Below are 60,948 nucleotides of genomic sequence, written 5' to 3'. Positions count from 1 at the left end.
CTCTTGCCACACCCAGAGCAAAACACATCTGGGAGCCTCCGGGACTATCTCTGCCCCACTTCCAGGCCCCCAAACCCCATCACATCCCGGCCCAGGGACCATTTCCATCTCCAAGCTCATCCCAGGACTCTCTCTACTGGAAACCACTTAAGCCTTTCCTTAGGATGGCGTTGCCAAGAGGGGCATCTCTCCTCATTCACATAAAGGCACCTTATGTGCTAGAGGCAGCCTTGTCAGGGTGGGTCCTCTGGCCTGGCGAGTCAATGAGTCATTTTCAGAGGTTGACCGTGAGCAAATCTTCCAATGGCTGGTGTCCCACTAAGCCAAGGAGGAACAGAAATCATTCGGAAGCCAGGACGCAAGGGCAAATTTGACCAAAAAAAATTTATTGTACAATTACCCACCACTGGATTTGACTCAGAGAGGACCCCCAGAGGGTGTCTCCATCTTCCCTATTTATTTTCAGCCCTTGAGGGCTTCATTGTAGATCAAAGCCAAGGCCCCCAGGAAGGTGACATACTCCTGGAAGTTCACCTCCTGGTCCTTGTTCCGGTCCAAGTCTTCCATCAGCCTTGCAATTTCAGCATCCTGCAGCTTCTAATGTGTTAGAATGTGAAATCCATACTCAGTGGTGATGACAACCCTGGATTCTTCCCCTTCCCCCTCCCAGGCAACCCTCTCTGCAAGTGGCTCTGTGCTCCCTCATCACCAAGGACCCATGTCCACCTTGGGTTTCACTTTGGCATTGCTTCTCCTCAGCTACTTCTCAGTTACTTGTCCTCATTTGGAGAGATGGATATCCGGCTGGGAGCATCCCCTACCCGCTGGGAGAGTGGGTCTACAGCTCAGTAAGACATGTGGACCAGGGCCTCAGAATGTGGGTAAATGTGAGTCAGATGCACCTGGCACCTCTCTCTCCCCTAATCCTGCTTCCAAAGGACAAGGGTGGGAAAAGGGGTCCTGGGGAGGAGGCCACTCACCGAGCCAATGGTGAGCTCCTTCTGGATCAGCTCCTTCAGCTCCTTCTTGCTCAGGGTGTGCTTGTCACCCTCCCTGCCGGAGTACTTGTGGAAGATGGCCACAAGGAGGCCAATGGCCTGATCCAGGGGGCATGCCATGGCTGAGGGCTGGGCTTGGAGCTGGCAGCAGAGGGCCTAGTCAGTGCCATGGGAGCAAGGACTTCTCACCCACACACCCCAATAATGCTGCCTGCACTAGCCCCGCCTCCTTTGGAACCACCCAGTCTCAGGCCACACACAATGGCATCAGGAGACAGCCCAGGGCTTGAAGGGGAAGGAGAGAGCAGACTAGGGCCAAGGCAAGAGAGGTGGCTTAAGGATTCTAAGAAGCATATAGGAACAGTAGCTTTGGGCACAGCTGAGAACTGTCCTTCAGGGGATCCAGAAGTTGAGGAGTATGGCTGTGCAGGGGAGGGGAATGGAGGCTGCAAAGGCAGCTTAAACACAGCTTCACAGGGCCACACATGGTGGCAATGACACACCCAGGGCACTCCCTTCCGCACCCCAAAAGAGCACACCCCATTGCGATCCCTTAGCCCAAGGCCTGCCTGGCACAGCACTGCTGCTCCTGACTATCCCTCCAGCGCGGGAGCGCCACAGATGGCCCCAGTCTGGATCCAGCGGCTGAACTGGGCAGGGGATGGCTGGACCCCCAGCGTGAGGGCAGCTGGCCCTGGAAAGTACCCAGGGCTCCTGGAGAGAACTCACCGGTAGGGAGGCGGCCAAATGCGACGCGAGCGGTCGAGGGGATGGGCTGTGTCGCAGTCTGACTGGCCTTATAGCGGTCGGTGCCCCGGAGGCCGGCTCGGCCAAGCCCACCCCGCCCGCCCAAGTCCCGCCCGCGCCCCACCCTGCGCCGTGGCTTACACAACGCACATTCGCGGTTTACCCCCTCGACTTTCCACGCCTCCTGCCCGGGGCTGTTCCGGGTTAGGACGGGATGGGGGAGCCCAGCAGTGCCCACTGCACGCCTGGTGACGAGTCTCCCCTCATCTGCGCAGCTCAGTTTGCTCAGTTTGCTCTTCGTGACACGTGACTCGGCAAGGGGAGCAGGAGGAGGACTGCGGCGGTCACCCCTGCTTCCTCTGCCAGACCGTGAATGTGACCCTCGAGCCAGCGCAGCGTCAATGTGGGCAAGGAGGGCGCCTCACAGGATGCCGGTGTCCCACAGAGGATACTCAGGGTCACCCCAGAGGAGATAGGGGGAGTAGCCAGTGGTGTAAAGGATATCTACGGCGCCCATCCCCCACCAGCAACAAGTTCCTACCAACACCTCCACGCCTTCCCCTCAGTGCCCCAAATTCCATTCACTACAGCACCTTTGGTGTTAATGTGCATGCACGTGGGAGCCCAGCCCTGTAAGCACCATTCGTTATTTACGGGGGGAGTGAAGGCCTTTTCAGACCCTCCCCTGAGAAAAGATTTTGATGGAGGAGGCAGGGAGAGAAGAAAGCACTGTCCCCCATAGATGATGAGAGTGGTGCTATTGAAGGGGAAATGGTGAAGAGGGAGGGGGCTGGTGTGGAGGCCAGACATGCCCTTCCTACAGGTGCTGCCAAGGTGGCCTCCGGTGAGCTGTGGACAAGTCAGGCCTGCCTGCCTATCACCGCCCTCAGGAGCCACTCCCAACCCCTCCCAGTGTCCTCCTCTCAAAGCAACTTTCCCTCTTAACTTCCTCTGCATCCTTGCAGAGTTCCCGCCTGGCCTAACTTCCCCATTTTCCAGGCAGGCAAAACTAAGCCATGACAAAACCAATGACGTCCGCACCAAAGAAGGAGAGGAATGCAGTGGGAGCCCAGGACCCTAACCCCCAGAGGCAGAAGCTGTCTCAACCCACTCAAGGAGAGACCCCTCCTGTGCTCCCCTCTCCCCAGGCCAAGGTAGACAAGACAGCTTCAAAACCAGACTCCCAGCACCTGCGATGGAAACTTTATTTCCTCCCATGGAAGGGTCCATCTGGGAGGGAGAGGAGGGCAGGGGGCCAAAGAGGGTCTGTGAGAGGAGCAGCCGAGGTCAGCAGCAAGGGGTGGAGGGTGAGGGTGGAGGGCAGCCCTGGTCACTTGTTGTCCTCTAGAAAGAAGTCGTTGTAGGCCATGCACAGCGTGGTCAGGAACACCGAGTACTCCTTGAAGTCGATCTCCTGGTCGCTGTTCTTGTCCAGGCTCTTCATCAAGTCATCGATGCTGCTCTCCTTCATCTTTTGTGGACCCAGGTGGAGAGACAGCTCAGACCCCGCTCCCAGCCCTGCCCTCGCACCACTGCATGGTGTCATCCCCACCCCGAAACTTCAGGGTGAGCCCCAGCTGAGTCAGTGACACTGTCAGCATCTCGACCCCCAGAGTCTGCCCACTGCCCACACCTAGGGAAGGGCCTGGCATGAGGTAGGGGGTCAGGGACCTGACTCCTGAATGGAAATAAATGACAGCAGGAATGCTAGCCTAGCCTGCCTTCCCTGCAATACTGTCCCCCAGCCAAAGAAACAATCATCTAGGTTTTATACCAACACCTGATAAAAACAGCTTGCTGGGTCAGGCGTGGTGGCTCACACCTGTAATCCTAGCACTTTGGGAGGCCGAGGCGGGTGGATCACCTGACATCAGGAGTTTGAGACCAGCCTGACCAACATGGTGAAACCCTGTCTCTACTGAAAATACAAAATTAGCCAGGCATGGTGGTACATCCCTGTAATCCCAGCTATTTGGAAGGCTGAGGCAGGAGAATCGCTTGAACTTGAGAGGCGGAGGTTGCAGTAAGTAAGATCATGCCATTGCACTCCAGCCTGGGCAACAAGAATGAAACTCCTTCTCAAAAAAAAAAAAAAGAACACCTTGCTGATTATGTGGCATTGAGCATTATCCAAGTCTCTGAGTGACTCTCTCCCCATTCTAAGGACTAGGTGAGAATAAGCCCGGACAAAATGTCTCTCAATGAGAGCAGTGCACTGGGGCTGTGAAGCCACTGCATCCCTCCCCTGCTAGGAGAGCTGTGCAAGAGGCCTGCCTGGAGCCTGGTTGTGCACTGTTGTTCGGTCCCCTGATGTCCCAGCCTGGCTCCATTAGGACGATGGAGTCAGGGTCCTTTGGGTGGAACAGGAAGGAAATATAGACAAGCAGATCCTGATGTCTCCTCATCATTGCCGTCAGCTACAGGTTTTCACAGGAGACATTGGGACTTACAAAGGCGGAAACTGCTTGTCTGTCATGTGATCCTAGTCCCCAGCCTGGGCTCCTGTTATTGCCAGGCCCTCCTCTGGGCGTCTCTCCTTCTGTAATTAATCCCTGCTGGACCTGTGGCCCCTCCCTCTGCCCTCATTAACTCCAGGATGCAGGCAGCCTGGCAGAAGGCCAGAGATCAGGCCTGGGGACGCCCATACCTGCTTCTGTCCCCTGCCCATGTGGCACACTGTGGACCTTCTTTCTGGGAGGGCCTACCAGGGCTCAAGGTGTGATAGATGGAGAGGCACCCAGGCTAAATTTTAAAGGAAACAGGGAGGATGATTCACAGGCCTGGCCCAGAACTCCAGCTCAGCCTCCCACTAGCGGATTGTCCTTAGGCAAGTTATTTGATGTATTTGAGCATTGATTTTTTTTAACTGTAAAAATAATAAGACTAGGCACAGTGGCTCATGCCTGTAATTTCAGCACTTTGGGAGGCTGAGGCGATAGGATCATTTGAGGCCAGGAGTTCAAGAACAGCCTGGGTAAAATAGTGAGACCCCATCTCTACAAAAAATTTTAAAAATTATCTAAGCGTGGTGGTATTCGCTTGTAAGTCCTAGCTTCTCAGGAGGCTGAGGTAAGAGGATCACTTGAGTCTGAAAGTTCAAGGCTACAGTGAGCGATGATCGCACCACTGCACTCTAACCTGGGTGACAGAGTGAGACTCTGTCTCAAAAATATTTATCCTTGGCCAGGCGCAGTGGCTCACACCTATAATCCCAACACTTTGGGAGTCCGAGGCAGATGGATCACGAGGTCAGGTGTTCGGGACCAGCCTGACCAACATGGTGAAACCCCCATCTCTACTAAAAATATAAAAATTAGCTGGGCATGATGGTGCGTGCCTGTAATCCTAGCTACTGAAGAGGCTGAGGCAGGAGAATCGCTTGAACCTGAGAGGCGGAGGTTGCAGTGAGCCAAGATCATGTCACCGCATTCCAGCCTGGGTGACAGAGCGAGACTCTCTCAAAAAAAAAAAAAATATATATATATATATATATTTATTTATTTATTTATTTATCCTCGGGGATATTGTATTATAATAACCTCATGGGCCTTCCCCTCTGTCAGTCACCTCCCTCCCACCACCTCCATCTGGTGAGAACCAGTTCTGTCTCCTCACTACCCTATGTTTACAAGTTAACCTTTCAGTTTGAGTGCCAGCACCATCGGAGAGCCCTGGCCATGCTGTGCACACAGAGAAGAATCAGGCAGAGTCCCTACACTTGAGTTGTACACAGCTGGACCTGGACACCCTGCATCCCTTCACCACCCATGACCCCTAGCACAGGTTCTGCCACTGCTGCGAGAGCCTGGCCCCACCATCGAAGGCTCCTCAATCTCCTTCTCTAAACCCTCCGGACTCAGCCCTTCCTCCTTCTCAGTGAGACCCTGACCCATCCTCCTTCACAGAGGGCTAGAGTTTTGCTGGCCCAAAATCCCCACCATCTTCCTTTGTCTCTGTCCGTAGCCCTTGGCCACCCTGCCCCTGGCTTAGGCTGGAGGATCCTGAGGGTAGGTATGTGTCCCCCAGAGGGAGTACTCAGACTTTGGGGTGGAGGATGAGGGAACAATCACCTACCTCCCCAAGACACAGCTCTTTCTTGATCAGCTCCTTGAGTTCCTTCCTACTCAGGGTCAGTTTGCTACCCTCTCTCCCCGAATATTTGTGAAACGTGGTCACCATAGTGGTCAGGGCCTTCTCCAGAGGGGTCTCCATCACAGTGTGCAGCTCTGTAGAGGGAGAGGGGAAGATCCCATTCCTCAGGAAGTCACCACCAGCAGCACTAGCCTACCTCTGAGGCCCCTCCCTCAAAGAACAAGAGACTGGAACCCAGGATGAGACTGAAATCCACTAACAAGAGCGCCCATCTGTATCAGTACAGGTTACAATGAGACCCACAGCAAACTCTGGAGCAGCTGGTACAAGGAGAACAGCAAGCCCCCAAAGGAGACCACAGACTCTCCTGCTGGGGAGTTGTTGAAAAGGAGGCCTGAGGCAGAAAGATGAGAAGACGGCCTCCTCAAAAGGCCCTGGTGGCAGATGGTGGAGCAGATCAAGGGTCACGATTTTCTCTCTGCTCCTTCCAGCTTAGGAACTGGTTTTCCACAGGCAGTTCACCAGCCTTTCCCCCAGTGCCTGAATCACCTGATATCGAGGAGTGTCCCATTATTAAAGTCGGGGACAGGGCAAAGAGAGAGTCCAGGGCTGAGAGGGGGCTGGGCTGGAACTGAGCGATGAGGTCTCAACAAGGAGCAGCAGGGAGGTGAGCTGAGCTGGCCCAGCTGGTCTCCAGACTCTGGCCCAGAGCAGTGCACACAGAGACGGGTCAGCGGGCAGGGAGGGCCGGGGGCCTCTTGAAATCTCCAGGATCATTCCAAAACCTGGATCCAGAGGCTACGCTTGAATAAGGGCCTGGATTCCAATAGCACAGCCACCCTCAGCCAAGGGAAGAGACAGATGGAGCTCAAGTGACTCAGACTCAAAAACCACTTCCCCCTCAGGGAGGAAGGAGGCAACACCCACGGAACTTGAGGGCTGCAGGTTAAATCTGTGGAGAGTCTTCACTTCCAGCCCAAAGCCCTCCCTGCCATTCTTGAACCAGACCCATCATTCCTCTCCCACCACAAAAACCTCAGCCTCTCCCACCTCAAGGAGACTCAGCTGGGACCACAGTTGAAGGCAAGGGCCTCTGTGCACCTGCAGGAGCATCCTGGCTAGTCCAGACCCCCACCTCCACCCCAGAGCCATTTCTCAAGAAATTCCAAAGGCTCTGCCCTCTCCTCCCTGAGCGCATGCCCGCTTGTGGGGCCAGGCCTCCTTGGTGGAGGTCACCACCACTTGTCACCCTCATCATCCAGCGTGACCCACCAGATATCAGATGAACAGAGACATAGGAAGGAAGGACTTACCACTGTGGGAGTGAGCCCAGAGAATCCAAGCAGCAGGCACAGCCTCCCTCTCACTGCCTTCTGCCTTTATTTCCCTGATCTCTGTCCCTAGGAAACCAGGGGAGAGAAAGGGCCCATGGGAAGTGGTTGGGGACTTGAGGATGCCCACGTCAGAGCCTCCCGGGATGGAGCTGGGGAGAAACCCCTTCTGCCAATCTCGCCTTCCTTGTTTACAAACAAGGGCTGGGGACACACTGAGTTCCCATAGCACACACGTCCCCAATCCCAGAAACTTTATTCTTCTGACCAAAAATTGGAACTCAAAATCTGAAATCTGATGGAACAATAAGCCGAAGAAGGGAAACCAGGCTGTCCTGGAAAGAAAACCTCAGAAGTGTGGGCCAAACACAGGGCACCATCTCCCCGTGTCCTAGAAAGCTCTCCACATCGGGCCCCTCCCACCCATCCTGCCACCCACTCCAGGAGCAGAGAAGACAGCCCTTGAGATGGGGATCAGTGGAGGAAGATATTTTCTGCGAAGGATATGGTCAAGGTCATGAGCTAATATGGACCCAGAGGTTTTTAAAGGGCTTTTAAATGGACGATTTCTTCTAGGCCTTACTGCTCTTCACAGGAAAGGCTTGTCGGAGACTCTTGGCACGGAGGACTGAGAATCAGGAATAGGGAAGGTGTCCAGCAAAGGGCTAAGGCCCAGCACTGGGGTAGAGGTTGTGGATTGGGGAGGGGGGTTCAGGTTCAGGCTGCAGTCAAGGAGGAAGTAGGGGCCAGGGAGAGTTTCCTGTATCCCAGGAGACACTCAGACATCGTTGTACCACAGTAGAACAATGTACTTCTATCACCAGTCCAAGAACAGACCTGGGCTCAGGGTGTAGTACCTATCACTGCTGCAGTCCCACCCCAGCCTGGGGGGCCTCCCCACTGCTCCCCACTCCACCCCACCCCCAGCTGGCAAGGTTGGAGAGGCAGCAGGGATTGGTTGCTATGCAGTAGGCATCTCTGAAGGAGAGCGTGACCTGGGTGGAGGCCCCAGGGAGGGCGCTCCCAGGGAGGGTGGATGGAGAGGGCAGCGGAAGGCAGCAGACTTTCTCCTGAACTGAAATTCCTCCCAAGTCTCTGTAGTCAAACCCTGCGGGAACATCTGAGTCACCTGCCCCACTCCTCTGAAACCTGAGAGAAAAGCCCCATGTGATGAGAGGACAGAGGACCCTCAAGAGGAGGTCAGTGGGACAAAGCCCTCCAGCCTCTGCACCTGACCTCCACGCACCTCTTCCTAAAAGATCCCTGTGTCGCCCAGACATGGCCTTGAAGTCTAACCTCAACCCACCACTGCACCCTGGAGCCACTGGCCTTGAACCTACCTAAGGGGAAGCAATATCATGCCTCATATTTTCTGGGGGGAAAATAATCTCAATTTCATTTGTCAGATCATATATGTGGAATTTTGTCTCCAAAACTATGGTCACCTTCCCACCACTTGCCTCACTCCCACTCCAGCCACTGACCCCCACTCATCTCTTCTGAGGTCCCCTGTCCTTCTCTGAAGGAGCTTGATTCCTGACTGATAACAGATCTCATCCAGGGACCTTTGTGGCAGAGACGGCGGATTCGAGAATGCCTATATTCTCATGCTGCTGCAAACAGCGGGTCTCCCTCCACATTGCCCTCCCTGATCCTACCACGCACAGGAAAGGATTAATCCATCCCTGTGGTTTGAAGCCAATGATCTGGAAGTGGGTGGCAGGACAGGGCCTGGACTGTCAACGTCAGCACTGAGTGCTAGCCCTCCTCCCCATCCCACTCTCGCCTAAATACTTCCTCCCTGCAACTCAGCCTTATTCTTTTCCCTCCGACTTACTCCCAGGACACCCAAACTCCATTCCAGACCCCAACCAGGAACAGATATGACCTTCAATTCCAGCCTCGGTTCAAGATCCTGCCAGAGGCAAGGTTGGAGAGAGGGGGGAGGGGTAAGTGGGCTGGCTGAGATCCCACAGCTGGGACCTTCCAAACCTTGGCAGGGGGGTGGTGAGGGGTCCCCTTCTCGGCTTTGACCACACCGAGTGAACTCTATTGCCTGTGCACACACACTGTTAGTCACCCTGCATCCCTCCCCTAACTTCACTGGTCTGCTGTCCATAAAACTTCAGCTCAACTCCCAGCTCTCCCCACCACCACCCCACAACATATCCCTCAGTCCCCAACCCGCGCCCCCAGAGTCTCTCAAACCATCAGCCTCAAAACTTCCAAGAATCTTTATTGAACTTGCTCAGCATCAAGCGCGTGTCTGAAGGAGCCAGGGTGGAAAAAAAAATGTGCCCACTGGCGACAGGGAAGACCCCAGCTGGCAGACCCCCCAACCACATCAGAGGAGCTTTCATTTCTTCCTGGGCTGCTTATCTGGGAAGCCTTCAAAGAATTCGTTACACATCATGGCGATGCAGGACAGGAAGACACAGTACTCTTGGAAGTCCACCTCGTTGTCCCTGTTGCTGTCCAAGTTGCTCATCAGCTTCTGGAAAGCAGCTTCATCTGTCCTTTTCTGGAGGGAGAAGAGGCTACAGATAGAAAACAGAAGCCCAGTGGGTGGAGCCAGGACCAGACCCAGTTTCTACTCCCAGACCAGAGTTCAGGGAGGCTCCTTTGGGAGGTCCAGTTTGGAACTCCAACCCTCAAGGCTAAGCTAGGGTGGAGAAGGTGCTCCTTGGATAAGGAAGTCTGAGTACCTGGTGCAATGGAAAAATGACGGGACCACTACATTTTCACCCAAGGCTGTTCTAATAATCCCATGAGGTAGTAATAGTCATGAAAACAATATATAAACTGTGTTATGTTTGATACAAATATACATTGTTATTGTTTGAAGGGAACGTCTGCAGGCCTGTGATCATCTCCACATCTGTGTCTTCACATCTACAAGCCAAATAGAAACTCAAACAGTGTCCACTGTTGGAGTGATGGCAAGAGTCAGACAGTCCCGGTCCGGATGGCAGTTGTGTACACTGACCACCTTGGGAAGTTACTTAGCACTCTGAGCTTAGTCTTCCCTTCAGTTAAGTTGTGCAAAGCACCTGGCAGTGTCTGACCCATTCATTCTCAGCCCTCTTTCAGCATGGGGTCAGGCAGTGAGTGGTGGTGTTCAATGTGTTTCCACCCCAGGCAGCCACCCCACTGATAGATGCCCTCTGTAGCTAATGCTCTAGAGCAAGACTGCTGCCCTCCTCTGTGGGAAATGCCCCACGTGGGGACACATTCAGGCACTACCCACTCACCCCCAAGAAGCTGGGCAGCTCCCGGGTCAGCAGCTCCTTTAGCTCTGACTTGTTGAGCTTGAACTTGTCACCCTCTTTGCCCGAGTACTTGTGGAAGGTGGACACCATCACATCCAGGGCCTTCTCCAGAGGGCACGCCATGACAGCAGTCAGGATCTGGGAGCAGGAGGCACAGAGACTGTCTTATTTATCCCACCCCTCAGAGATGTGTTCAGAATGCCAGGCTCCACTCCCATCCCTCCAGGAGCACTTGGTGAGACTCTGCTCCCTCCCTGGGGGAGCCCAGAGCAGTGGGCCCCCGCACCTGGCTGGGAGGGTGTGCACAGTGGGGAACACATGCTCTGGGCAGTGAACATTTGCAGGATCCGCTGCGCAAGCTCTGGAGATTCAGGCAGCAAACTCCCAGGGCCTCCCAGGCCTTGCCTCAACAACAGCATTTTTTCCACCCCTCACTCAGTCTATCCACTCCCACAGCTCAGCCACAAAGGCCCCGCCCTTGCCATTCTTCTCCCTCCCAGAACTGGGTGCGGCTGCTGGAGGCCTGCCCAGGGGCCTGCAGCGGAAAAAACCAGCACAGCCGCTTAGCTCTCAGCATGGGGAGGGGCAAAGTGAGGTGGCAGAGGCAAGGGTTGGAAGAGAAGCTGCAGAGGCCACGCACCTTCTCGAGCTGGGCTGCTGTGTGCAGGGCAGAGGCTCATGGGGCACACCACCAGACAAAGGCCCACAGTTGCCTTCTGCCTTTCCTTTGCTTCCTGCTCCCGAGTGCGCAACCCAGCAAACATGAGCCAGTGCAGATACCCACAGGCACATACATACCAACACGTACTATAGCAACAGCATGTGCAAGCCCACATCTCAGAAGCACCTGGAGAGCTCAAATCCAGTCACTTGCTCGCTTTTCTGTTTGTTTTTTCCTCCCTCTTACGTGCATGTGTGTGTGTGCCATGCACACCCATGCACATGCACACCCACGCACACAATCTACCCAGAGTTCCACATCAGAATCTCACATCTGGATCTCTTTAGCACATCTGGCCCCCACCAGCCTCCCCTTCTCCTTCCCCAGCCCTGGCCTCTGACACCCCTTGCATGCCAGTCAGGCCAACACAACTCACCAAACCAAGAAAGAAGAAGCGCTGAGGAGAGAGGGTTGTAGAGAGGGGAAGAATGGGGACGGCCCAGAGGTCTGACCTATTTATACCCCAGCCAGGCCCTGCCCATAGCAGGGGACAGGGGAGAACGGATACTGCCTTCCTGCTGTGGGCTGATGCGGTAAGTGCCACAGCACCCTCCACCAGCCCAGCCATGGAACCAAGCCTCCTGTTCCCAGGTGGGCACCCGTGGGTAACGGGTAAGCCCTAGCGGTTACCAGCAGGGGACTGGATGAGATGGGCACCACCCAGTGTACATAGCTCAGCCTGAGTTTTAGAGAGGTGGAGGAAGGGGCAGCCTGTGTCTGGAGCACGGGGGACAGGGAGGGAGTAGTCCCATGGGGAGCTAGGAAAGGAGATGCAGGGGGTGGTGGGTGACAGGTGGGAGATTGCCCTGGAAATGTGGTGACACAAAAGCGAGGGGGGAGATGGGAGGATCGCCTGAGGCCAGGAGTTCAAGACCAGCCTAGGCAACATAGAGAGACTTCTGTCTCTATAAAAAGGAAAAACAATTTTTTTTTTTTTAATTAGCTGGACAGCATGGCTGTAGCTTGTAGTCCCAGCTAGTCAGGAAGCTGAGACAGGAGGCTTATTTGAGCCCAGGAGTTCGAGACTGCAGTTGGCTATGCTCAAGCCACTGCTCTCCAGCCTGAGCAACACAGAGGACCTTGTCTCTTAAAAAAATAAAGATTCAAAAACAAAAACTGGGGTGGGGATCCCCATGCCCAGTACTGTCTGCCATGCCAAGTAAGGCTCAGGGTCGGGGCGGGGGGATCTGGAGGGGAACAGGCTCACACCCAAAGGAGGCTCTGGGACCACCTCAGGAACGTCAGTGGGAAAGGTCCTGGGTGAGGTAGTGATGGAGTGGAGTGGCAGTGAGGCATGGGGGCTCACGGATAGATCTCAGGTTCGGAGAGGGTATCAGGAGGGGCCATTTAAAGTTGGGATGAGTGTCAGGAATGAAGAATCCAGGTTGGGGTGGAGAGTTAGAGGTGAAATGGCATGAAATAGGGGAGTTATAATTCGGGTCAACTTCTCAGGGTGGGCTACAAACTCAGTGAGGGTTAGAAGTAGGGGGTTAAGGCCCTCAGGGGGCTGCAGCTTCAGGGATAGGGGCTAGCTCAAGTTATTCCCTTACCCCTCCATACAGAGCACCCCTTCCTGGCTGGGAGAAACACCTCAGACACCCTAATCCCATTAGTGCTGCTCTCTGGGCTCCCACAGCCTGAGGCAGGGAACAAACACCCCCACTGCACCCACAGCCCCACCCTCCTCCAACCATGAGCACTGAGTCCCAGGGGAAACTCAGGCAGTCCTCTCTCAAAGATCCCAAAGAAAGAGAGAGAGGAAGGGAGGACAGGGGTCCTTGTATTGTCCCCACGTCCTCCTGCTGGACCCTGGAGGCCACTGCATTTCTGCAGGGTCTGCAACTTCCCTCAGGGAGCATTCCCTGCCCCTGCCCTCAGCTGCCTTCCCGCAGTAGAAAAGGCCAGAGAGGAGCAAAGAGCTCAGGAGACGCGTCCTCAGACAAGAACCAAACAAAACCAAGCTGACGCCAGTTTTTTATTAGGAGTTAAATAGGCCCTTTCCCATCGTGGTCTCATTGGTGCACGCTCTGCTGAGCCTCGAGGGCCTCAGAGCAGATCCCGCCTCCTCCCATCCACAAGGGAGGCCACAGGGGTGCAGCAGGCAGGCTGGGCCCCAGAGTGGCTCTACCCCTCATTCGCTGGGCATCCTGAGGAAGGAGCCCTCACATCTCTGGGCCTCCTAGGTAAAATGGGTTAACTGATCGCAGAAGACCTGGGCAAGTCCAGATTGAAAGGGGTACAGGAGAGAGGGTAGGAGGGGGTGTGGGAGACATGCCCAGCCCCCGACAGCCAGCGCACCCCCTGGAGCAGAGGCTACTGGGAGCAGGGGGGCTCTGAGGGGCAGTCCTTGAAGTACTCGTGGCAGTAGAGACAGAGGCAGGCAAGTGAGCGCACATACTCCACAAAGTCCACCTCGCAGTCCTTGTTGGTGTCCAGAACACTCATGAATTTGTTGTAGTCACATTCCCGAAACTCAGTCTGTGCAAGGGAAGGGTTGGGAGAGGTAAGGGAGTAGGATGAGGAGGGCAGAACAGCCTCACACGCCACCTCCCTCCCTCCTCTCCCAAGTGGACCCACCCCACCCCAAACTACACCCTTCTGAGGGCCGACTTCAACCTCCCTGCTCTGATAATGCACTCGTTGCAATCCCCTCCCAAATCTGTCCTCTCAGATTATTAATTGAGCACCTACTATTTGCTACTGAGTGCCTACCAAGTGTTAGGCATTCTTCATGGTGCTCTCACTCAGTCCTCTCAACAGCTCTGCAAGGCAGCAGGGATGATTGTCATCCCATTTTACAGATGAGGAAGCTGAGGTTTCTGCTGTGTCAGTTCTCCCCCTCCCACTCCCTCCTCACAATCCAGCCCCCTCCCCTTGCTGTCCTGTGCTCATGCTTGTTGTCCCCAGGTCTCTCTTTGCAGAGTCTAGGCAGTGCCTCCCACCGGATGAGGAGGGGACGGACACTCTGACTGCTCACCGGGGTCCAGGTGGCCAGCTCCTTCTGCAGCAGCTCCTTGAGCTCCGCCTGGCAGAGCTTGTATTTGTCCCCACAGTGCCCTGCATATTCCTGGAAGGTGCACACGATGGCAGCTACTGCCTGCTCCAGAGGCCTGGCCATCCTCACTGTCACAGAACAAGGGTGTGACTCACAGCAGAGTTCCAGGCCAGCCCCCCCGCTCACCTCTGCCCTCTGTGTTTCTCAGAGACTGTTCCCAGACCCATCTTAACCTCCATCAGGCTTCAGGCCCCACAGTCTCCCCCTCCTCTGAGCAGCCCTCCCAGACCACACCAGCCCCTCCTAATTTATCCCCCTGCTGTCCTGTTGTTATTTCCCCATGTAGAGGTCTCATTGCCCCAACATCGCTGTAAACTCCTCAGAGAGACAGCATCCTACCCCACCACACACACACCCCACTGTGGGGCTCCTTAAGCACTCTCAGATTATCTGCCACCTCTTCTTATCCCCAACACCCAGGGGTGGCTCGGTCCCAGTCTGCCCCAGCCCATGAGATGCCCTAGAAGCCTCCCTCCCTGCAGGAACTTGCCACAAGGAGAGCCTGGCCCTGTGCTTCTCTGCCCTCAGCCCTTGGAGAAGCTAGGCCTTAGCAGGGAGGGGCAGGTCTGAGAGGCGCCCCCACCGCCTCACCACCACTCCCCTCACCCTGCCTCCTGCCTTGAACTCAAGGAAGCTGCACCCAGAAGAAAAACTTGTGGGATCCTCTCTGCCTGTCACCAGCTGTGCAACCCTGGTGAGCCATTTGTCTCTCTGGGTCTCAGGGGCGGGGCCTGATCTGTAAGGTGGGGTTCATCCCACCTCGCTGGCCTAGTCAGGAACCTGAACCAGATGGTCTCTTGAGAGTTGACCACTTCGGGTGTTTACCAATCTGAGACTGGCCTCCCCTGAGGTTACCCTCCCGACCCCTGGGGGTTTTGAGCAGGGAGGTTCTGTATAGGGATACCCTGTTCTATTGGAGGGGAAGCCCTTCCTGGAATTGCTCACCTCCCCCCACTTCCACTGTCCCCTTCCACCGCCCTTCTGGGATGATGCCTCCAGCCTGGGAAAACCCGAAGGCGGCCAGGAAGGCAAGAGTTTTTTCCATGCTAGCCCAGTGACTCACTCCTGATTCCCCCATGGGACAAGAGTCCTGCAGCACAGGGCGGCCAGGGCCAAGACTCTCCCTGAAGATTTGCCCACTGCTGGGCCCCCTCCTGGGAGCAAATGGCTGGCATGGTTGTGGCTGGCAGGAAAGTAGGGGAAGGGGAGTGGGGAGTGCCAAGCACTGCCAGGATTTAATTCATTGTAAACACCCCAGGATTAGAGCAAGGTGTCCAGGTTCCCAGGAGAGGAAAGGGCCATGATCCTCGGAAATGAGGAGACTCAGAGGTGAAGCAAGGAGACAAGGAGCAGGTGAGGGGCCTGATCAAGGGGAAGACCAGAGCCTTGAGCCCAGTGCTCCCACCCCAAGGCAGACCTTAGCTCTACACACCTCCCTGCCCAAACTTCCCCGACAGCCCCTCACTGTGCAAGGAAACCTCTGCGTCCACTATATCTGACTTCCCTCCCCCTGTCAGGCCCGCCTGTGGTCATCTCTCTGCTTCCAATGCCAGACCCTGGGTCAGGAGTCAGGCTGGCTACTGGGGGTCCCCAAACTGCCCTGACACTCAACCCAGGGCAGGACCCAAGCAGCTGGCACTCACCACTGGTGCTGGCGTTTCAGCTGTAGGAGCTTAGAGACAGGGCGTCACTATTTGTAGCCTCCCAAGAAAGGAAGGAAGTAATTATGGGGGACTCAAGTAGGTCAACACTGAGGATGCCCTCAGGGATCCCTCAGCAGCCCCATTACAGGCCCCACCTGCCCACCTATCCATGCATACATCAAAGGCCAGTCTGGGCTCAGACACCACTCCCCTTTCATTCCCCATCTGCCCTCCCCCAGAGTTGGGAACTGGGGACAGTCTCCTGCCAAGTCCTTCCAGCTCAGTTGGAGGAGACAGTCTGGCTTATCCATCACATCACAGCCCCATCTCTTCACTCTGCAGAGGCCCCCAGAATACCAAGTGGGGACACATTTCTGCCTCGCTCAGGTTGCACCCCTACAAATCTCTATTCCGGGGAGAACTTGGAGAGCACGTGGCTAAGCCTCCCCTTTACAGACGAGAAGTCTGAACTTGCCTGACCAGATCCCAGCTTTTGGCTGTGAACTGCTTGCTTCCCAGGGGGGAAATCATCAGGTGGGATGTCTTTGAGGCACAGGAAGGAGGTGTGTTCCTCCCAGGGGCACTTCCAGAGTCTAAGCTTGAGTTTTCTGGCCCTTCCACCCCAAGTGATGGGAATGAATTTGGGCTAGAGTCACATGAAGGCTGGCCAGTGGCTGGAGCTCCTTAAGGGCTATTTTCCTTCTTCTCCTGCTCTGCTCAGCGCCAAAACAACTTTCCTTGAAGTCTTGTGGGTGGCAGGATGGGATTTCCTCTGGCTTTTAGTTTGAGTGTGTAGCCTTTTTGGGTCTCAGCATCATGGGAGGGTCATCCATTTGTGTCCCCTCTTGGGGTGAGCACTGGGCTTCCACTTCTGTCTTCCTCATTCCCCAAACCATCAGGATCAAAGCTCAGGTTCGGCTTGGCTTGGCCAATGAGCTCAGGGCACCGGGGGCCCCAGTACAGATTCTGCTTTGACTTAGATTTTGACCTACTCATTTCTTACTGCCTTGTGGGCTCTGCAATGCTTTGAAAAGATTTAATTCTATGCAGCATTTTTTGTTGTTTTTAGCTGAAGTGGGCACAGACCACCATATTACCAGAAACAGACATACTTTCATGTAACTTCTCTATTCTCTCCTTCACACCAGAGCCTGAGAAACTCCTCCCTGTTTTATAGGAAGAGAACCCAAAACCTAGAAGAGCGTGAGAGGGAAAAGAGGAAGGAGATTGACTCCCAGGCCAGCAAAGAAGCCTTCCTGCCCATGCAGGCAGCCAGGGAGCCAGTGACACCTTCGACCTCGCCCTCGGCCCCCAGCACCCAAGCCTTGCCTGTGCCGTCCTCTCCTTGGAGACTCAGCCCTGTTGGGGAGGGGAGTGAGCAATAGAGGAGGGAAGGAAAAGAGGAGCTGTGATTAGCCCTGTTTTATAATGGGCTATATAGCCCTGTTTTATATGGGCTTTTTAATGGAAGTATGGGGAGCAGGGGGTAGAGAACAAGAGACAGTCACGCAGCAGAAGTGGGGGCCAGAGTGCACCAGCAATTAATTCAGCTCTAGGTCGAGCTTAATTATTCCCACCTGTGATATCCCAGCTCTTCCCCCAGCCACCTCCCTTAAGCAGCCTACCTCTGCTCTCGGGGCTTCATTTTACTCATCTGTCAGTGATGGAGGATGATAATAGTAACTACCTCATAGGTTTGTGCAGGGTTTAAATAAGCTAATACGTATAAAGTTCATAGAATAAATAGTGCCCAGCACATGGCAAGGGCTTGATAAATGTTAATCAAGAGATGGGTGAGGCCGGGTGTGGTGGCTCACGCCTATAATACCAGCAATTTGGGAGGCCAAGGTGAGCAGATCACCTGAGGTCAGGAGTTCGAGACCAGCCTGGCCAACATGGTGAAACCCCGTCTCTACTAAAAATACAAAAATTAGCTGGGCATGTTGGCACGAACCTGTAAACCCAGCTACTCAGGAGGCTGAGGCAGGAGAATTGCTTGAACCCAGGAGACGAAGGTTGCAGTGAGTTGAGATCGTGCCACTGCACTCCAGCCTGGGCAACAGAGCAAGACACTGTCTCAAAAAAAAAAAAAAGAGAGAGAGAGAGAGAGATGGGTTAACTTGCCCAGGGTCACGTAATAGTGAGTGGCAGGCCTAGCAGGCATTCATTTTTCGTATAAATATTTAGATGCATTGGGGGTATAGCCATAAACAAAACAAAAGTCCCTGCTCTGTGGAGATGACAGTCTCTTGGGGAAAACAGACAATAACAAAATAGGTGCTTAACAGATTGCTGATATAAATGCTATGAAGAAAAATAAAGCAGAGCTGGGTGAAAGAAGATGATGGTAGGGAGCGACTAGGGAGCGACGCACTTTATTAATATATGGGTGGTCAGGGAAGAGCCCAGCAGCCCGGCTCCTTGCCCTTGTCCTCATCCACCAGCCCCTGGTGTTTCTCAGCTTGGCAGACCTCTCTGGGTTGCAGCACCTTGGTTTGTCCACTGGGAGAGAACTGGGAGAGACTCAGACTGAGACTGCGGGGAGGGTGGGAGCTCATTCTGGGAGGTGAGGCCTGAGGGGTGGGGTGGGGGGACAGAGTGGTCAAGGTACAGGACTTTGGGGTTGGCCGACTGTCATGGAAAGAACCTCTAGGCTCTACCTTCCTCTTGCCACCTGCCCTCAAGCATGTTACATTCTTTACCTTGTTAGAGCCTTAATTTCCTTACCTCCAAAATGGGTTTGGAAGATTCCTACTTTAAGAATTCGACATGAAAGCGCTTTCTATCACTCGCTGTCACTGTGGACAATGTCAGGGCAGAGGCCTCTGAGTCCAATTCAACAAACATGCACTGAGTCACCTCAGGGGGGCTGCAGGGAGGGCGGGAGGGGAGGGAGAGAACCAGCCTCTCCCCAACAGTTCACTTGGTCCTGCCTCCTCCATGCAGGTGGAGGGGAGAGCTGTAACTTCCCTTCCCTTGCTTTCACAAACTCTTCTTGGGGTGATTGGACTCTCTGCCCTGCTGGAAGTTCTTCCCCAGCATCTCCCCTGAATCTGCCTTTCTGCAGTGGTTCCGAATGCATCCCACATGAACCGCCCCTCCAAGGCCTGGAGAGGGACCGTCCTCCTCCCACACCCCGTCCAGTGTCCACACACTCAATTGTTCATGCTCGGGCTGAGCCCAGGACCCTTGCTGCTCACCTTCCAGAGCCCCCCGCCCCGCCCCCCACTGCAGATGTGGAGCTGACCGCTGAGAAATGCACCATATTTGGAGGGCAAGGAGCTCTCTCCCCATAGGGGCAACGCGTGTGGGTGCATGAAGGGTGAGAGCTGACACTATCTGATCTGGCAGGACTTATTATAGCACTGACTCTCTCTCCCCTGCACCCATTCTCCCTGGCTCTGTCGCCCCAATATCACCACTATCACCATACGCCCTTGGAAACTGCACCGCCTCCCTGAAGGTCAGTGTCTGGTTCTGAACCTCGGGGAAGAACAACATAAATTGTCCTGAGCATCTGGATATCCCACATGCTTGTGCCAAAAGGGCCTGGGCCCCAGAGACAGGGTGAACCCACCCCAATCCCATAGCCCCATGGGACCAATGAACCTTGTCAAAATGATTAGCTTCCTTTCTCATCATCTGAGCCAAATATAGGGAAGGTGTAGGAAGGGGTATTTGATGACTGGGACTGGTGTGGAGCCAGGAAGGCCTTTGCTACAGAATTGGGGACTGGGCCTGGGGAGATGGGAAGAGGATCTGAACTGAGATCAAAGAGGCCTGTGGACCTACTACTTAGACCTACTACTTCTTTTGACTGCCAAGTCAGTGACTGATTGTGAGCAATTCACAGATGAGAGCAGTGAGTCAGTGGAGAGATCAAGTGACCTAAAGACAAGGGCATGGGGGCCCTATTTCAGCCAGTCCCTTGTCTCAGAGCCCAGCTTTGCCTTCATTCTGTCCTTTCTTGGAGGGTTAATAGGCTGCCAGGGATTAATGCGAAAAAGCAAATGCCAAAGTGACAGTAGGGCAGGATGCAGGGTGAGGTATGTGTTCCTGAGGCTCTCCTCCGGCAGCAGCTCTAGGAGGAAGTGGGAGACAACTGGCCCAACAAACTTTTGAACAGAGCTATTTCTAGACTCTCCTCCTCTGTGCCTCTGCACAGAGATTTGGGGAGAGGAAAGGGGATAAGGAAAGATTGCCGGAACCATCTGGGAAAGTGGTGTTTGTTAGTTTGTCAAACGCCCAGAAGGAAAGGAAATCAGCCTCTTTCAGAACCTGCCCAGCTCCAAGGGCAGCCAGCTGAGGCTAGTCTCCACCAGCCAAAACAGCCCCAGAACCTGAGCCAAGAGAAGCCAGGAATTATTGTGAGCCTAAGGCCCAAAAGAAACCAGACTGCACTAATCCACCAGGAGCAAGTGGGCCTGCTTCCCCCAGTGACTCAGGATAGGGACACTGAGAGTCTGGATGCTGCTCATCCAGGTCCCCTTCACCTTACACAAAGCCCCAGGCTTTGGAGATGGCTGTGGGAAGGGGAGGAAGGCCCGGACTGCCACCCTAGTGTCCACAGGGATGAGGACCTTTCTTAAGACATGGGTCAAGTCCTGACACTACTCCTTATTTAACCTCTCCCAGCCTCTGTTTCCTTGTCTGTGACGTGCAGAAACTAATAGCATAGCTCTGCTCTCACCCAATTGCCCCGAGGATTAAATGAGATGACACTTGAATAGACCAGCAGAGTGCCTAGCTGGAGGGAGTGCTCCACAAATGACAGATGCTGCTCCCTCTCAGTTTCCTCATCTGTAAAAACGGCCTAATGATAGCTCCTCTCGGGGTTACCATGAGGCTGAAATGACAGTGTGCATGAAAGGAACTCTGAGAACTGCTACAGAAATGTTAATTACCATCATCGTGATTCCCTGACCTATAGTTACTGGCTCCCTTTCCTACAGGATATTAGGAAGGTGGGCTTCTCTCTTTTTATTGCTATGAAAAGAGACCATGTATCATTGAGGGCCTGCTCCGCCTTGCCTCGCCAGCCCCAGATGTGCAGTCAAGGCAGAATCATAAGTGAGAACAAGCAATTGTCCCAGCGCCTTCTCACTTGGCCTTTTCTGTCTCTGGGGGCCCTATCTGAGCTACTCTGGAAGTGGTTCTCAAAGATCAGTTTCCCAAGTAAGTAAAAAAACAATTCAGGCCAGGCATGCGGGCTCATGCCTGTAATCCTAGCACTTTGGGAGGCCGAGGCGGGCGGATCACGAGGTCAGGAGATCGAGACCATCCTGGCTAACACAGTGAAGCCCCGTCTCTACTAAAAATACAAAAAATTAGCCGGGCTTGGTGGCGGGCGCCTGTAGTCCCAGCTACTCGGGAGGCTGAGGCAGGAGAATGGCGTGAACCCTGGAGGCAGAGCTTGCAGTGAGCTGAGATCGCACCACTGCACTCCAGCCTGGGCGACAGAATGAGACTCCATCTCAGAAAAAAAAAAAATTCAGGAAAACACTGTGCATTATTCTTCCACTATCCATCCCCTCTTTCTTCATTATTAAGACCCATTTTTTTTCTTCTAAGATGTCAATGTGGTCAGCTAAAAACACTTGGTTACAGCTAAGACTAGCCAAATTACACAGTTAAGGCCAAAGATGTAAGTGGAAGTCTCTGGGGGAGGGCACTTCTATCATAATAAAAAGGCAAAGGCTCCTGTGGAAAAGGCATTTTGCACCTCACCCTTATTCTGTCTTCCAGCCTGGAACATGGACAGTGAGGCCTGGAGGTATAGCAGCCATAGTGTGATCACGAAACAACAAGCCATGAGGAAAATAGTAGATGTCCTATATATTAAAGGGCCAGAAAATGAAAAGACACTGGATCTCAGATGGCATCTCCGGAACCCTGAATCAAACCTGAACATCCTACTCCAGACTTCTTGTATAAGACAATTGAAGCCGCTAGCATTAGTCAGATTTTCTGTAACTTATAGTTGAAAAAAAAACCCTAACTAGTAGAGAATTTGATATCTTAAAGTGGAATCCTCAAGTAAAAGAATCTAAAATGTGGGGGCCAGGCGCGGTGGCTCATACCTGTCATCCCAGTACTTTGGGAGGCCGAGGAGGGTGGATCACGAGGTCAGGAGTTTGAGACCAGCCTGACCAACATGGTGAAACCCCATCTCTACTAAAAATACAAAAATTAGCCGGGCGTGGTGGCGGGTGCCTGTAATCCCAGCTACTCAGGAGGCTGAGGCACGAGAATCACTTGAACCCAGGAGGTGGAGGTTGCAGTGAGCCAAGATCGCGCCCCTGCACTCCAGCCTGGGCGACACAGTGAGACACTGTCTCAGAAAAAAAAAAAAAAAGAATCTAAAATGTGAACTTGGCTAAGTAGAGGGAGGAAGGTAGTGAGATATGATGACCCAATATGTCAGGCTGGAAAGTCAGGACCTTTGTTGTGAAATGACAAAATATTTGGTCAGACCCTGGCATATCTTGGAACATGGACCAAATAGAAACCTAGGTGTAGTAATAGAGGAAGTGGCAGAAAAAGTTTAGAAAGTTAGCATGAGCTTGTTCCTTGCATCTTTCATCAAAGACCTACAAGAGTAGGATGCTGCTATTACAAAAAAACTGAAACAGGTGTCATTGGCTTTGGGAGCAGGCAATGGGTGAAAGCCGGAAGGGTCTCTAGAAGATTATTAGTAATGATTTGAAGGACAGTGAGGAAATTGTTACTGGAGTCTAGAAAAGAGAGATCCTGTTAGGTAATTCCAGGATGTCTGGCAACACTGTTGTCTGTGGTTACATGGAAAACAGAAAGGTACCTAATCAGTTTATGGATATGGGTAAGGAGATTTTTATGCAGAATACGAAAGTACCAATTGGCTTCTTCTGGCTGCCTATGATAAAATATGAGACTAGAAAGTTGAACTAGGCCGGGCGCGGTAGCTCATGTCTGTAATTCCAGCACTTTGGGAGGCCAAGGTGTGCAGACCACGAGGTCAGGAGATCGAGACCATCCTGGCCAACATGGTGAAACTCCATCTCTACTGAAAATACAAAAAATTAGCTGAGCATTGTGGTGCATGCCTGTAGTCCTAGCTACTAGAAAGGCTGAGGCAGGAGAACCACTTGAACCCCAGAGGCAGCAGTTGCAGTGAGCCAAGATCATGCCACTGCACTCCAGCCTGGCAACAGAGCGAGACTCCGTCTCACAAAAAAAATGTTGAACTAAAGAAGGAACTACTCACCGGGGAGGCAGAGGTTGCAGTGGGCCAAGATTGTACCACTGCACAGCCTGGGCGACAGAGTGAGACTCCATAAAAAAAAAAAAAAAAAAAAAAAAAAAAAAAAAAAACAGAAGGAACGAACTATTCAGCTTCTTAAAGAATTATAGAGGGCCCAGCACAGTCTTTCCAACAGCAAATGACTCTCAAACTAATAAATGGCCTAATGGCCTTGGGGCAAACACCAAATCCAGATCCCTAACAGTAAAAAGGAACTCAGGATAAAGATGAAGTAAGTCAAAGGTAAGACCTTGTAATGAGACCTCAAAAAGATTTAAGGGCAAGCTTCCTAGATCTTCTCAGATAAATAATACAACGTCTAATAATTCTAGAAGTGTACCTCTTAGGCTCTTTCAGACTAGAAGGCTTTTAGGAATCTCAAGGGCATTTACTCTCAGCACCCTGACTCTCAGTCCAAGCTGGAGAGAGACCAATCTTAAAAAGATTTGTAGGTATGGCTTTGTCTGTTAAGTGAATTATAAATTGATGCACAGTGAGGCCACATTTTTACAGGAATTATATCATTTTGGACTACAAGGGACCGAGATGGCTTAAAACCAAAAGAAGTTTTTGAGTCTTCAACTTCAAATGGGCAAGAACTAGGCTGAGAAAGCTACTTAGCTATCAACACAGTTACTTCTTTTGGAAAATAGAGAGTTAACTCAGAAAATGGAGTCAAGAACCTAGAGGCCAAGAGCCAAGAAGAACTACTTATAGAGAGCAGAACTGGGCCCTAGTCAAGAATCTGGTGACATATGTCTGACTCAATTTCGGAATTGCTATGGACCAATGCACCAATTTGTGCCTCCAGTACACCACCACACCCTTAAGAATAGGAGTGTTTGTGGCAGTTATCTTTTTAAAAAAAAAAAAAACAGAGTCTTACTCTGTCACCCAGGCTGGAGTGCAGTGGTATGATCTCAGCTCAGTGCAATCTCCACCTCCCAGGTTCAAGCGATGTTCCTGCCTCAGCCTCCCGAGTAGCTGGGATTACAGGCGCATGCCACCATACCAAGCTAATCTTTGTATTTTTAGTAGAGACGGGGTTTTGCCACTTTGGCCAGGCTGGTCTCAAATTCCTGAGCTCAAGTGATCTACCCACCTCAGCCTCCCAAAGTGCTGAGATTACAGGCGTGAGCCAACAAGCCTGCATGGCAGTTATCTACCTTTATCTCACCTGTGAACACCAACTATGTTCTTCACAGGACTTCAGGCCAAGAGGAACCACTTTTGAGGAGCCGTCCTGGAGGAACTGCACATGAGAAGCCTTATTCATATCTCTGGGCCTGTCTCAGATAATAAGATCAGAGACATCAAATTGATGCCTTAAAGAGATGAGACTTTGTGGGTCTTGGGAAGGAGATTAATGTATTTTGCATATGGGAGGGATGTGAATTGCGGTTGCTAGAAGACAGACTATGGTATTTAGTCTCCAAAGATGGTCACTGTCAATTTTATGCATGCTGCTCTTTACATTAAAAGATGTCTAGCCAGGCGCGGTGGCTCACGCCTGTCATCCCAACACTTTGGGAGGCCGAGGCAGGCAGATCACGAGGTCAGGAGTTCAAGACCAGCCTGACCAACATGGTGAAACCCTGTCTCTATGGAAAATACAAAAATTACCCAGGCGTGGTGGCGCACGCCTGTAATCCCAGCTACTCAGGAGGCTGAGGCAGGAGAATCACTTGAACCCAGGAAGTGGACGTTGCAGTGAGCCAAGATCACACCTCTGCACTCCAGCCTGGGCGACAGAGAAAGACTCCAACTCAAAAAAAAAGAGAGAGAGATGTCTAATTCTCCTCCTCCCCTTAATCTGAGCCAGACTTAATGATTTTTTTTTATCATTAGAATATAGAAGAAATGATGTCCTGGGATTTCTGAAATAAATCTTAAGAAATACCAGGCACAGTGTCTCATATCTGTATTCCCAGCACTTTGGGAACCTTGAGTCCAGGAATTTGAGACCAGCCTGGGCAACATGGTGAAACACTGTCTCTACAAAAAATGCAAAAATTAACCAGGTATGGTGGCGTCTACCTGTAGTCCCAGCCACTTGGGAGGCTGAGGCAGGAGGATTGCTTGACCCTGGGAGGTGGAGGCTGCAGTGAGCCATTATTGCACCACTGCACCCAGGCCTGGGTGACAGAATGAAACCCTGTCTCAAAAATAAATTAATTAATTTAATTAAAATTAAAATTAATAAATCTTAAGCCTACCAGCTGCCACGTAGGCCTCATGCAATGCTCACTTTGGGATTTGTCCTCTCAGGACCCTACTGCCATGCTCTAAGAAGCCCAAGCCACATCGAGAGGCCATGGTAAGCACTCCGGCTGGCAGTTCTAGCTGAGGTCCCAGCTCACATTCGGTATCAATTGCCACACATGTTAAGCAAGCTACCATAGAAGTTGAGTTTGTTCAAACATTCAGATTACTCTAGCTCCGATTTCCACCTACATGGAAGACCCCACGTGAGAACCATCAACTAAGCCCAGTCTACCTGCAGAACCATAAGAGATAATAAATTTTTGCTCTCAGCCAGGCATGATGGCTCACATCTGTAATCCCACCACTTTAGAACCTGAGGCGGGCAGATCACCTGAGGTTAGGAGTTCAAGACCAGCCTGACCAGCATGGAGAAACCCATCTCTACTAAAAATACAAAATTAGCTGGGCGTAGTGGCACATGCCTGTAATCCCAGCTACTCAGGAGGCTGAGATAGGAGAATCACTTGAACCCGGGAGGCGGAGGTTGGAGTGAGCAGAGATTATGATGCCACTTCACTCCAGCCTGGGTGACAGAGCAAGACCCTGTCTCAAAAAAAAAAAAAAAAAAAGAATGTACAATATAATATAGAATGTGTTGTATAGAATACAATACACTTGTTTTCTGAAAACAGGTGTACTGCCTGTCTTGGTCCATTTTGTATTGCTACAACAGAATACCACAGACTGGTATTCAAAACAAAACAGATATTTATTGGCTCACAATTCTGGAGGCCAGGAAGTCTAAGCTGGAGGGGGTAACACCTGGAGAAGGCCTTCTTGCTGCATCATCTCCTGGTGGAAGAGCAAAGAGAGGGAGAGAAATAAAAGGTGGGGGGACAAATTCATCCTTCTATAAGGAACCCGCTCCTGTGATAACAGCATGAATCCATTCATTACAGCAGAGCCCTCATGGCCTAATCACCTGTTAATTACTGTTGCTTTGGAGATAAAGTTTCCAACACATGAACTTTGGGGAACACATTCAAACCATAGCACTGCCTATGGCCTGTATTTTTTTTTTTTTTTTTTTGAGACACAGTCTTGCTCTGTTGTCCAGGCTGGAGTCCAGTGGCCCAATCTCAGCTCACTACAACCTCCATCTCCCAGGTTCAAGCAATTCTCCCACGTCAGCCTCCCGAGTAGCTGGGAATACAGGCATGCACCACCACACCCAGCTAAATTTTTTGTATTTTTTGGTAGAGACGGGGTTTCACCATGTTGACCAGGCTGGTCTCGAACTCCTGGCCTCAAGGGATCTGCCTGCCTTGGCCTCCCAAAGTGCTGGAATTACAGGCGTGAGCCACCGTGCTCGGTCTAACAAGGAATCCTTTAAATAAAGCTTTGCGGGGTCAATTAGACTAATTCATATCTCTTGAGCAGATCCTGGTACAACTCATTACTTGCAGTATTGAATGTTAAGGTCTGTCCTTTATTCTGAAATTACACCTTTCCTCCTTTATTGGAATTTAAATTTTATCTTTTTATGAAATGATAGTGATGGTAGATGGTATTTGCCTTTTTTAATATCTTTATTTGACAAAATAAAAGTCAGCAACCTATCTCGATTTCCAATTTTTTGCTGGTGTTTGAAATTCCAAAATTGAGACCTAAAGCATAGCTCTGGCCTTGGAGAGATTTCCAGGAGAGTCAGAGCCCAGAAGGGAGCAGGATCCAGGAGGCCCTCATCTCCCAGCACTCCAGCTGAGCCAGACGGGTTATGGAACGTCACTGAGCAATTAAAATATTATCAACAGACAAAAAAAGTTTATTGAATACAAAACTCAAAGGCATCGAGAGTCCTGGGCCCAAGAGATCCATGGCAGGGAGTCAAGAGTTCTGCTTCAGGGTCGGTCTGGGCAGCCCTGGAAGAAGTCATTGCACATGACAGTGATGAGCGCCAGGAAAACAGCATACTCCTGGAAGTCCACCTGCTGGTCACTGTTCTCATCCAGGTTGCCCATCAGCTTCTTCAGCCCCTCCTCATCCACTTTCTCCTGAAAGTGACAGGAAATACACTCATCACCAAGCCAGCCCCAACCCCAGCTCCACCAAACACCCAGACCCTCACACATTCAGGTTGGTTCCCAGCTCTCCCTCCCCACTGGGCAGCTGGGTATAAGATGGGCAGGAGGCCCTGGGAGCTACCAAGAGGGCCCAGTGAGTAAGGAGAGAGACAGATACTCATTGGTGAGCATCTCCAGTGTGCCCTCCTCCTGGACACAGGGAGGACACTGGATGCTCCTCTGAGCACGCATCAGCTCGAATCCCACAGGAGCCCAGTGAGGTAGGTATCATCACCCCATTCTGCTGATGAGGAAACCGAAGGTTGCTGCTCCCCAACACCAGCCAGGTAGATTCAGAAAAGAACACTTTTTATTCTTTAAGACAAGGTCTTGCTCTGTTGCCAAGGCTGGAGTGCAGTGGCACAATCACAACTCACTGCAGCCTCAACCTCCTGGGCTCGAGCAATCCTCCCACCTCAGCCTCCCAAGTAGCTGGGACCACAGGCTCATGCCACCACACCCAGCTAATTGTTTATTTTTAGTAGAGACAAGGCCTCGCTATGTTGCCTAGGCTGGTCTTGGCAACCAGAGTGATCTCACTTTGTCACCCAGGCTGTATTATAGCTCACTGTAACCTTGAACTCCTGGGCTCAAGCAATCCACCCAAGTAGCTGGGACTACAAGCGTATGCCACCATGCCTGGCCAATTTTTATTTTTATTTTTGTAGAGATGGAGTCTTGCTATGTTGCCCAGGCTGGTCGAACTCCTGGGCTTAAGAGATCCTCCTGCCTTAGACTCCCACACTGTGGGGATTACAGGCATGGGCCACTGCACCCAGCTGAAAAACACTTTTTTAATACTAGCCAAAATAATTAGAAAAATTTAACCAGCCACAAAAACAAAATTAAAAAAAGGAAAGTAGGACCTGCCTCATGTGTTCAAAGCCTGACACCTAACTTTGGGAATCACCAATGAGTCAGTATAGGGAGGGTGAGGGACAAATTGAAGGTTGATGCATTTCTCCACAAAATGTCCCAGACTATATATCTTAGCTGGGCTTTTCTATCCCTACATACTTTCTTAGTTTGGCATATAAAAATGGAAAGAGGTCAAGCACAGTGCCTCACATCTGTAATTCCAATACTTTGGGAGGCCGAGGTGGGAGGATTGCTTGAACCCAGGAGTTCAAGCCCAGCCTGGACAACATAGCAAGACTCCATCTCTACAAAAATAAAAATTGGCCAGGCATGGTGGCAATACTCCTGTAGTTCCAACTACTTGGGAGGATTGCTTGAGCCCAGGAGTTCGAGATTACAGTGAGCTATGATCCAGCCTGGGTGACAGAGTGAGATCTTGTCCCCCCACCACAAAAAAAAAAAAAAAGGAGTCCGGGCACGGTGGCTCACGCCTGTAAGCCCAGCACTTTCGGAGGCCGAGGAGGGCAGATCACCTGAGGTCAGGAGTTCGAGACCAGCCTGACCAATATGATGAAACCCCGTCTCTACTAAAAATACAAAAATCACTTTGGGAAGCCGAGGCAGGTAGATCACGAGGTCAGGAGTTTGAGACCAGCCTGGCCAATATGGTGAAACCCTGTCTCTACTAAAAATACAAAAATTAGCTGGGCGTAGTGGGATGCGCCTGTAGTCCCAGCTACTCAGGAGGCTGAGACAGGAGAATTGCTTGACCCCTGGAGGCAGAGGTTGCAGTGAGCTGAGATCGTGCCATTGCACTCCAGCCTGGGCAACAAGAGGGAAACTCCATCTCAAAAAAAAAAAGAAAAGAAAAGAAAAGAGAGAGAGAGAACGTGCCAGTGCTGTGTGATCTTGGGACAATCACTTTTCCCTTCTGGGCTCTGGTTTCTCAAGTCTCCAATGACAGGATTAAACAGATGGACTCGGAAGGCCCTCACAGCACATGGTTCTCTGGAATGCTGCAGGAAACAGCCATTAATTAAGCACTCCCACTTGGGCCTCATTTCCACTCCAGTGGAGCCATGAAGCTAAAGTGGGGAGAGGGCTGGGCCCCACCCTGGCACCTGCATCGACAGGCACCCGGAACTGGGGGAGAGATTTAACCTGCACCCCCACACTCACACCAGGACCTCCCCCACAGGCCTGTGCCACTCACCCCCACAAAGCTGGGCAGCTCCTTGTGCAGAAGTTCCTTCATTTCCCCTTTACTCAGCTTGAACTTGTCGCCCTCTTGGCAGGAGTACTTGTGGAAGGTAGTGACCAGCACAGCCAGCGCCTGCTCCAGGGAACTGCACATCATGGATCTGTGGCTGCAGAGGTGCCAGGTGATGGGTACACTGCTGAGGCTCTTGGGGCCTTAGCTCAGCCTGTAGGATCCACTTCTGCCCTATGCCCCCAAGCCACCTCACAAAACCCCTCTCTGAATGGGAAGGCAGGGGCTGCATCTCCCCCTCAGACTGTGGTTCCCTGAGGCCGGAGGCGATACCTCCACCTCACCCTGAGGGCAGACGCTAAAGCTTCCCTTGTGTCTGGGAGTCACCAAGCCTCCTCTGATGGCACTTGGGACACCCCACTGAGGGCAGGGCTCCCCATTTTAGTGTCTGCCAGAAGGGAAATGACAGGGTGACCAGAGTCCCATTTTGATGGCATCTGCGCAGGCTCTGGGGAGCAGGGCCACATGCACCGGCTGGCAGATGGGGGCTCCTGTGCAGTCTGGCAGGAGCCATGGCTACAGCCTAGGAGCAGGAAGCTCCCTGAAGGAGTCGTTTCCCTCCTTAGACTCGGGACTCCTGAAGCCAGAGGCGTCTCTCTCTGCCATCTAACTGGAAGCTCCCTTGGGCAGGAGTGTTTCTTCTCTCAGACTAGGAGCTCCCAGAGGGTGGGGAATGTGTCTCCCCTCACCCTGAAGGCCCCTGAGCCTCTAGGCAGACAGGGGCATGGATAGGGTGGGGGCAACTTAACATTCTCTCCACCAGGAAGGATCCTGTTGGAATTAGAATTAAAGATATGAAATGTTCATTGCCTTGGGATCAGGATGGGACAGACCTCAGCGGCAAGGCCTCTGAGAATACTCAGACCAGCCTGGAAAGGTTAGGCAGGTTTCAGGGTGAGGCCAGAGGAGCTATGCCAGAGGCAGGGCATGCCCTGGGCCCATCATGCCAGCCCTGCCTTCACCGAGGCAGGGGGCAGAGCTTTGCTGCTTGGGGCCATGACCCAGGCAGAGTCTTGAGACCCCTGCCTCTTGCACCTTAGTCCTGCTAGAATCCAGGACTTTGCAAAAAAAAAAAAAAAAAACTCAGGATTCTTTTTGCAGCAACGCCCACATGCACACCCCCTGCTCCTAGGCCTAGACCCCCAAAGAAGGGCCCCTAGACTGAGATATCCAGGGGAGGGCCTCAGAGCAACCCCTGCACTGAGACCTCACAGAGGAACCTGGAGAAAAACCCTTCAGTCGGCCGGGCGCGGTGGCTTACTCCTGTAATCCCAGCACTTTGGGAGGCCGAGATGGGTGGATCACGAGATCAGGAGATCGAGACCATCCTGGCTAACATGGTGAAACCCCATCTCTACTAAAAATACAAAAAAATTAGCCGGGCATGGTGGTGGGTGCCTGCAGTCCCAGCTACTCGGGAGGCTGAGGCAGGAGAATGGCGTGAACCTGGGAGGCGGAGTTTGCAGTGAGCTGAGATCGCACCACTGTACTCCAGCCTGGGCGACAGAGCGAGACTCCATCTCAAAAAAAAAAAAAAAAAAACCCCTTCAGTCAACACTTCAGCACTTCACAGAGAGTTCTTCCAAGGGGGAAGGCCTAGAGAGGCCCACACTGATCCCACCAGGGAAGCCGGAATGAGAGAACTGTGGAGACAAAGACAGAGACCCACGGGGATCCTCCCCACCCTGCCCTCAGCAGGACAGAGGTACTCACCAGACCAGGTGGCAGAGACAGACCCAGGAAGGAGAGCAAGGCAGCCAGGCTCCCAGGGTGAGGATTTATATGTGGGCTCCACTGGCCCCCAACTTGGCATTTTAAGGAAACCAAACCTGCCTCAACCTGATCCCACCAAACCCTGGCCTCTTGCCATTCCCACTCATTCCCTCCCAGCCCCCTCCCTCCCAGAGAGTGCCAGCTCCACCACCAGCTGGGGGAGGGCTCTAGGCCAGGTCAAGGGCAGCCCCTGAGCCCACCCAGGCCACAGTGGGAAGTGGGAGGTGTCGTGGGGACTGGGCATCCTGGACCGGGGTGAGGGGAGGCAACCCCTGCTCTGGGGCCTGGAGACTGGTGCCAGGCCTCATTCTCATGACATGCCTGTGAGTCACAGCCCACTCCTGTGTGTGAGGCTGTGAGCACATGCTAAGACTTCATGGTCCAGTGCTCGTGTACATACATGCGCCTGTGTGTGTGAGAGAGAAGCAACCTGGGGCCACCCTTAGGAAGCTGGGGGCCAGAGGAGGCAGCTGGGGGACATCAGGAGGAGAAGGACAGGACTGACTTCAGGGCATGGATGAAGTGGAGTGACTTTTAATGGCCAGCACCAGAATACCTCTTAATGAGGTAATGAAGTAACTAAGTGTGCTTAGAAATACCTGGGAAGGTCCCTCCGTGTAGGAAGGTGTCTGGAAGGATGGGGAAGCAGTGAGAAATGGGGTTGCTCTACACACAGCCGCAGTTGGGCTGGGCAACAGTCTGTGGGGAGCGTAAGGAAGTCCCGAGTAGTTAAAGGCTGAACAGGAAAACTTTGGCCTCCTCTTCTCCAGCTTGAGGGCTGGGTGGGTGGGTAGGGGTACATCCCTACCCAAGGCTGAAAACACCAGCTGGACAGCTTCCCAAGTCAGAGTCCAGGCCTGAAGCACAGCCCTCAGCCACAGCCCTCTCTCACTGCCCCCCACACACATGTCCTCCCCAGACCCAGAGAAAGGCAAACACTGTGGCCATTCAGAGCCCAGCCCAAGGGAGGGCTGCCCACTCCCAGGGCCCCTTCCTCCTTGGCCCTTTGTCTATCCCAGCCCGTCTGGGCATCAGGGCACCGCCCTTCCTGTGGCCCAGCTCCCCTCCCTGCTCCAGATGTCGAGTAGCTTCTTCCCCTCCCCCAGCCCCTCTACCTCAGCCCTACGTGACTCACCCGAGGTTCCAGGCCCAGATGCCCAGGCAGTGACTCAGCGGCACACCCTCCTCCCCCAGGGCCAGGGCAGCAGCAGTCCCAGAGCAGTAGGTGGAAGCCCCAGCCCAGCCTGGCAGGGAAAGCACTGGCACAGAGACCCCAAACAGGCCCTGCCAGGAGGAGCTTTGGATAATGACATGGCAGGAGGATCAGACTGAGAACAGGCTGGTCCCTTCCTGGCGGTCACCGTGTGACTTGGGGGCCAGCCTGAGCAGTGTACATGAAGTCAGGCCTTGGGGCCCCCAGTGTCCTCTTCTACACCTTGGCACAGCCACCGAGTGTCCCTTGCTCCCCTCAGTACTTGAACCCCTCATGCTACTTGTCTTCCCATCGAGGCCTACTTCAAGTAGAACTCGGAATAAAAACCCTTCACACTGAGGGTGAGGGACAAGGGAGCGCAATGCATCGATTTTCACAGCCATTCTTTCCTTTTAACTAAGGGCCTCCACAGGGCCTTCCCTACTCAGAAACTGCAGTGCATCCCCATGGCTGTCCCTTAAAGCCAGGCGGTATGTTCTCACTCATAAGTGGGAGTTGAACAATGAGAACATATGGACACAGGGAAGGGAACACCACATACCAGGGCCTGTGAGCAGTTGCGGGGAGAAGGATGGGGGCAAGGGGAGGGAGAGCATTAGGACTAATACCTGATGCATGCGGGGCTTAAAACCTAGATGATGGGTTGATAGGTGCAGCAAACCACCATGGCACATGTATACCTATGTAACAAACCACATTCTGCACATGTATGCCAGAACTTAAAGTAAAAATAAAATTAAATTAAATTTAAATTTAAAAATTTTAAAAAGCCTGGCAGTGAGGCGCTCCAGACTCGGCCTGCTGCTGCGTGTCCCTTAAACACACCGGCACATGCAACTAGTGTGGCCAAGACCCTCGGCTTGCGCTGACCCCTCTGTTCAGAACGTGCCCACACATGCCCATGCCCTCTATCCTGCTGAAATCCAACCCACCCTTCAAAGGCCACTGCAGGGAGCCTTCCCAGGGCCCAACCGGATTCAGTGTCTACTTGTTCTGTCCTGTACAAAGCGCCCCTTTTGCCCTTTTTGTGTGTACTTAGAGCATTCTGATTTTGACTGAATCACTTGTGTACTTGTTTTCTCTCAGCCTCACCCCCATATGGTGAGCTCACCGGTCTTACTCATTTCTGCATGAGGTAAGGGTCTCGCCCACACCAGGTGCCAACCAGTGCTTACGGCTACCACATGGCAACAGGGGTCACTGGAGGAGTGCTTAGGAGCAAGGGAGTCCTTCTCACCCCGTGAAATCACACCACTGACTATGCTACGAAATAATCACCTCTCCTCTGGATCCCAAGAGTGGAACCGAGACAACGGGTCGGAAAAGAGCTTCAGAGAGCTACAAATCCCTGAGGAGTGACAGCAGGAAACTGCGGCTCCCAGGACCCAGTGAGGGAGTTGAGCAAACCCCCCAGTGGGCAGAGACGGAGACAGGCAGGCAGACAAAGAAGACAAAGAGTCAGTCAGATGGAAAAGCCAGGGAGAAAAACAGAGACAGCAGCAGAGCCGCGGGTCACTAGGGTCAGCTCCTGAAGGCCTGTCCTTAATCAGGTGTCTCTGTCTCAGGAACTGAGGCTGCGACTGCGCCCATCAAATGGCCATATACCTGACACTGGTGATAATCGTATTCATTTGCCACTAACTTGCTGCGTAACCTTGGGCAACTCCCTCCCCCACGGCAGGGCAGGAGAGTTGTACGGAATGGCCCCTAGAGTCCGATCCCAATCCCATTCTCACATTCTCCAGCTGTCTACAAAGGCAGAGTAGTCAAGACACAAGCAGGCCCTGCGGACATCCAAAGCAGTGACTCTGCCCCGGCCCAGCCTCAGGAAGCTGGGTCCTCACATTCCATCCACCCCATCTCCGGGCTCCAGGTGCCAGAAATTTTCCACCAGCGGCCACGCGGGATTTTGCCCAGCTGCTTCGTGCCCTCTGGTGGCTAAGGCGTGTCATTGCAGTGCCGGCCTCCTGTCATCCTCCCTTTCTTGTCCACCAGACCCTCTGGCGCCCTGCTTACGACTCAAACAGGAGACAGTGCTGATTCATTTCCAAGCGGCCTTCCTACACCCACACCTGCTTCACATAGATGAGGTTTCCCGGACAGTCCCTGCCCAGAAGCCCAGGTGGATGTCTGAGACGGCAGCCAGATACCTGGAAGCCATTTTAAAAGCCTAGGGATATGGGTACTCGGGAGATAGGAGGCGGAAAGACCACTTGAGCCTGGGAGTTTGAGGCTGCAGTGAGCCATGATGGTGCCACTGCACTCCAACCTGGACGACAGAGCAAGACCCTGTCTCAATCAATCAATCAATGCAAGCCTAGAGATAAGGGCAGGAGAAAACCAGGGGACAGAAGTGAGGGATTGGCCACTGCCAAGTTTTGCCCACCCACCCCCTTTCCCCAGGCCGTTCAGGGGAAAGAGAAATGGCCTCACTGTGGGGGCCACAGGTTTAGTTTAAGTCCTGACATTGCCTCTGGCTTACTGTCTGACTGTCGACCTTGGTTGAGTGGTGCCACGAACCTAAGCTTAAACGTTTTCAGCAGAAGGACCCCCTTTATTATGCCCCGCCCCACAAAATAAGTTCTGAGGTATTCTGTCTTAGCAAAATGCATTAAATAATTTATTTCCCCTGTTGTACTAGTTGGATCCATAAGTGTCTCCCGGCAGCATGACCAGCATGCAAGGACCCACGTTATCACATTGGGTTCAGGTCATCCTGGATTTGTCACTCACAATGGGCGTGTGCATATCCTTTGCTGCGGGGTGCAGACTGAAATTTTGAAGCACTCGCTGTGCGTCAGGTGCTCTCTGTACATTACCGCATTTAATTCACACAACAATAAGATGGAATAAGATGGAATAAGATGACCCCCCTTCACAGAGGAGAACACTGAGACTCAAAGTCTGCCAAATTCACACAATTAGTAAGGGGTGGGGAGGCATGACGAACACAGGTGGTCACAACGTTAAACCTTTTCTAGAAGCTCCAATTATCCCCCGATAACCCTGAGAGCCCTAAAATTTCATTTCCATTCAGACCAGCCTCAGTCTCTCTGCCCATCCTCTCTCCACCCCACACTCAGCCTATCTGTCTCATTTCTCAACCTCAGCAGGCGCCAGAAGCCCATCTTCTCCCCATCTCTGATTCTGGCATCTTTTCCTCTTGCCTTCAAATGCCCTGTGGACTGGATTCTTTTTAATTTTTGTTTACTTACTTATTTGAGACATAGTCTCACTGTCGCCAAGGCTGGAGTACAGTGGCACCATCACAGCTCACTGCAGCCTCATGTGATCCTCCCACATTAACCTCCTCAGTAACTGGGGCTATAGGTGTGCGCCACTGTGCGCATCTTTTTGCATCTTTTGTGGTGATGGAGTTTTTCGCTGTGCACCTATTTTTTGCATCTTTTGTGGTGACGGAGTTTTTCGCTGTGCACCTATTTTTTGCATCTTTTGTGGTGATGGAGTTTTGCCATCTTGCCCAGACTGGTCTTGAACTCTTGAGCTCAAGCAATCCTCCTGCCTCGGCCTCCCAAAGTGCTGGGATACCAACGTGAGCCACCATGCCCAGCCTAGCCCGGATTAAATATAAATATAAAAGAGACTGGGCATGGTGGCTCACACCTGTAATCCCAGCATTTTGGGAGGCTGAGGCAGGCAGATCACTTGAAGCCAAGAGTTCGAGACCAGCCTGCCCAACATGGCAAAACCCCATCTCTACTAAAAATACAAAAATTAGCTGCGTGTGGTGGCGCGCACCTGTAATCCCACCTACTCAGGAGGCTGAAGCACGAGAATCGCTTGAACCCGGGAGGTGGAGGTTGCAGTGAGCTGAGTGACAGAGTGAGACCCTGTCTCAAAAAAATAATAATACAATCAAATAAGCTTAAAAGAACCATTTCTCATTGTCCCACCTCCTCTTGGCTTCCCCTTTGCCACACATAACAACACCATCCACCCAATCACCCAAACCAGAAATGTGGCTGTCCTCCTGTCCTCTAGCCTCCTGCTTCCCCCGCTCTGCCCTCCAGATGTTGGTCAGTCAACCTATTGTTTCCACCTTCTAAATACCACCCAGCTTTGTCCACACTGCCTTAGGTCCCTCAGCATCATCTTGCTCCTGGACTACTGCAAACACATCCCAACTCCCCTCCCATCTCCATCCTCGCCCCCCAACTCTAACCCCTTCTCAGCTCTCCCACCAGAGTAACCTTTCTAAAATTCAAATCTGAGCATGTCAGCCCAGATTCAAATGCTTAGTGAACCCCCATAACTTTCAGAAGAGATGGCATGCCTTTGCTGGCACAGCAACTACACTGATGTGCATGCCGCGCCCTTCTGTGCTTCCAAGCACCTGCCTATGCCTCACATTCTCTTGAAAAGCCTTTCCTCAGGAGGTCCACCTGTCAATCCTAATCACCCTTTAAACTCAGCTCAAAGGTCATTGCCTCCATGCAGCATCCCGGTATCTACTTCCCAGCCTCGCACCTGCTAGAGCAGAAGAGTATGCACACACACATGCACACACACAGCTAGTGTTCCTCCTGCAGCCCCTTGCCCATCGCTCTATCCCTTTTTTTCTTTTTTCTTTTTTTTTTTTTTTTTTGAGACAGCGTCTTTCTCTGTCACCCAGGCTGGAGTGCAGTGGCGTGATCTCGGCTCACTGCAAACTCCGCCTCCCAGGTTCAAGTGATTCTCCTGCCTCAGCCTCCTGAGTAGCTAGGATTACAGGCAGGCACCACCACGCCCAGCTAATTTTGTATTTTTAGTAGAGGTGGGGTTTCTCCATGTTGGTCAGGCTGGTCTCGAACTCCTGAACCTCAGGTGATCCGCCCGCCTCGGCCTCCCAAAGTCCTGGGATTACAGGCGTCAGCCACCACACCCAGCCCCCATTATTTCTTATGTTTAATTGTGACTATATATGTGTCCCTCCCACTAGACTGGGCTCCTAAGAAACAGGCACTGAGTACTGTCAATGCTCCATATCCCAGTGCCTGACACAGAGGCACAAGTGCTGTCCGTCGTAACCACCATCCTCTCTCCTCCCTTCAACACCACTTTTCCAGATATGCTCTAAATCCTCCACCTCCACCCCCAGAACCTCCTGAAAACTGACTTGCTACCATTCTACGGAACCAGCTTTCTCCTACGTCACCAGAAACTCTTCTTGCCAATGCCAGTGTTTTGGGGAGGGAGCAATCTAACACCCTACTCTCAAAAGAGTTCTTCAGCAGGGAGGAGCCACCCACTTCTCTCTCCACCACTCTCTCCTTCTCCCAAAGGAAGAGGTGCGACTGAGGGATAGGCTCTGAGCAGGCTCAGCTCTGCCCCTTCTCACTGCAGCTTCCTCTTCCCAGTCAGTCTGCCCCCCGGAAAGACGTGCCCTGCATCCTGTGCTCCCCACCTGCACTGATGACCCCACCACCGCAAGGGTCGGCAGCTGGGCAGTTGCTATCTAGAATGAGCTACAAGGAAGGTCCATTCAAGAAGCAGCGGGAGAGGAATAGAAAGATCTTTCCGGCCTCAGCTCCAAATTACATTCGCTGGTCCACAGCTAAGACTTGGAGCCCTGCTTGAGTACTTTTTCCCAGAACTCAAAAGAAAGAAGGATGTGGCCGGGCATTGTGGCTCACACCTGTAATCCCAGCATTTTGGGAGGCCAAGGTAGGTGGATCACCTGAGGTTGGGAGTTCGAGACCAGCCTGACCAATATGGAGAAACCCCATCTCTATTAAAAATACAAAATTAGCCAGGTGTGGTGGCGCATGCCTGTAATCCCAGCACTAGAAAGCTGAAGCAGGAGAATTGCTTGAGGCCAAGTGTGAGATCAGCCTGGTCAACAGAGTGAGCTAAACAAAATAATAATGATAATAATGTCAGTGTATCATAGTTCCTGAGTTCTCACGCCTGACACCTGGCTCGAGAACACAGGATATTTCCACCCTGGCCTGCCAGCTCCTCATGGTTTCCCACAGCTAGAGGCCGCTGCTGTCCTGGCAAGGGCATAGGCCTGGGTATAAGGCAGGCTTGAGTCTGAAGCCAAGCTCCACTATTTGCCAGCATAGAGGACCAAGAAGGAACAATGTCACTTGGTAAAACTGAAACTGGTGCTAACAGGGATCAACATAAATCAGGGTGATTCACAGTCTTCCCAGAAACACCCAACTTGAGAGATGCATTCTGTGTTCTGATAAATCCAAGTTACTTTCTAAATCTTAGAAAGGGACTAAGGGCAGCTTCAGAAAAAGAAAAATGACTCAGGAGAGTGGGTGGTGATTTGTAGATTTGTAATATTATAGTGTGTTGCTCATGAGGAAGTGGTTTAAAGAAAGACATTTTTGGAGATCAATATGTAATACTAGGAAATGGTTATTGCAAAGGAATTAAGACTTTGGATTCTGGATTTGAATCTTGACTCCACCATATTCTAATTCTGTCAATCAAGATCTTTCAGCTAAAAGAGACAGAAGTTTAATTCAAGCTCACCAAAGTAAAAAGGTGGTGTATTGTGTTACATTGCATTAAGGTCACTGTGATAATTCACAGGATCAATAAACCACAGCCATGGGGACCAGAATGAGGAACTCAACACCATCCATCCATCCATTCTTCTCTCATGCTGTTTGTGTCTTTTTGCATGTGGGCATCACCCTTAGTATAGCATAGCAGAGCCTCTCCAAATAATGAGGAATGTGGCCACAGACTGCTCCAGATTTGTAAACCCATTATCTATATATTAATCCAGAGAAGAGCGCTGATTGGCCCTGCTTGTCTCATATACTTAGCCATGGGCCAATTTCTGTTGCCAGGGAGATGGAGTGCTATGATTTGCCAGTGTGGTCAAGGGTCTCTTACTAAAAATAGGAAGCAAGTTACCACAGTTACTACACTCACCATGTAACCTTACAAACGTTACTTAACCTTTTCCTGAGCATCAGTTTCCTCTTCTGTAACATGGGAATACTATTGCCCACTTCACCTATCAAATGAGATAACACATTTGTATGTATGTAAAGTATAGGGAGGACTCAGTGAGTGTTATTACATGTATCAATAGAAGAAGAAACTGTGGGCCGGGCATGGTGGCTCACGCCTGTAATCCCAGCACTTTGGGAGGTCGAGGCAGGTGGATCACAAGGTCAGGAGTTTGAGACTAGTCTGGCCAACATGGTGAAACCCCAACTCTACTAAAAATACAAAAATTAGCCGGCATGGTAGCACACGCCTGTAATCCCAGCTACTCAGGAGGCTGAGGCAGAAGAATCACTTGAACCCAGGAGACGGAGGTTGCAGTGAGCAGAGATCATGCCACTGCACTCCAGCCTGGATGACAGAGCAAGACTCTGTCTCGGAAAAAAAAAAAAGAAAAGAAAAGAAAAAGAAACTAACATATACTTAGAGCCAGTGTCATGGCCAAGATGGGGCCATCTGATGTATCAGCAACATAGAACCATGACCAAACCCCACATCCACTAAAATACAGGGATCATGATCTACTCCTGGTTTCCCTGTCAATATTTATTTATCCTTTGAGCCCACTTTTTGTCATCTGAAAGTATCAGGTGTTAGTTTAAGAAAAATAGTAAAGAAAACCTTAAAATTGAGAATAATCTGTTAATTTGCTACATTATTTCTCCTAGTTTGGAAATGCCCATATTTTTCTCATTATAATTGGTAAAACATCTAAGTCTAGCTTCAAAAGTAATGGACTTTGATGACAGCTTGCCTGATCCAGTTCAATGCTTCCCCCCATTTCAAAATAAGAAACTGGCTCTCCCCCCCCCCCCTTCTCCCTCTCCCCTTTCCACGGTCTCCCTCTGATGCCCAGCCGAAGCTGGACTGTACTGCCGCCATCTCTGCTCACTGCAACCTCCCTGCCTGATTCTCCTGCCTCAACCTACCCAGTGCCTGCGATTGCAGGCGCGCGCCCCCACGCCTGACTGGTTTTCGTATTTTTTTGGTGGAGATGGGGTTTCACTGTGTTGGCCGGGCTGGTCTCCAGCTCCTAACCGGAAGTGATCTGCCAGCCTCGGCCTCCCGAGGTGCCGGGATTGCAGATGGAGTCTCATTCACTCAGTGCTCAATGTTGCCCAGGCTGGAGTGCAGTGGCGTGATCTCGGCTCGCTACAACCTCCACCTCCCAGCCGCCTGCCTTGGCCTCCCAAAGAGCTGAGATTGCAGCCTCTGCCCGGCCGCCACCCCGTCTGGGAAGTGAGGAGCGTCTCTGCCTGGCTGCTCATCGTCTGGGATGTGAGGAGCCCCTCTGCCTGGCTGCCCAGTCTGGGAAGTGAGGAGCGCCTCTTCCCGGCCGCCATCCCGTCTAGGAAGTGAGGAGCGTCTCTGCCGGGCCGCCCATCGTCTGAGATGTGGGGAGCGCCACTGCCCCGCCGCCCCGTTTGGGATGTGAGGAGCACCTCTGCCCGGCCGCGACCCCGTCTGGGAGGTGAGGAGCGTCTCTGCCCGGCTGCCCTGTCCGAGAAGTGAGGAGCCCCTCCGCCCAGCAGCCGCCCCGTCTGAGAAGTGAGGAGCCCCTCCGCCCAGCAGCCGCCCCGTCTGAGAAGTGAGGAGCCCCTCCGCCCAGCAGCCGCCCCGTCTGAGAAGTGAGGAGCCCCTCTGCCCGTCCAGCCGCCCCATCTGGGAGGGAGGTGGGAGGTCAGCCCCCACCCAGCCAGCCGCCCCATCCGGGAGGGAGGTGGGGGGTCAGCCCCCAGCCGGCCAGCCGGCCCGTCCGGGAGGTGGGGGGCACCTCTGCCCGGCCGCCCCTTCTGGGAAGTGAGGAGCCCCTCTGCCCAGCCGCCACCCCGTCTGGGAGGTGTACCCAACAGCTCATTGAGAACGGGCCATGATGACGATGACGGTTTTGTCGAATAGAAAAGGGGGAAATGTGGGGAAAAGATAGAGAAATCAGATTGTTGCTGTGTCTGTATAGAAAGAAGTAGACATAGGAGACTCCATTTTGTTCTGTACTAAGAAAAATTCTTCTGCCTTGGGATGCTGTTGATCTATGACCTTACCCCCCAACCCGGTGCTCTCTGAAACATGTGCTGTGTCCGCTCAGGATTAAATGGATTTAGGGCGGCGCAAGATGTGCTTTGTTAAACAGATGCTTGAAGGCAGCATGCTCGTTAAGAGTCATCACCACTCCCTAATCTCAAGTACCCAGGGATACAAACACTGCGGAAGGCCCCAGGGTCCTCTGCCTAGGAAAACCAGAGACCTTTGTTCACTTGTTTATCTGCTGACCTTCCCTCCACTATTGTCCTATGACCCTGCTAAATCCCCCTCTGTGAGAAACACCCAAGAATGATCAATAAAAAATAAATAAATAAATAAAAATTTTTAAAAACGAAAAACAAAATAAGAAACTGGCTCCCTACAGGATGATAGACACACACATCATCAACCAGGCTTACTCAAGCAATCCTTTAAGCTCATCCACCTCCAGGCTCTCCATTCACCAACCAGCCTCTGGTTTGCATTTGGATTCTCAAAGGGACTTTACTTCTGGGAAGAAATTGAGCTAATTCCTGGAATGTTTGTGTTTATGTTGTGGTCATAAAGATGCACAATAATTAGTCTCTCAGAACAAAAGCATCCCTCAGTGAAGTGATAAAGAATGACCTTCTGAACCTGCCCAGCTTCTGGCTAGATAAACACCTGTTCCTAAGAACGAAAGAAGAGGCCAGGAGCAGAGGTGCACACCTATAATCTTAGCACTTTGGGAGGTTGAAGCAGGAGGATTGCTTGAAGCTAGGAATTCCAGACCAGCCTGGACAAGATAGCGAGAGCCCATCTCTATGTATAAAAATGAAAATTAAAATTTTGTAAACTATATCTATATATAAAAATTAGCTGGGCATGGTGGCTCATGTCCATAGTCCCAGCTACTCAGGAGGCTGCATCAGGAGGATCACTTGAGCCCAAGAAATCAAGGCTGCAGTGAGCCATAATTGCACCAACGCTCCCCAGCCTAGGCAACAGAAAAAGACCCTGTCAAAAAAAGAAAGAAAAGACAGGAAAGAGGGAGGGAGGGAAGGAGGGAGAAAGAGAGAGAAAGAAGGAAAGAAGGAAAGGAAGGGAGGAAGGAAGGAAGGAAGGAAAGAAAGAAAGAAAGAAAGAAGGGCAGGCGGGCAGGTGCGGTGGCTCATGCCTATAATCCAAACATTTTGGGAGGCTAATGCAGGCAGATTGCTTGAGCCCAGGAGTTCAATACCATCCTGGGCAACAAAGTAAAACCCTATCTCCATAAAAAACACCGTTTACCCAGGCATGGTAGTATGCACCTGTGGTTCCAGCTACCCAGGAGGCTGAGGCGGAGGATCGCTTGAGCCCAGGGAGCAGAGGTTGCAGTGAGCCAAGATCACACCACTGCACTCCAGCCTGGGTGACACAGGGAGACCCTATCTCAAAAAAAAATAAAAAAGAAAAGAAGAAGGGAAAAAGAGAAGGCAAACAGGCAGGTAGGCAGGAAGAAACTAAAATTTGCTGAGTGCTTATACTGTGTAGGCATTACACTAAGTACTGTACATTTATTATCTAATTTACTCCTCTCAACCATTCTATAATGTGGGCAATGTCTGTGATTAATAGACCAGGAAACAGAAGCTCAGGGGATTAAGTGTAGAGCTGGGATTTGAACTCGGATTGGCATGACTGCACAGTACCGCTCCGCAATCACCCTGGCTCTGCCACTCCTTCACCCAGAGTTTCTTCTCCAGCCCCTTCCCCAGGTCCTCTTCCTTCCTCTACCCCAGCTGGTGGAGCTAACGTTGGTCCTCTAAGCTTTTCTCTCTTGCTTGCTTCCCTCTGTCTCCTTTCTTTTTCTTCCTCTTTCTCACAGCATCACCACCCCTCAGTTTATTTATTTATTTTAATAGAGATGGTTCTTGCTATGTTGCGCAGGCTGGTCTTGAATTCCTGGGCTCAAGTGATCCTCCCACCCCAACTCCCCCCAGTCCTCCACCCACCCACAATAGCTAAGACTGTAGGCACTCACCACCACGCCTGGCCACACCCCTCGGTTTACACAGCTCCTTAAAGGCGTTTGAATCTCCACTCCACCAGCTCCGCCCTTCCAACCCCAGGCTCTGCCTGTGAGCTCACTGCTCCCCCGTACCCCAGCTCCATCCCATCATCCAAGCCCCAATGTGTATCATCTCTGTCTTGCTCTGTAGAAACCCAGATCCAGCCAAGCAGCCACTGAGCACACACCAAGTGCTGCTGGGTTTTCCTTGGAAGCTCGCCTGGCTGACCCGTTCTCTCTGTCCCCAGAGCTACTGCCTCACGCCAGCCAGCCTGTCCTGGGACAGCAACCTCCTGGCAACCTCCTGGCTAGCTTCTCCTTGGACTCCAGTCTCTCCCTTCTTCATCCATTGTGATTATAGCTCTTTGTTCTGTCACTCACTTGCTCAAAAACCTTTTGGGTCTCTCCACAGACCACCACATCGTTTAAACTCTTCAACACGGTTCTCAAGGATAAAACTCTCTAATTCATTCTCTATTCATGTACTTGACAAATGGTTATTAAGAACTGACATTGGACTAGATAGAGCCTGCAGAGAGATTGGTGAATAAAACAGACATATTTTCTGCCCTGGCGGAGCGTATAATCAACTGGGAGAAGAAAGGGGGAAAATATATAATTACAAGTAGTAGTAAGTGCTATTAATACAAATAGGTGTGATGATGGAGAACCATGGGGGGCCCCACGCACCCACCTGGGTACAGTCAGGAAAGGGGCTTGCTAAGGAGGAGGGCTTTCATCTGAGACTGAAGGATGAGGAGTTACTCACTCAGGGAGCAGAGCCCATGAGCATTCCAGGCAGTGGCCCTGGGATGGTAAAGAGTTTGGTACATAAAGAAAGTAAAAGAAGGCCAGTGTGGCTGGAGCATGGATGGAAAGAGATAGAGAATGGCACAGGGTGGAATTGGAGAGATGAGCAGGGGTCAAATCATGCAGAGCCTTGTAGGCTGATGTAAGGAATTTAGGTTTTTTCCTAACTCCAACAACAGGCCAGCGGAATGTCATTCCATTCAAATGATGGAATGACATTATCTGATTTAGGACTTAAAGATGACTCTAGGGAACTCCCAACAAAGGATGGAAGATTAGATTCTTTCTTCAACCTTGGGACATCACTAAGAATAATCAAACAAAACAAATAGAGAAAGGGTAAAAAGCCATGGTTAATGAAACTGATAAAACCCCAAGCTACAAATCACAAAAGGCATCTGCCGAATGTATCTCTGCAGGGAGCTAAGCAAGGACATTCAATGAGAGCAGAACATGCCACCCAAGCCCTTGGTGGAGCGCCCCGTGAAAGGAACCTACCTATTTGAGGTTGAGAAGAGGCTAAGGGAGAGGTCTCCCTGAGGAGACCGACTTTGACACCCCAAGACAGCAGGGAAGGGGGAGCTTAAGAAGAAACAATGCTGGCATGACATTCCTATTGCCTTGTCAGGGACACCACCAGAGATGAACTGGGATAAAGCAGGAGAGGAGACAGAGAGTGTCAGACCACATTCCACCAAGCTTTGCTGTGATTCAACCTGGGGAAGCTGATTGGAAAAAGAAGAAAGAAAAGTTTTGCTGTGAAGCAACCCTGTCTGCCAAAAACCAAAAATGAAGAAAAGATGTATTCCCCACCCTCTACCGCCAAGTACCATGAAAGCCCACTACACTTCACTCCACTCTACCACAACACCCTTCAGCAGATAACTAGCCCCACTCCAAGTAAATAATAATCAGAAAGGAATTAACTTGGGAACTTTGCTTTTAAATGCTCTTTTAAAAATGAGAGAAATGGGGCAGGTGCGGTGGCTCACGCCTGTAATCCCAGCACTTTGGGAGGCCAAGGCAGGAGGATGGCTGGAGCCCAAGAGGTCGAGGATGCAGGGAGCCATGACTGTACCACTGCATTCCAGCCTGGGCCACAGAGCAAGACCCTGTCTTAAAAAAAATAAGAGAGAGATAAATGGAGGAAAGAAACATAAGCAGCAAAAAATGAAGTATAATTATCAATATATCCAAATAAACTCAGGAAGAATTCTGACAAATACTTCTAAAGGAAAAAAAAACCTCATATAACATGACCTCTTCTTTAAAAAATAATTTTTAAAATAAACTCCTAGCCTTGAGCAATCCTCCCTTCTCAGCCACCAAAAGTACTGCGATTACAGGCATGAGCCACCGCACCCAGCCTTAAAAATAATTTTTAAAATGAGATACAAAGTTTCAGAGAAAAGATTATATAGCAAAAGAAGGTGAAGAAGAGAAAATTAGCAGATTTTAGAAAATAAATAAAAGGGAAAAAGTAAAACATTTCAAAGTTGAAGGCCATTTTTTTTTCTTTTTTCTATTTTCTGGCTTCTATAACTAAGAAGGTCACTTTTTTATTTTTTTGAGACAGAGTCTCGCTCTGTCACCCAGGCTGGAGTGCAGGGGCATGATCTCGGCTCACGGCAACCTCCACCTGCCCAGTTCAAGCAATTCTCCTGCCTCAGCTTCCCACGTAGCTGGGACTACAGGCATGCACCACCACACCCACCTAATTTTTGTATTTTTAGTAGAGTCGGGGTTTCACCATGTTGGCCAGGCTGGTCTCGAACTCCTGACATCAGGTGATCTACCAGCGTCAGCCTCCCAAAGTGCTAGGATTACAGGCGTGAGCCACCGCGCCTGTCCAAGAAGGCCATATTTTAAAATAGAATAAATGCAATGGAAAAAAAAAGACTATAATGGATAAATTTCTGAAAATCATAAAAATGAAATGGAAGAACACAACAATGAAAATAGCATTATAGGAAGAATGAGAAATGTGGGAAATAGAAAAATCCAAATGATTTATAATTGATATTTTTGAAAAAGAGAACAAAGCATACGATAATGAATAAAATAATCTAAAATAAATACTTTCAAACATAAAATAAATAAAATAAAATAAATACTTGACTCCAGATCTAATGGACACACCCACCTTTTTTTTTTTTTTTTTTTTTTGAGATGGCCTCACTCTGTTGCCCAGGCTGGAGTGCAGTGGCACAATCATGGTTCACTGCAGCCTTGACCTCCCTGGGCTCAGGTGATCCTCTCACCTCAGCCTCCAAGTAGCTGGGACTACAGGTGTGCACTACCATGCCTGGCTAATTTTTATTTTTATTTTATTTATTTATTTTTTTAAGACCGAGTCTCACTCTGTTGCCCTGATTGGAGTGCAGTGGCGCCATATCGGCTCCCTGCAACCTCCGCCTGCCGGGTTCAAGCGATTCTCCTGCCTCAGCTTCCCAAGTAGCTGGGATTATAGGCACAAGCCACCACGTCCAGCTAATTTTTTATTTTTAGTAGAGATGGGGTTTCAACATGTTGGCCAGGCTGGTCTCAAACTCCTGACCTCAGGTAATCCGCCCGCCTCGGCCTCCCAAAGTGCTGGGATTACAGGATTGAGCCACCACGCCCGGCTAATATTTTTTTGTAGAGACAGGGTTTCGTCATGTTGCCCAGACTGGTCTCGAACTCCAGGCTCAAGTGCACCACTGACCTTGGCCTCTCCAAGTGCTGGGATTACAGGTGTGAGCCACTGTTCCCAGCCAGGCACATCATGTTCTAAGAAAAGAAAATGATCCAGACTTATCAAAGCCAAGACATATTCTGATAAAGTTATTGCATTAAGGAAAAATAATTAGACTTCCATTTCTATCGATTATTTTTCTTTTCTTTCTTTTTTTTCTTTTGTTTGTTTGGTTTTTTTTTAATTTTCAACAGGGGCTTCTGCAATAGAATCTATCTGGTTAAAACATGACAGTGATACTTTTTTTGTTTCACAGCTAAGTTCACATTAAAGTAAAGAAAACCCTTCTAGGCCCAAAGCGAAGGGGAAACTAAAAACCAATTAGGCGTGAGTTAATGCTACAGCTGTTCTTCGGAAGGGACGGTTTCTAATCTCAGAAAACAAGGGGCTTCAGTTTTCAAGGACCAATCGTGAAGAGATGGGTCCTTATAACTGCAAGTATCTGGGAATCTGAAAGCCACCTTACATGAAGCAAGGTGCCCCAAGTACCACTTTCTTGGTGAAAGAATGGGCTGAAAGAAAAAACCTCTCATGAGCAAAATGAGATTTCGAGGAAGCTTGTACGTCTTCGCCTGGGCTCTGGATGGAGAAAGTTTTCTTAGAGAAATTTTAACCTTGGGCCTGTCTTCATGCAGATTTGGGATTTTAGTTTACATGGCTGGCATGGTTCAGAAAACCCCCCAAGCCAAGAAATCAACATAAAAAGTAATACTAAACTGGTTTTGGCCTTGGGGCACTTGGGAAAAGCAAAACAAAATTAATTTGAAGACTTATACTCTTAAACCAGATTAACCAGGATTCCCCCAGCTAAAGCTGAGGTTGACATTTTTTAAATTAGATAAAATAGGCAGCTTTGCAGGAAAAAAAATTATATATATGTAAATTTTATGTATATGTAAATTATTTATATGTAAAACTGACCAACATTGACTAAGAAGGAGAAAATCTGAAGACCTATAATCATTAAAGAAATTGATTAGCAGTATAAATCTACCTCACAAAGATAAAATTGATGGTTTTCATAGACAAGTTTACCAAATAAGAAAAAAAAATCCTTTTCCACGGTCTCCCTCTGATGCCGAGTCGAAGCTGGACTGTACTGCTGCCATCTCGGCTCACTGCAACCTCCCTGCCTGATTCTCCTGCCTCAGGCTGCCGGGTGCCTGCGATTGCAGGCGCGCGCCGCCACGCCTGACTGGTTTTCGTATTTTTTTGGTGGAGACGGGGTTTCGCTGTGTTGGCCAGGCTGGTCTCCAGCTCCTAACCGCGAGTGATCCGCCAGCCTCGGCCTCCCGAGGTGCCGGGATTGCAGACGGAGTCTCGTTCACTCAGTGCTCAATGGTGCCCAGGCTGGAATGCAGTGGCGTGATCTCGGCTCGCTACAACCACCTCCCAGCCGCCTGCCTTGGCCTCCCAAAGAGCCGAGATTGCAGCCTCTGCCCGGCCGCCACCCCGTCTGGGAAGTGAGGAGCGTCTCTGCCTGGCTGCCCATCGTCTGGGATGTGAGGAGCCCCTCTGCCTGGCTACCCAGTCTGGAAAGTGAGGAGCGTCTCTGCCCGGCCGCCCATCGTCTGAGATGTGGGAAGCGCCTCTGCCCCGCCGCCCCGTCTGGGATCTGAGGAGCGCCTCTGCCCGGCCGCGACCCCGTCTGGGAGGTGAGGAGCGTCTCTGCCCGGCCGCCCCGTCTGAGAAGTGAGGAGACCCTCTGCCTGGCAACCACCCTGTCTGAGAAGTGAGGAGTCCCTCCGCCCGGCAGCCGCCCCGTCTGAGAAGTGAGGAGCCCCTCCCTCCGTCAGCCACCCCGTCTGGGAAGTGAGGAGCGTCTCCGCCCAGCAGCCACCCCGTCCGGGAGGGAGGTGGGGGGGTCAGCCCCCCGCCCGGCCAGCCGCCCCGTCCGGGAGGGAGGTGGGGGGGGTCAGCCCCCCGCCCGGCCAGCCGCCCCATCCGGGAGGTGAGGGGCGCCTCTGCCCGGCCGCCCCTACTGGGAAGTGAGGAGCCCCTCTGCCCGGCCACCACCCGGTCTGGGAGGTGTACCCAACAGCTCATTGAGAACGGGCCATGATGACAATGGCGGTTTTGTGGAATAGAAAGGGCGGAAAGGTGGGGAAAAGATTGAGAAATCGGATGGTTGCTGTGTCTGTGTGGAAAGAAGTAGACATGGGAGACTTTTCATTTTGTTCTGTACTAAGAAAAATTCTTCTGCCTTGGGATCCTGTAGATCTGTGACCTTACCCCCAACCCTGTGCTCTCTGAAACATGTGCTGTGTCCACTCAGGGTTAAATGGATTAAGGGCGGTGCAAGATGTGCTTTGTTAAACAGATGCTTGAAGGCAGCATGCTCGTTAAGAGTCAACACCACTCCCTAATCTTAAGTACCCAGGGACACAAACACTGCGGAAGGCCGCAGGGTCCTCTGCCTAGGAAAACCAGAGGCCATTGTTCACTTGTTTATATGCTGACCTTCCCTCCACTATTGTCCTATGACCCTGCCAAATCCCCCTCTGCGAGAAACACCCAAGAATGATCAATTAAAAAATAAATTAATTAATTAAAAAAACAAAAACAAAAGTCAGCCAAAAAAAAAAAAAATCATACAAACTTAAATTTCCAGAAAATAGAAAAAGGAAATACTGCCCATATGTGGCATATATAAAATAACCTTTATGGTAGAGACTGCTAATTGTCCTATTACCTATTCTCCCCTTGTCTTTCACAGCAAAAGAATCTTTGCTTTTAAGTTCAAATAAAGGCCACACTTCCCAGCCTTCCTTGCAGCTGGGTATAGCCATATGACTAAGTTCTGGCCAAGAGAAGTAGAAATGGTGTATGCAAGTTTTGATTCATGCTCAAAAGTCAGAGACATGCCGTTTCTTCACCCTGCCACTTAGAAAGTACACGAGCTATTTGGACCATACGAACTAGGGGTGGTTAAGCAGAACCACCAAACCAGCCCTGGACCACCAACCTCCAGATAATACAGGACAGAAAAAAAAAACTTCCCTCTCATTCACGTCACCACTATTTTTGGTATCCATTACATACAGCCAAACCCATGTACCAAGCAGATCATCCTACACACCAACACCAGAAATGTATCGTATGAGAAAGGAAAATTGAGACCCAATCTCACTTATGATTATAGATGCAAAATCCTAAATAAACTGTTAGCAAATGGAATCAAGTATTATACTTAAGAAAAATTATGACTAAGTTGGGTTTATGCCATGATTGCAGGGATGACTTTAACATTAGAAAATACATTAATGTAAGTCTCCACATTAAGAGATTAAAAATTAAAACCATATGATGATGCCAGAATAAATTCAATACCCATTTATAATAACACTTAATAATCTAGGAATAGAAAGGAACATCTTGACCAACAAGCAAAAACCTACTGCAATCTTTTTTTTTTTTTTTTTAGTGGGGTTTCACCACGTTGCCCTCACTGGTCTCAAACTCCTGAGCTCAAAGGATCCACCTACCTCGGCCTCCCAAAGTGCTAGAATTACAGGCATGAGCCACCACACCCAGCCTGCAATCTTATTCTTAACATTAAATTATTCTTAACAGTAAATGAATGAACAGTAAATGCTTTAAAATTGTTCCTGTTAAAGTCAAACACAAGGAAAGGATTCTTGCTATTATCACTTTATTCAACATTAATTTGAAGGTTCTGACCATTACACTAAGGAAAACATTTTTTCAAGGTCTAAGGATTGGAAAAAAACAAGGATATGATACAATTGCCTCCAGAGAAGAAACAAGCAGGGCAAAACCCAAGGCCTATCAGAATAAAAAGCTGATGCAAGTAAGTCGGGGGCTGATCTGAGGCAACAAGCTTCCTCCCACTGCAAATCCACAGAGCTGGAGGTTTAAATCCAAGGAGACTGCCTTTTCCCAGAGCTGCTTTTTATTTTTTTATTTTTTTTCCGCATGTATGAGTGAATATTTTATTTTTTTATTTTGTATATATATAGATAGATTTTTATTATACTTTAAGTTCTAGGGTACATGTGCACAACATAAAGCTTAAAGGCAAATTCCCATCCAGGATGTTGCCCAGCGGAATGACCGCAAACAAAATGGTGACACTAGTTCTCCAGTGCCTTTGGCTGTCCACACTGAGGATTTCCCCCAATACCTCCAGATGCAGTAGCTGAGATCAACCCCCACTCCAGCCCAGTAAACACAGGCTCACAAGCCAAAATCACCAGAACCTGAGATGTACAGAAATTGTAACAAAATACCCCCCAAAAAGACCAACATGAACCATTTGAAGCATAGTTATTGAAATTGGTAGACCAAAAAGTTAAATTAAGGTAATAAATATCCTCAAAAAGATAAAGGAGAGATTAGTGATAGAAATAAAAACAAGAAGTCATAAAAAAATAACTGTCCAGGCGCAGTGGCTCACGCCTGTAATCCCCGCACTTTGGGAGGCAGAGGCGGGCAGATCACAAGGTCAAGAGATCAAGACCATTCTAGCCAACATTGTGAAACCCCGTCTCTACTAAAAATGCAAAAATTAGCTGGGTGTGGTGGTGTGCGCCTGTAATCCCAGCTACTCAGGAGGCTGAGGCAGGAGAATTGCTTGAACCCAGGAGGCAGAGGTTGCAATGCACCAAGATCGTGCCACTGCACTCCAGCCTGGGTGACAGAGTGTCAAAAAAATAATAATAAAATAAAATAAAGAGCATAATAATTGGGAAAAATAAAAGATGGCTACAACCGGAGTATAAATGGATGAGCTAAATGATCAGACTGAGAAACTCTCCCAGAAGGCAGAAGTAGAGAACAAAGAGAATATTTTTAAAGGAGCTAAGTGCTATGGAGAATAGAAGTAGAGTGCTCATATCAGGATAACAGGATTCCCCAAACAGGGAATTAAAAAAAAAAACACAGAGGAGGAAATAATGAAGTAATAACATTGAAACACTTCTGAGAATTAGAGAAAAAGATCTCAGATAGAAAGGGCTCATAGAATGCTAAATAGGGTAACTGAGGAAAAAAACACATTTAGACTCATATTGAAGTGGAAGAAGATCAAATTCAATTAAAACTCTGAACATTTCCAAAAGCAATAGATTGCCTACAAAGGAATTGAGAAGTAGGTCCGTTGTGCACTGGTTTCAACCTGTCTGAGTCAAGTTAAACAGACACACACATACACACTCAAGTTACATGAAGCAGGTTTATTACTTACAGATTGAAAGCAGGGGACAACAGAAGCCTCAGATTCATGGCAGGCTGGTACCTCAAGGCTCAGAAAAGCTGCCCAGGAACTACCAGTCATACTGGATTAGAAAAAGAAGAAAAAAAGAAAAAAGAAAAGCTGCCCAGGGCAGATGGAGTCTCAGTTACATGTGCCCCACTTGCATCTCAGCTGAGGGACTCCAAAAAGCATCCTAAGGCTGGGCATGGTGGCTCACGCCTGTAATCCCAGTACTTTAAGAAGCTGAGGCAGGAGGATTGCTTGAGGCCAGCAGTTTGAGACCAGCCTGGGGAATATAATGAGACTCCATCTCTAGAAAATAAAAAACAGGCCAGGCGCGGTGGCTCATGCCTGTAATCCCTGTAATCCAACACTTTGGGAGGCCAAGGCAGGCAGATCACCTGAGGTCAGGAGTTTGAGACCAGCCTGAACATGGTGATACTCCCATCTCTACTAAAAATACAAAAAAATTAGCTCAATGTGGTGGTGGGCACCTGTAATCCTAGCTACTTGGGAGGCTGAGGCACAAGAATCGCTTGAACACGGGAGACAGAGGTTTTAGTGAGCAGAGATCGGGCCACTGCACTCCAGCCTGGGCAACAGAGTGAGACTCCGTCTCAAAAAAAAAAAGAAAAAAATCAGCTGGGCATGGTGGCACACACCTGTACCCCCAGCTACTTGGGGGGCTGAGGAGAGCAGATTTCTTGAGCCCAGGAGTTCAAGGCTGCATGAGCCGTGATTATGCCACTGCACTCCAGCCTGGACCACAGAGCGAGACCCTGTCTCAAAAAACAAAACAAAAAAAGCAGCCTGCCCTGGATTTACACCCCTGGGGCAATGTGACATGCTTGGCTAATGAGTTGAAGGACATCCTGTTTCTAGGGGTTACTGAAACGGGGCCCAGGCTGTTCACCAGTCCCTCTTTATCTCGGGATGTTGTATCTCAGCACATTCTACAGTTATTCCTGAGAGCTCCAAGTGATAAAGGGGAGATAACTGGATAAGGCCAAGGCCATGGGGAGAACTGTCCTGCAGGAACACGAATCAAATTGACATCAGACTTCTCAATAGAAACACTGAATACAAGAAAGTGGCAAGGTTTGTAAGTACTGAAAGAAATTTTAGGCTAGGTGCAGTGGCTCACCCAGTTAATCCCAGCACTTTGGGAGGCTGAGGTGGGAGGTTCACCTGAGGTCCAGACCAGCCTAGCCAACACATTGAAACCCCATCTGTACTAAAAATACAAAAATTAGCCGGACGTGGTGACATGCCCCTGTAATCCCTAACTACTCAGGAGGCTGAGGCACAAGAATTGCTTGAGCCTAGGAGCCTAAGGTTGCAGTGAGCCAAAATTGCGCCATTGCACTCCAGCCTGGGAGACAGAGCAAGATTCTATCTCAAAAAAAAAAAAAAAAAAAAAAAGAGAGAGAGAGAGAAAGAAAGAAAGAAAAAAAAATTCTGTGTAGCCAAATAGTCATTCAAATTTGAAAATATAATAAAAAATATTCTCGGCCAGGCGTGGTGGCTCATGCCTGTAATCTCAGCACTTTCAGAAGCCGAGGCGGGCGGATCACCTGAGGTCAGGAGTTACAGACTAGCCAGACTAGCCTGGCCAACATGATGAAACCCCGTCTCTACTAAAAATACAAAAATTAGTCGGGCATGGTGGCGCGTGCCTGTGGTCCTAGCTACTCAGAAGGCTGAGGCAGGAGAATTGCTTGAACCCGGGGAGGCAGAGGCTGCAGTGAGCTGAGATTGCGCCACTGCACTCCAGCCTGGGTGACAGAGCAAGACTCTGTCTCAAAAAAAAAAAAAAAAAATTATCGCATTACAAAAGCCTCAGAATGTTTGTCACACAAAGACCTACATTTACAGTTCTCAAAGTATCCAAATAAGAAGAGAAATAAGTTCAAGAGGATAGGATGATGCCTGCAATATAGGAAATAAACATGATTAAATGACATAATAAAATTGAATATCAACAAAAGCTAAAAGGGGGAGAGAGTCTGAGAAAGAAGAGGTGGAGGAGAGTGAGAGATAATCAGAATGGAATGATTGGTTGGAGAGTAGAGTCTCTAGTTACTGTGTCATATATTTGCAGCTGGACTCCATCCCATAGATGAGCTGAAGCAAAAGGACCTTCACACAGAACTTTTATCATCAGCCTGAGGAAAAGTACTCGAAGGACAAGGCCATTGGTTGGGAACTTACACCAAAAAAAAAAAAAGAAAAAAAACCTGAATTATAGATACTATGAATATGATGAAAATAAGCAGAACGGACCGGGTGCAGTGGCTCACGCCTGTAATCCCAGCACTTTGGGAGGCCGAGGCAGACAGATCACCCGAGGTCAGGAGTTCGAGACCAGCCTGGCCAACCATGGCCAACATGGTGAAACCCCGTCTCTACTAAAAATACAAAAATTAGCCAAGCACAGTGGCGCACACCTGTAATCCCAGCTACTCGGGAAGCTGAGGCAGAATTGCTTGAACCCAGGAGGCAGAGGTTGCAATGAGCCAAGATCGTACCACTGCACTTCAGCCTGGGAGACAGTGCAAGACCCCATCTCAAAAAAAAAAAAAGAGGAAGGAAAAGACAAGACTGACGGGATAGGAGGGTGTGAAAGAAACTTTATTATTAGGAAGAATATAAATAATTAAAAATTATTCAATGAAGTAGCATAAAGTCAAATTAAAGCAACTACATTAACAAGAAAATAGAATGTATAGTTTTCAAAACATGAGAAGAATGTTGGCTCTATGTAATGGAAAGTAACAAAGGTGGGGAAAGAAACAACAAAGAAGGCACAGTACATGAAAAATATAAAATTAAATGGCAGAATAAGTCCTAATATTATAGTAATTGTAATAAAGATGGGTAAAGTAAACACACTTCTTAAAAGACAAACGTTCCTGGGTTGAGTTTCTTTCTTAAGGTTCAGCAATATGTTGCATACAAGAGAAACACTGAAAATAAAAAAACTTTATCACGGGCTGGGCGCAGTGGCTTATGCCTATAATCCCACCACTTTGGGAAGCCAAGGCAGGCGGTTCACCTGAGGTCAGGAGTTCAAGACCAGCCTGACCAACATGGAGAAACCCCATCTCTACTAAAAATACAAAAAAATTAGCCAGGCGTGGTAGCACATGCCTATAATCCCAGCCGCTCGGGAGGCTGAGGCAGGAGAATCGCTTGAATCTAGGAGGCGGAGGTTGCAGTGAGCCAAGATCACACCATTGCACTCCAGCCTGGGCAACAAGAGTGAAACTCCACCTGAAAAAAAATAAAAAACTATTTCAAATATTTAAACAAGAGAATAGAAGGAATAAACAAAAGGAAGAAAATACATCAAGCAAATATAAACCAAAAAAAAATCAGGGAAGTAATTTTAATATTTGACAAAAGAGGATACAAGAGGAAAAATATAAAAGACAAAGAATGAGGTAATACAAGAAAATACAAACACCAGGAACATAAAAGCACCTACTCATATAGCCTCAAAATATATAAAACAACAACTGATAAAATTTCTGAGGCTGGGTGTGGTGGCTCATGCCTATAATCCCAGCATTTAGAGAGGCCAGGGTGGGAGGACTGCTTGAGCCCAGGAGTTCCAAGACCAGCCTGGGCAGAATAGTGGGACCTCATCGCTATTAAAAAATAATAATAATAAATTAAAAATTAAAAAGAAAAAATGTTTTTTGGAAGAAATAGATTAATTATGGTTAGAGATTTTTTACACACCTTTCTCTGAAACTGGTTGATCAAGGAGACAAAAATAAGCAGAGGTATAAAATAGCTGTATAATATCATTGGTAAATTCAAGCTATTGGGCTGGCCATGGTGGCTCACTCCTGTAATCCCAGAACTTTGGAGGGCCAAGATGGGTGGATCACCTGAGGTCAGGAGTTCCAGACCAGCCTGGCCAACATGGCAAAACCCCATCTCAACTAAAAATACAAAAATTAGTTGGGCATGGTGGTGGGCACCTGTAGTCCCAGCTACTAGGGAGGCTGAGGCAGGAGGATCACTTGAACCCAGGAGGCAGAGGTTGCAGTGAGCCGAGATCACACCACCACACTCCAGCCTGGACAACAGAGCGAGACTCCACCTCAACAACAACAACAAAAAATTTAAGCTATTGGTGTATATAGAATTTCACACCCAACAAAGAGAAAATACATAATCTTTTCTAGCATGTATGTATCACGTAATATTGAATATGTTGGATGCTATAAAGAAAGCCTTGAAAAATTTCAGAGACTCACTATTATCAGATTAAGGCCAGATGTGTTGGCTCACACCTATAATCCCAGCACTTTGGGAAGCTGAAGCAGGAGGATCGCTTGAGCCCAGGAATTCGAGGCTGCAGTGAGTTATGATTGTGCCATTGCACTCCAGCCTGGGCAACAGAGCAAAACGCTGTCTCCAAAAAAAAAAAAAAAAAAAAAAAAGGAGGCCACCTGTAATCCCACCACTTTGGGAGCCCAAGGAGGGCAAATCACAAGGTCAGGAGATCAAGACCATCCTGGCTAACACGGTGAAACCCTGTCTCTACTAAAATTAGCCGGGTGTGGTGGCAGGCGCCTGTAGTCCCACCTACTCAGGAGGCTGAGGCAGGAGAATGGCATAAACCTGGGAGGTGGAGCTTGCAGTGAGCTGCGATCACGCCACTGCATTCCAGCCTAGGCGACAGAGCGAGACTCCGTCTCAAAAAAAAAAAAAAACGTTTGCAATATTATACAGATTATGTTTTTCTGACTGCAATGCAACAAAATTTTTAAATTAATAGATAATAACGGCCAAGTGCGGTGGCTCACGCCTGTAATCTCAGCACTTTGATAGGCCGAGGCTGGCAGATCACCTGAGGTCAGAAGTTCAAGACCAGCCTGGCCAACATGGTGAAACCCTGTCTCTACTAAATATACAAAAAATTAGCTGGGCATGGTGGTGAGCGCCAGTAATCCCAGCTACTCAGGAGGCTGAGGCAAGAGAATCGCTTGAACCTGGGAGGCAGAGGTAGCAGTGAGCCAAGATCGAGCCATTGCACTCCAGCCTGGGCAACAGGGCAAGAGTCCGTCTCAAACAAACAAAAATAGATAATAAAATAGTTTTAAAATAAATCACCCAAAAAACTGAAAACAGCCCAATGTCCATCAATAGGACTATAGATAAATAGGGTATTTTCATACAATGAAATATGATAGAGTAGTAAAAATGAATGAACTCCATCAATATAAATCTTAAAATAAATCTCTTATTTTATCTGGGCACGGTGGCTGACACCTGTAATCCCAGCACTTTGGGAGGCCAAGGTGGGTGGATCACCTGAGGTCAGGAGTTCAAGACCAGCCTAACCAACATGGAGAAACCCCGTCTCTACTAAAAATACAAAATTAGCTGGGCGTGGTGGTGCAGGCCTGTAATCCCAGCTACTCAGGAGGCTTAGGCAGGAGAATCGCTTGAACCTAGGAGGCAGAGGTTGCAGTGAGCCAAGATTGAGCCATTGCGCTCCAGCCTAGGCAACGAGAGTGAAACTCCATCTCAAATAAATAAATAAATAAGTAAAATCTTGTTTTAAACAAGAGAGGAAGTTGCAGAAGAATTTATATGCTATGATACCATTTATGTAAAGTGCAAAAACATGCAATACTAAATAAAATATTGTTTAAAAATTAGCTGGGCGTGGTGGCGGGCGCCTGTAATCCCAGCTACTTGGGAGGCTAAGGCAGGAGAATCACTTCAACCTGGGAGGCAGAGGTTGCAGTGAGCCGAGATTGTGCCACTGCACTCCAGCCTGGGCAACACAACAAGACTCCATCTCAATAATAATAATAATAATATATTGTTTAGAAATTTGTACACATGTGATCAAAAAATTTTTCAATCAAGGGGATCATAAATACACAGTTCAGGATAGTGACTACAGCTGTGGAAAGTGCAAGTACAATACGGAAGTGTACACAGAGGCCTTTAACTGGATCTGTAAGTTTTAGTTATTTATTTAAAGCAATCTAACTCAAATATAGAAAAATATCCAAATTCAACAAAGCTTATGATTAGATATTGTGTTATTTTCCATACTTTTCTGTACCTTTGAAATACTTCATCATTAGAACAATAGGAAAAGAAAAAGAATCTTTAAAAAGGAAGAGCATCCATGAACAGAAAGCAAGCTGTGTATCAGGGAGGAGAGTCTAGTTCCCCTGAGATTTTCCCATGAAACACACAATGTCAGCAAACAGTAGAGCGAAGGTTACAGGGCTCAGAGAGAAAGAGTGACCCAAGAATTGTATTCCCTGCCAAGCTGCAACAGACTCGAGTTGAAAGAAACAACTCAGGGAATACATAAAACAAGGGCCCTTTGAAATTCAACCAACCAAATAATAAATCACATTAAGGATGCAGGAATTAAGAAACCAAGCTAAACGCTCTGTCTGTGAGCATCGCATTCAGAGAACTGAAGCTAAACTTACATGGAAATCACGGTTACAAGACAGAATGTAAATACTGTATACATAATATAACTATCAGATAGTGCTACACTGGGGTACGGGAAATGGAAGTGTAAATGTATTATTTTCCTCATCTCCCTGGAAGAATTCGTAAGTCACTGTCTAAAATGAAAACGTGTAGTAAGGGCCGGGCAAAGTGGCTCATGCCTGTAATCCCAGCACTTTGGGAGGCCGAGGTGAGCAGATCACCTGAGCTCAGGAGTTTGAGACCAGCCTGGCCAACATGGTGAAATCCTGTCTCTACTAAAAGTATTTTTTAAAAAATTAGCTGGGCATGTATTAGCCGGGCATGTATTAGCAGACACGTGTAATCCCAGCTACTCAGGAGGCTGAGGCAAGAGGATTGCTTGAACCCGGGAGGCAGAGGTTGCAGTGAGCCAAGATCGGGCCACTGCACTCCAGCCTGAGCGACAGACTCCATCTCAAGAAAAAAAAAATTACCTGAAGTTCAATATTTTGTTCATTTTCCCTTTGGCTAACTACAAGTAAAATAATTTAAATTGTACTTTTTTGATAAATAACATTTATTATGATCTACTTTCATAACTTTTTTTTTTCCAGGATGGAGTCTTGCTCTGTCACCCAGGCTGGAGTGCAGTGGCATGATCTCAGCTCACTGCAACCTCCGCCTCCCAGGTTCAAGCAATTCTCCTGCCTCAGCCTCCAGAGTAGCTGGAATTACAGGCATGCCCACCACACCCAGCTAATTTTTGTTTTAGTAGAGACGGGATTTCACCATGTTGGCCAAGCTGGTCTTGAACTCCTGACCTCAAGTGATCCATCCACCTCGACCTCCCGAAGTGCTGGGATTACAGTCATAAGCCACTGCACCCAGCCTGAAGCACATTTTTAAAGAATGATTCTGGCTGCTATATGAGTATATAAGGTGAGTATGTTCCTATAAAGGAACAAGGGGAGATGCTTGGAATGTCTAAGTAAGAGACAACCATGATTCTGATCAATATGGTAGCAGTAGAAGTGGAAAGAGGGATTAATTCTGGATATGTTTTGAAGATGGAACTAGCAGGATTTCAAAACAGACAAGATGTGGGATGCGAAATATAGAAAGGAACAATGAATGGCTCCATGCTGACAACAGAGCTGCCAGCGAACCAGAGCACGAAGAGCAGGTTGAGGACAAAAGGGGCATATGGAGTCTGCATTTGGACGTGCCTTTTGGACAGACCCTCTTCTCACTCCATGCTTGCCATGGGCAAGCTCATCCGTGCCCAGTACTTAGGTTACCATCTAAATGTTTCTGATTCCCAAATTGCCAATCCAGCCCTCCCCCATGAACTCTAGATGTGGATATCCAACTATCCTTCTTTTTTTTTTTTGAGATGGAGTCTCACTCTGTCATCCAGGCTGGAGTGCAGTGGCATGATCTCAGCTCACTGCAACCTCTGCCTCCTGGGTTCAAGCAATTTTCCCACCCCAACCTCCCGAGTAGCTGGGATTACTGGTGCATGCTTAGTAGAGATGTGGTTTCACCATGTTGCCAAGGCTGGTTTCGAACTCCTGGCCTCAAGTGATCCACCTGCCTCAGCCTCTCAAAGTGCTGGGATTACAGGCATGAGCCACCGCACCTGCCGTGCACCCCCCAACTACCATTTTGTCATCACCACATCACTATCCCAAAGGGATGTCTGAAACTAAACTTGCAGTGTCCACATGTCCTCCTTCCCCACTCACTCTGAAAAAGGGTTCTGGGCCTCTCCCAGCATTGCCTGTATCAATGAATGGCACTACCATTCTGGCTGCACAAGCCAGATATATGGAAGTTGCCTGGACACCTTCCTCTCTCTGGTCCATCAGATTCAGTTCATAAGCAAGGCCTGACTGTTTTACCCCTTACATTTCTCCCAAATCCATCCCATTGTTACATCTCTCCACCAGCCCCATTCCTCAGGACTCACTGTCCTCTTTCTCGCTTTGTTTTTCTCCATATGCCATATGATTTTCTTGTCTGCTTACTGATTGTATATCTCCACCCGAGTGGACTGAGTTCTGTGACGGCAGAGACAGAACAGTGCCTGAGGCTGGGAGTGGTGGCCCATGCCTGTAGTCCCAGCAC

The 60,948-nt window shown here is 49.8% G+C and overlaps 5 protein-coding genes and 1 long non-coding RNA gene across 9 annotated transcripts; 1 reads left to right on the top strand and 5 right to left on the bottom strand.

Moving 5' to 3' along the window:
• Positions 1–365: 365 nt before the first annotated feature.
• On the bottom strand, positions 366–2,023 carry S100A6 (S100 calcium binding protein A6). The gene is made up of 3 exons (XM_003308491.5): positions 1,728–2,023; positions 981–1,139; positions 366–597 (listed from the first exon to the last, which is right to left on the bottom strand). The coding sequence occupies exons 2-3, from the start codon at positions 1,116–1,118 to the stop codon at positions 463–465; spliced, it is 273 nt and encodes a 90-aa protein (XP_003308539.1). The 5' UTR covers positions 1,119–1,139; positions 1,728–2,023; the 3' UTR covers positions 366–462.
• A 913-nt stretch (positions 2,024–2,936) lies between these two features.
• S100A5 (S100 calcium binding protein A5) lies at positions 2,937–7,597 on the bottom strand. Of its 2 annotated transcripts, none has more exons than XM_016927400.3 (3): positions 7,151–7,597; positions 5,820–5,971; positions 2,937–3,216 (listed from the first exon to the last, which is right to left on the bottom strand). In XM_016927400.3, the coding sequence occupies exons 2-3, from the start codon at positions 5,955–5,957 to the stop codon at positions 3,076–3,078; spliced, it is 279 nt and encodes a 92-aa protein (XP_016782889.1). In that variant the 5' UTR covers positions 5,958–5,971; positions 7,151–7,597; the 3' UTR covers positions 2,937–3,075. The 2 variants fall into 2 exon arrangements, with proteins under 2 accessions (XP_016782889.1, XP_001138899.2); XM_001138899.7 differs by lacking the exon at positions 7,151–7,597 and adding an exon at positions 6,387–6,701.
• A 1,789-nt stretch (positions 7,598–9,386) lies between these two features.
• S100A4 (S100 calcium binding protein A4) lies at positions 9,387–11,684 on the bottom strand. The gene is made up of 3 exons (XM_513815.6): positions 11,535–11,684; positions 10,420–10,575; positions 9,387–9,689 (listed from the first exon to the last, which is right to left on the bottom strand). Exons 2-3 carry the CDS (start codon positions 10,558–10,560, stop codon positions 9,525–9,527), a joined length of 306 nt encoding a protein of 101 aa, XP_513815.2. The 5' UTR covers positions 10,561–10,575; positions 11,535–11,684; the 3' UTR covers positions 9,387–9,524.
• On the top strand, positions 11,524–17,881 carry LOC104002834 (uncharacterized). The gene is made up of 3 exons (XR_675251.4): positions 11,524–11,691; positions 14,212–14,907; positions 17,034–17,881. It is a non-coding gene; the product is annotated as an uncharacterized LOC104002834 (long non-coding RNA).
• On the bottom strand, positions 13,119–14,894 carry S100A3 (S100 calcium binding protein A3). The gene is made up of 3 exons (XM_003339000.3): positions 14,820–14,894; positions 14,136–14,281; positions 13,119–13,636 (listed from the first exon to the last, which is right to left on the bottom strand). Exons 2-3 carry the CDS (start codon positions 14,274–14,276, stop codon positions 13,472–13,474), a joined length of 306 nt encoding a protein of 101 aa, XP_003339048.2. The 5' UTR covers positions 14,277–14,281; positions 14,820–14,894; the 3' UTR covers positions 13,119–13,471.
• Positions 17,882–26,910: 9,029 nt separating the features above from the next.
• S100A2 (S100 calcium binding protein A2) lies at positions 26,911–43,702 on the bottom strand. 3 transcript variants are annotated; one of them, XM_009432224.5, is made up of 3 exons: positions 43,574–43,702; positions 29,535–29,688; positions 26,911–27,394 (listed from the first exon to the last, which is right to left on the bottom strand). In XM_009432224.5, exons 2-3 carry the CDS (start codon positions 29,676–29,678, stop codon positions 27,242–27,244), a joined length of 297 nt encoding a protein of 98 aa, XP_009430499.1. In that variant the 5' UTR covers positions 29,679–29,688; positions 43,574–43,702; the 3' UTR covers positions 26,911–27,241. The 3 variants fall into 3 exon arrangements, with proteins under 3 accessions (XP_009430499.1, XP_054527184.1, XP_001139552.1); XM_054671209.2 differs by lacking the exon at positions 43,574–43,702 and adding an exon at positions 32,500–34,464; XM_001139552.8 differs by lacking the exon at positions 43,574–43,702 and adding an exon at positions 31,305–32,462.
• Positions 43,703–60,948: the final 17,246 nt, after the last annotated feature.

Source organism: Pan troglodytes, chromosome 1 (assembly GCF_028858775.2).
Source record: "Pan troglodytes isolate AG18354 chromosome 1, NHGRI_mPanTro3-v2.0_pri, whole genome shotgun sequence".
In the NCBI taxonomy this organism is placed as follows: domain Eukaryota; kingdom Metazoa; phylum Chordata; class Mammalia; order Primates; family Hominidae; genus Pan; species Pan troglodytes.
This window is presented reverse-complemented; position numbering and strand designations above follow the sequence as displayed.

Bases quoted from the DNA above. Each gene is read 5' to 3' on its own strand.
- S100A6 (XM_003308491.5), bottom strand. From the start codon at position 1,118: ATGGCATGCCCCCTGGATCAGGCCATTGGCCTCCTTGTGGCCATCTTC. The intron at 598-980 runs GTGAGTGGCCTC...CTAACACATTAG, and splicing joins AGGAGCTCACCATTGGCTCG to AAGCTGCAGGATGCTGAAAT.
- S100A5 (XM_001138899.7), bottom strand. From the start codon at position 6,408: ATGGGACACTCCTCGATATCAG. The intron at 5,972-6,386 runs GTGATTCAGGCA...CTCCCTCTACAG, and splicing joins GGGACACTCCTCGATATCAG to AGCTGCACACTGTGATGGAG. The intron at 3,217-5,819 runs GTAGGTGATTGT...GGTCCACAAAAG, and splicing joins AAGAGCTGTGTCTTGGGGAG to ATGAAGGAGAGCAGCATCGA.
- S100A4 (XM_513815.6), bottom strand. From the start codon at position 10,560: ATGGCGTGCCCTCTGGAGAAGGCCCTGGATGTGATGGTGTCCACCTTC. The intron at 9,690-10,419 runs GTGAGTGGGTAG...TTCTCCCTCCAG, and splicing joins AGCTGCCCAGCTTCTTGGGG to AAAAGGACAGATGAAGCTGC.
- S100A3 (XM_003339000.3), bottom strand. From the start codon at position 14,276: ATGGCCAGGCCTCTGGAGCAGGCAGTAGCTGCCATCGTGTGCACCTTC. The intron at 13,637-14,135 runs GTGAGCAGTCAG...TCCCTTGCACAG, and splicing joins AGCTGGCCACCTGGACCCCG to ACTGAGTTTCGGGAATGTGA.
- S100A2 (XM_009432224.5), bottom strand. From the start codon at position 29,678: ATGATGTGCAGTTCCCTGGAGCAGGCGCTGGCTGTGCTGGTCACTACC. The intron at 27,395-29,534 runs GTGAGTGGCACA...TGTCACTTTCAG, and splicing joins AGCTGCCCAGCTTTGTGGGG to GAGAAAGTGGATGAGGAGGG.